A 72,089-nucleotide genomic window follows, 5' to 3' on the forward strand; every position below is an offset into this window, starting at 1 on the left:
AACACTGTGCTCAACATTTCTTTTCCCCTCCCATCATTTCTGCCATGAAAAACAAAACAAACAAACAAACAAATAAATAAATAAATTACTGGCATCATAAAGTAATTTGTATAGTTGAAGAACTAATTGTAGGTTTCTGGGCTTTACCTTAGCTCCACACTACCTTATTATACAGGTATATATTTATGATCTGGGTAGATTTAATCAAAGTGATAAAAAATCAGCTGTATTCAAGTGTCAATTGCTACTTAACATCCAGGCTTACATTTTTTTTATAAAGGTTGTTTTCCTGAATGCTAGAGAGATGAAAGATTGAAAACCTTAGTTCTAGGAATTGCATTTTTTATGGTTCTTGGAGATGTCTCCCTGAGGACCCAGAACATGATACTCTGGTAAGGAAATAAAAGCCTGCCTATTTAATAAGCATGCTGCCCTTTCATATTTTAAGATATCTAAACAGTATTTGCATTTCTCTATCTGGTAAAACTTCTGACAAACATCTCAAGCCATCGGGTAAATAAGAGAAGTGAGTGTTCCCTTACTTTATGGGAAAGGTGTTTTTTGATGTTTAAAGTACCATATTCATTTAAGGAGATCATTATGGCAATGCTGGACAGACTTAATGAATGTTTTACTTTGATCCCTGAGATTTGATGTCAGGAATATCAGATCTCAAGAAAAGCAGCTGGGTTTGGATCTGTATTCATCACCTTTGTAAAAGGAATGGAGGATGAATAGCTGTGCCTTTGAAGGAGTGGAGCTGAAGAAGAAAAAGATGCATATTTTAACTAGTAAAATACGACCACATGTTAATGGAACAGATATGGCCATTCCTGTTGCCATGTCAGGCCCAGCAGATGGATTTGTATTGACTTGGATCAGGCTTCAGAACCAGCACTGACCTCAGCTCCTATACACAAACTCTGCTTCTCACAGGATCCCCTTTCAATACAGTCTGGTTTTGTTCCCTGAAGAGGTTTAAGTACGCAAGTCAGATATTTCTCCTGCTTTGGGAGGTCATTCATGCAGCCATGGTGCATGGGGATCTTTTAATACTCTGAAAAAGAAGCTAAATTGTTCAACACAAGAGATATTTCCTGTTCTTTAATTACTGTATGGAGCCAAATGAATAGGAGTAGGGTGGACTATGAAAGGAAGCTGAACGTACCTAGCATAAGCTCTAAGCTGGTTTATTTTAAAGGAGAGTATTAAACTTACATTTTAGATGTAATGCACTGTCTCACAAATAACTTCATAACTGATACTGCATCTATGACTTTACTACCTTTTGTGTCTTGTCAAAACAAATCTGTAACTTTTTATTTCCATGTATGGAAAAATATTTTTTAAACTTAAGAGCTCTTATTAAACATTAAAATAATTTATTGCATTTCACAATGAATCTGAAATACTCAGTAAATTGAAGCTTTTAGAAAATAAGTATCCTAATATCTTCTTGTGTTGATAGCTGAAACAGTCTAGCTTTACAAAAATTTCCTCACAAAAGAAAGGCAGACCTTAAATTACTGTTAGCAGTGTACAAAGAATTTAATCTCAACCTGTTTTAATGGGAAAGTCTCAAAAGCAGTCACTGAAGCTGCTAATAGCATTTAATTGTGTCAAATCAAAGAAAATATATTCCTATTGTGAGGGGGAACACTTCTGGCTCATGGCAAAGCAAGAGTCATAGAAACGATTTTTTATTTTTTTTTTTGTGGAGGTTGCCCTTTTTGTCTTTGGGAACTTCTGCTACTAATTTAGTATGTCTTTCAGATGTAGGGTTTTTTGTTTGGTTTTGTTTTTTCAGTGCTCCCATTTTCAACTTCTCATTTAGGATGGGGGTGGGGGGGTGGAAGGAGAGGGTGCATTGCCAGCTCTCTGCTGGCTCTGAAAACTGCTCAAGATGTTGCAGGAAGGGCTGAGCAGGGCATAGAAAAAAGAGGTGAGGGAAGATTTTGTAAAAGGGAGGGGGGAAAATAAGAGAAAAAAAAAATAAGGGCACACAGGAAAGGAAGGTGATTGCTGAAGAGTGAAATGAAATTTAAAAGAGCAGAAACCATGATATCAGAATGTCTTTGCTGCCTATGGAATGAGAAAGACATACAGTAAGAAGGAGCAATAGATGGTTTCTCCCTCACACTGAGAATGTTTTGTTTTACATTATCACTGAAAATAATGTTTTCAGTGATAGCTACCTGATTTCTGTGTTCTCTATCTACCATGCCCTCCTACATCTCAAAGTAGATGTAATTACTGATTTAACTGCATGGTCGAACAGCTCAGTGGATAAAACACTGAGGACCCTTGAACTTTCTCAGGTCCTTATCGTCAGGAACGCTCCAACAGAAATTTCTGTCAGTTCTCAAGGAAAAAAGGAGATATACAAACAAACATATGTTGATTTATTTCTCAAAGATGATTCAATCGTGATCATAGAAAAGCCTGGAAACAGTAGAGTCAGTGCTCGTAGCTGGAGGTATGTTTCCATAATAAGATATGCAATACTATTTGTACTCCATCCAGCTGGCCCATTGGAGTACAGTATTTTATGTAATTATTGCATAAATTTAAAAAGATAAAACATGTAAATGAACCTGAGTGGTAGTAATAGATGATTTTAATTACCCAGACACAGACAAGATTGCATTAAGTAGAGGAAATATATTTCTATATCTGGAATGAGAATGGTTTCTAATTCAATCTGGACATCAGCTGACAGGCAAAGAAACAAGATTGGGTTTGAGTGTAACTTGGAGAGGAGGTTGAAGAAATAATGTTAGAGGACAATTTGAGCTTCAGAATACTAGCTGGGGTCACATACACTACAGAGGAAATTAAAATGGCAATCAAAGCTAAAACAGGATCAAAAGCGTGGATCCCCAAAATCAGCTTCCATATGGCAAACTAGAGTGCTGCATAATACCAATTAAATAAAGCACCAAGGAGAAAGACAATAGAAACCAAGAGGGCTAAAGTGAACTCTGAATGCTTGGTGATAACTAAACTTGATATACAGCTTGTCTTACACCTGGTTGTATTCTCATTTGTCAGAGGCTGGGCAAATAACCCCTTTTTCAAATGTAAGATGAAACTCATGTGTGCTGTCTGAAACTCATAGATCTACTGACCACCAAAGGCAGAAGTCCACAAATTCTTGTGACAATCCATAAAAACTGTCAACCCTTCACCCATTTTGTGTTTGCAGTCAGTCTTCTGCTAGGAAGAGCTCTTCAGATTCTCTCTCATTGCTTAAGGTTTACTTCAATCGATATATTTCTTTTCCCATGCCTGCCATTTTCTCCTTGGTTATGTTCTCTGCATATTTCAGCAGTGAAAGTGATACAGAGCAGTAATAAGATAAATTTCATGTTTCCAGGATCTCTCAGACTGTCTTCATAGGAGAGGTGCTCCAGCCCTTTGACCATCTTTGTGGCCTTCTGGACTTGTTCCATGTCCTTCTTTTGAATGGGGGCCTCAGAGCTGAATGCATCATTCCAGGTGGAGTCTCACAAGAGCAGAGCAGAGGGGGAAAAACACCTCTCATGTCACTGTCAAAGGTGTTACACAGTGCTGGCCCTAGTACTGACCCCCTGAGGAACACAACCTGTTATTGATCTCCACCTGGACATTGAGTTGTTAACCATGACTTATGACATGTTTGACCATGTTAAACATGTCATAAGTGTGACCCTCCAGACAATTCCTTTTCCACTGAGTGGTCCATCCATCATATCCATGTCTCTCCAGTTTAGAGAAAAGGGTATCATGGGGGATAGTGTCAAATGCTTTGCACTAGTGCAGGTAGACAACTGGTGACAGTGGCTGTTACCTACATGCAGCTGTGTTATGTTCAGAACAGAGGTGAAGCATGGATTTGGCTCTGGATTCTTCCAGTAATTGAAATTTGTGTTCCAGGGATTGTTTTTATTATTTTTTTTCCTGTGGATAAGGCAACTAATTTGTGATATTCAGCTGTTTTTGGTTTGTTTGTTTATTTATTATTACTATTTATTTTTCCTAATGTTCAGAAACTCTGATCAGGGTTTGACTTTGAGGAAAGGCAGAAGCTGAGGGAAGAGCAAGTTTTTAGTTCAACCCCAAGGCCCAAAGTCTGCTTAAAAGATGGTGACCAGAAGAAGAAGGTTTGCCATGATTGCTGTGATTGCTGACATGAACATATGAAACAAAAATATCAGGGGAATTAAAGATAAACACCCTTTTTTTCACTGTCCCAGGAAAGCTGAAGTAAACAGCAAGGTAATAAGTCTATCTAGCTATTAAAGAGCACGACTGGGAAGTCAGACAGTTGGACTGATAATGTTGCTGACAGTCTGAGTGATTTCTTTCCTTCAGCATTCACAAAAAGAGCTGAAGGTCACATTTCTGAGACTAGGATACATTTTCCTGGGGGGAAAGTGAAATGTTAAAAGGCTTTATGATTGTACTATAGCAGATAGGCAATTAGAAGTATTAAAAGTTGACAGACAGCAGGTTCTTATGAATTGTATCTCAGAATTCAGGATTCAACAAGAAGTGGCAATGGACATAATGAGAACTGTGTGCTGCTGAATTTTGATAGGTCACCACAGACAAGAGTAGAAGGTAGGTAGAACAGCAAAAGGCAGAAGACAAGGTTAAGTGAAACAATATTAAGTAAGAATTAACTGAGAGGAAGAAAGCAAAATGAGATCTGGTTTTGGCTTGGGCAGAAGCTGTAGAAATGCTGTTCAAGAATGAAGGCAGCACCAAGATCACCTCTGGTGAAGCACTAACATTGATCAACTCTGGTGATCTTGGTGCTGTAATGAAAAGATCTAGGAATGGCTGTCAAATAAATAAATAAATAAATAAATAAAAGGGAGATGTGTAGCACCTGGGGAAACAGTGAAGATGGATCAGACCAAGGCATGGCTTAAGTTCTTCTGTTATGCCTTAATTTTCCTGTTCTACACATTCATCTCACTCCCAGGTCACCTTTCCACTGAATGAATATCACAACAGAAGGATGTCATTCCCAAAGTACAGCTTCCAGTTCACAAATGGTCCTTTCAGAATAAAGGTAACCTCTGCCCTCTTCTTGACATTGTTCTACACAGTTTCCGGGCTGTGTACTTAACATTCCAGTTGTGAAACACCTTTATCTACCAGTAAAATAAAAACTTATTATCTAACCTCCCAACACAGCTCAGTTGACTGTATTGCTGAGTTCGGTTGACTGTATGGCAGAGGAAGGAACATTTTGTTTCCTGGGACAGTAGGGGATGTTCTGCTACTATTTCCCAATAATACCTCTGCTTGAGAGTCATAAGTAGAATGAGACCTATGGTAAGAGCAGAAAGTTAAATTGATGCAATTAAACAGGCTGTCACAGATGATCTTTTGATGGAGAAGAATCATCTCTTCCTCACCATTAACTACACATGGTATAGAGGATAATGACCAGTCCTCTAAGGCCTCATTTTGCTCTAGGGTATGATGCATGATACTTTTTTCTCTTTGATTTTCTTTCATTTTTAAATTTCATTATCATTGTGTTATGGCAGCATATAAAGACCTTGCCAAGATACTAGGTTCTGTAAAAGCAATGGGGAAGTAGCACAGTGTCTTGCAGTTTACAAACTCTATGAGGCTGGAAAGACAAAATGGTGAGGAAATGTCTCCCCAGGTGTTAAACATGTATAATGCTGAGGTACAGGGAAAATAAGTGATTTTCCCATGTCCCAAAGAAAGTAGTAGAAGAGCTTCAGATTGGATAGAGGTGGGCAAAGGAGCTAATTCCAGTGCTTTATTCAGCAATGGGCACCAGGCTTATCCAGAATCTCTATGCATAACTAACACAAAAACTGTAATAAATAACATTGACAAATAAAGCTATGCAGCAATTTATGGACAGATTTATTTTTTTCCTAATTGCATTTTTATGTCTTTTTAAAATAAATTATTTTTTATTAAAAGCAAGGGGGGAAAAAAGGTGGGGAAGAACTGTAGAAAATACTGAAGAGTGTTTTGCTTGGTTGAAGAAACACGAAAACTGTTAGCAGGAGTTAAGTAGTTAAACTGACCACTTAAATCAAGAGAATCTTTCATTAATTACCTGAAGAACTTACTTTGTGACCTTCTATAAGTCATTTAACCTCCTCATGTTTTCATCAACCCTAGTGAAAAATAGAAAACAAAAATCAAACAAACACACACACACTGTAGTGGGTTTAAGTGGAAAGGTTTTGGTATCAGGGAGCCATAGGGGTGGTTTCTGTGAGAAAGATCTAGAAGCTGCCCCACGTTTGGGAAGGGCCCCATTGTTTTCCAGATCTGAGCCAATAAGCGATGTTGTTTTGCGCCTCTGTGAGAGCATATTTAAGACAGGGAAAAAAACACTGCGCCAGACAGCAGCCGGGAGTGAGAAACAGCCTTGCAGGTGCCAAGGTCAGTGTAGAAGCAGGGGGAGAGGTGCTCCAGGTGCCGGAGCAGAAGTCCCCTGCGGCCTGTGGTGAGGACCATGGTGAAGCAGGATGTCCCCCTGCAGCCCATGGAGTACCACGGTGGAGCAGGGTTCCATGCTGCAGCCCGTGGAGGAGACCACGGTGGAGCAGGTGGCCCTGCACCGACGGAGGCTGCCGCCTGTGGAAGACCCCTGCCGGAGCAGATTCCGGGCCAGACCTGTAGCCCGTGGAGAGGAGCCCACGCAGGAGCAGGTGACCTGGCAGGAGCTGCTGCCCGTAGGGGAGCCAGGTTGGAGCAGTTTTCTCCTGAGGGGTGGACCCCGTGGTACGGACCCATATCTGGAGCAGTTCTGGAAGAGCTGCTGCCTGTGGGAAGCCCACGCCGGATCAGTTCATCAAGGACTGCATCCCGTGGGAGGGACCCCACAGCACAGGGGACAAGAGTGACCGAGAAGGAGCGGCAGAGAAGAAGTGCTGTAGACTGACCATAACCCCCATTCCCCCGTTCCCCTGCGGAGGAGGTGGAAGAGGGTGGATGGGGGGGAAGGTTCTTTTGGTTTTTCTTTCCTTTGTTTCTCACTTCTCTAGCTTGTTAGTAATGAGCAATAAATCTTACTATCTTCTTATGCTGAGTCTGTTTTGCCCGTTACAATAATTATTGCGTGATTTTCTCGTCCTTATCTCAACCCTTGAGCCCCTTTTCACATATTTTCTCCCCGTTCCTCTTTGAGGAGGGGGAGTGAGAGAGCGGCTGTGGTGGAGCTCAGCTGCCCACTCGAGCGGAACCACGACACACACACACACAAAAAGCCATCAAAAAAAACACAGAACCTTGCTGAAAAACAGGTGTAACTTCTGATCTCTCTTCTATTCAAAAGTGAACTATGGGAATAAGATAGATGACTTAAATACCAGGAAAAAATAATGGAAACAAGATGAAATAAGGGAAATGCCTGATTTCATAACCTGCTTTGACAACAATCCAAGAGTAAATAGACTGTAGTAGGAATACAGCATGATCATCAGGAGCTTAAACAATAGGCACAATTGTGATCATTCCTGAGCCATTTAAATTTGTTTTATACTGCAGCTCACCTGAGCATAGATGGACCAGCAATCTCAAAAGACCTGGCCGTAAGGTACTGTTAATCTAACTGTCTGGGTTGGATTCCAGGTTCTGGACAAGACTTGTTCTGTTAAGAAGGAATTTTACCTCATTACCCTTCCAATCTTTTATGTTTCTTTGTTTGTTTGTTTGGTTGGTTGGTTTGGTTGTTTGTTTCTATTGCAATTTTAATAAACTAGGTTTTCAGAAAACAACTGCATTTGTAGTGCTTGCTGTATTGCTATAATGAGGCACTGATCTCCTCAGTAAAGCCTAGCCACTGTTTGCACTTAATTCTACTTTAGCAACAAGTCTCTATTTATTTGTTTTCTAGTTCCTTTTCAGCAAGCACTCTGTAAAGACCTAGGAAAATGTGAACACTAAAGAAAATACCTTAGGAACCTGGTCAGGAATTTTGCATAAACTAAACAGTAAAACCAGACAAAGAACCTCTACTGTATTTTATAAAATGTGAGTGAAGTGGAAGGGAAAATAGAAGTCGTGAGCTTATCTCCAAAATTTATCATGTTATCTCTGTTTCACCACAGCAGAAATCCTTTGTGAAAACACTGATCAAAACAGTTTGGAGACTGAATTAAGAGATTAAGTAGTCCCTGCATTAGAAAGTCTGAGAAATGGTGGGTAATACGTTTCTTTCTTCCTGTGGAAAGAGCGCATATATCTGAATTGGTCTGCTGGTATCCAGAATGTGCTCAGATTTCTGCTGTAGATTTCAGTGAAAATATGCCCTATGCCATTCAGATGAGACTCTGAAGGATCTGTCCACATACCTGCATGCAATTACAGCAAGAGCTGTCCTCGGCTCCCGTTCATGAAAGTTTTGAAATTTTTGTGTCTCAAATGAAAGGAAGTGTCTATTTCCAAAACTCCCAAATTTGGGTCAGTGTGAAGCCAGGGGCACAGATGTAGTTTTCTTTCTATTGACCGAGTTAGTAATCAGAGGAATTCAAACTTCCCTGCAGTAATAGGTGGATCAAGGTGAGTTTCCCTGGAAGCACAAGAGCATGGGACTGCTCTTACCTTTCCCTCTCTTCAGGTTATTTATGTGATTCTTCCTATCCTTTGTCAGGTCTTACTGTAGGAAAGTCTCTTGATTCGAGATTTGGTATGGTAAAAAAAATGGGGTCAAGAAGGAATCACTAGACCCATACTAAATCTTCAGTGGTAAATGTTCTTCAGACATACTCTTTGATACAGGTTGATGTGGAGAGTTTGTTTCATTCAAATTTTTGACTTGTCCAGATTTCACTGAACTGGAAAATGTCCATTGAAACTTGATCATCACCATAACCACAGCTTGGCTGAAATTCTGCAGTCCTCAGAATCCAGTCCAGACCAGAGGATTTATAGTTTTCTATCTACATGTAGGATTCAAGAATCGTCTTTAAGAATCAAATATACAGTTTGAAGTCCTCAGTGAATTGGACCTGAGTTTTGAAATTTAGGAAAGAATCCCCAAATACTTTTATTCTGTGTGACATTAGACAGCATTCAACAAAGCAATTGCTAAACATACACAAAAGATTCATAATTGTTCTTTATAAATATATTTATATATCCTGCTTAGGATGTCTTACTTTGTCTGCATGACGTGATTGTTACCACGCATTCTGTTGCTTCCTGGACAATTGCTTTTATTTCCTGAGCAGGCTGCTGGCCAGCTGAATTTGATAAGGTGTAGAACGGTGTTGCATGTGGATTCTGGCTCAACACTTTCTTCTTCCTGCTATGTTTGCCAATAATTACACAGGCCAAAATGTCTGTCACCTTGACAACAAGGATAATCCAGTTGCAATATTGCAGGTGACAAAGAAAAATAAATAAATAAATAAATAAATAAAAAGCTGTTTGTTTTTCTTTGTGTCTATTTGTCAGTCTAGAAATATTAGGGAATGTCTCCTTCCTTCCGTAAGTATTCAGTACTATGTTTTTATTGTTGATATCCACAGAAAGATGTACAGGTTCAGCTCAGCCATGTTGTGTATATGACTGAAATGGAATATGAGATCTTCTACACTTCCATTGCCATAAAAGTGCCACTGAAAGGGAGGGCAACTGATTTAGATTCCAGGAAAGCTGACTGTGTCTCTCTGTATCTACATGTCCAATAACCCACATACTAGGAGAACCATCCCAGCATCATTGGATATTGAGCACATTTAGAGTCATGATACCATTGTAACACTCTCATATTACTCATCACCAACATCCAGCACCAGCTTTTCAGGGTACAGCTGCAGACCAGCTTTCAGGGTACAGCTGCAGCCTGCTCTATTCAGGCTCATACACCCAAGTCAAGGATGATGCCACAGCTGCATTTCCCAGAGTCCTGCCCTTGGAGACTGCTAGCAGACCTGCACAGAGAAATATGTAGCCCAGAGGACTATTGTCCGCCAGCCTGGCAGGACAAATCAGTCCTATATACATGTATTTACACAATCATTTCCAAGCACGAGCTGTCTCTTCAAAGTCTCATTCAGCATTTCAGAATGGAAAGCCAAGCATTCTGGCAGCTTGATCTACTAGTTTTTAAAATTCCTGTGAGTTTAATGCCCATATTTTGGATGAAAACCTTTTATATTGAATTCTTGAAAACTGATGACTGAATAGCCCTTTTCATTGCCTTTGTTATTCAGGATTCAGCTGGCAAAATGGTACTGTGCATAATTCTGTCATCACATGGCTCCTTGTCCTACCAGCCTGTGTTCTGTGATTCTCCAAAAGCCCCAGGAGATTGCATAGACATGAGATTTAATTGCACACTCCTCCCTTGGTGAATCTGAAATGACACTTGGATGCTTCTGATTGGCATCTGCCTACTCATGACATCTAGAAAGTCACAGCCCAGCTGGAGCAGAGCCTTGGCCTGAAGGCTGATATGTGCAAATTCCCATCTTGCTAATACTTCATACAGAAGCCAGTGTTGCTGGCTCAGCAGAAACATCCTTATGGTCATTAAAACAGAACAAAACAAAAAGCTAAGTCTACTAATCGATAGATCAAACCAAAGAAATATGCTGGGCACAGCATCATTTTCCATGGTGATCAGCTTGCCAATGAATCACAAAAAATTCCCAGGGAGCCATACTGAGATGCTCCAAAAACCCTACTGCAGCCTCTGTTCACCTGATAGCTCCTAGGGAGAAAAGGCATGTGCTCTAACTACCTGCTTCCCCTAACACAGGTCCTCCTGCTGCTGGTCCTGCTACAAATCTCAGTAAGGCTTGCTTAAAAAATACATATATATCAAGCAGAAGTCCTCTGAGCTTCAGACCACAGCCCATTACAGTCTGGGAGACAGGAGAAAGAGGTAAAATATGGTTTTGTTTGCCCATATCAATTGCCTTTTTATCTCCTGTCTTCTAGGCACAAAGGCATTTGAAGTGAGGAGACGTCAGTTTTGTTTTGTATGTTCACAGTTTCATTGTAATAAATTATGTCTTTGACACATTTTTGCAAAGAAGGAAAGAAAAGAAAAAGCCTGCCCAAACCCTTGTAGTCTCAGGTACAGAGAGATCACATGCGTTCTGGTGATGGTTTTTGACATCCAGAGAAATAATATAATTCAGGTGTCTTAAATGAGACATCAGAAGGCAGACATCAGACACCTTATGATTCCCTGTGCTGGTCTGGGGTACATTTTAGCCCCCCGTCCTGCTCTGTCCTACCTGGGACCCAAGGTCAATGCCCTGTGAAGATGGATGGGGAGATTTTAGCCTGCAAGAACTTAAGTGCACAGCTGAGCCACACCACAGCCTCCATCAGGGTCACACTGGTGGAGGAAGGACATTATGGTTGAGAGAGAGAGTTGGAGATGCTTTTGCCCACATGAGCTTGAAATAGCTGTCTTTACTGCCTGAGACAAATTGCAAATATCTGGGAAAACTAAGCAGAAAAAGCATGAGAGGAGGGGACGGCTGGACTCCCCTGCTGGCCCCACAACTTGCTCATTGTGTGGTTGCAAGAGGCTCTTGTATCAGCCAGCCCTCTTCGTGTGCTCATCTGCAATGTGTGTCTATCAGCGCTGCTCTCAGCGGGGGATTAATTAAAGTTTGTGAAGCACTTTGGATATATACTCGGATGAAATATCCTAGAGAAGCACAAGATATTTAATCCTTTGATAATATTTATTTGGCTGATGCGTATGCTGGAAGGGAAAGGAAAACCAGAGCACATGTCTGTATAAAAACATCCTTTCTCATTAAAAAAGGCCAAGCTAAATTAAAAGGTTTGTGGAATGTGTTTCCTGTCAAACCTCAGGCCTGGGGGGAAAAGTGTTGGAGGAGGATTTGTGGCCGGAGTTTAGTTATGTGGCTGTCTGAGCACAACTACAGGGCTTTCTGCAACTTGTGAAACCGGGGGTTAACTTATTCCTTTACCCTGTAACATTGCATACTGCTAATGCCTGCATTACAGTGTCATTTAGTTCAGCTACAGCAGATACTAATTGCTTATTGAGGTAAAACTAGTTTATGCTTTGTCTTAATTTTTTAAATTCATGTAGAAGCTGGTGACTTTATAATATTCTGCAAGACCCAGCTGGGATCTTTCCCAGCTCCTGGTAAGGACCTGAAGGTCCTGGTAAAATTTCTTAAATGTTTTGTTTCGCTATCTAAAAATCTTTACTCTTTTTAAACGGATATAAAATACATAGTCGCTCCTCTCACTTTATTAATTTTAATTTGTTGTGATCCCATATTTGCTGTTTTAAGAATCCTCCCAATCTAACTTCAAGATTCAAAGCCATAAAAACAGCCTGTGGTACAAACTTCACATCTGTATCACGTTACACTTGGCAGGAGAGATAGGTGCACTCATTTACTGGAGCTCAGTGTGGGGTGAGAGTTCAGAGGTTATCATTCCTGATGGCTTACATCTTTACAGATGTTTTCCCTTTAAGAACAACAGAACCACTTGTCAATCACAGCTCAAACCTCAAAAATGGACACCTACACCTTCTTTTCATAATTAATTCCATGTTTTGCAGATAGCATTTTTTCAAGTTTAGTAGTGAGGAATTGATTACAGTTTAACAGTTGCAAGAGATTAGTCAACATTTTAAATGCATGTGGAATATGACAAACTAAAACAATTGTGAAAAAATACAACTATGGTCAAAACATATGTGAAACTTAATCTGCAACAATCTTGAGTTAATATTAAAGCCTGTATCATGTTTTTCCAGCCCTGCCACTGTGGGAATACTGAATGCACACATGTAATATGCATTGCAGTAGAATTGATAATCTAGGTGATATATTTCAGTAGAACCCAAATTTGACTGGATCAGATTTAGGTGCAGGACTCATTAGAGCAGAGATCCTTTGTTTAGTCTTTGTTTGGTTTCTGTAGCCATTCCCAAAAATAAAAATAAAAAACAGCACCCAAGGAAGAATGAATGCCATTCAGCAGAAGGAAATTCAAAATCAGAGTGGAACAAACAGTTGTTTTGCCCAAATCTCATGGGAACCCCATGACAGAATAACAAAATTGACTTTTTTTTTTTTTTTACTTTTTTTTCTCCAAGTTACCCTAAGATTGTATTTCTTTGCTTGCACTGGATAACACGGAAAGTTTATGTTACTAATCTAAAGAAGGCCTCTTCTTTAGAGGCCCACTGTTCACTTTTTTTCTGCAGTAGCTTTTACCCAAAAATATGAAATTTTCTTTTACACTTTATGAACTTCTAAATGATTGAATTGCATCACTGAGAATTCTGTAGCTGTTCAGAAAATGCAGAGATAATTTCAGGTGATTCTGAGCAGATCACAAAGAAGCAAGCAATTTAAAGAGATACCACTCTTCAAGTAATCTTCAGTACCCAACTGTGTATGAATTCCCCATCATCTGTAGCACAACCCAGATCAGTGGTGTGAATTTTATATAAAGTGGATATTACTCAGCAAAGCAATTGACTTGGAAGTCATACAACACCTTTGCTAAGGGAAAATCTTAAATTGCTTCCATTAAATCATTGGACATTGTCTGATGACTCCATATTTCCACATTAACTTAGCTCTCCCATCCTTATATTTATATAGTCATCTTTTTTTAATACCATAAAGAAATGTGTTATTTGTCAGCATATGGTTTTCAAATTCTAGCTCTGATTATATATGGATAAGTTCTTTATAAAAAGAGTACCTACAGTGACCCAGACTTGAAATCTGCATTATGCATCTGGAAAGACCGAATGGGGATGGGTAACTTGTCACAGGCAATAAAAAATGTCAGTGGTGCATGTTTGTGTGTAGTCTGTGAATGCTGTTTGATGTACTTATCAGTTCCTTCCTACAATATGTTGTAGTTACCGAACAGCACAGCTTGGCTATTGATGGGTAAAAGAAGTGGAAGATAAGAGAATAAGCAGACAGTGATTTGGATTCTGCAGATGATATTTTGCAGGTTGGAAAGGACAAAGGCAATCTGCAAGCACCAGCAGCTGATACAGCCTCAATAGAAGATAATTCTGGGCTTGGAGACAGAGAAAAAGCATATGCACAGTAAATCATGCAAATCACGTCTAAATGGTGGGACATTTGACAATAAGGCAGAAAATGATGGAGTTGGAGGTTGTTTCATTTTTTTTAACATTAATTTAGTAATAAACTTATTGTTGGACTGATAAGCTATTAACCTCTTGGGGTACAAAGGGCAGTGGTGCTGGAGCATAACTGGCATAACAGTCAATACGTAGTTGTAAGAGAGAGGACTGAATAAGCTTCCTCTAGCCCCCTTTTACTGACTTCCCTGAGCTCTATGAGAAAGTCACAGCTGGAGAAGAAGCAGCCAGTTGCTGGGAGGAACGGGGGACAGTTTCCAGCATTTAAGGATGAGAGATTCTTTTCCAACTTCATCATTTCCAGATAACTGCTCCTTTTGAGAATATTTAAATAATAATAATAGGAATAAATAATTATAATAATAAATAAATACACAAGAGCAGTATGCCTGTTTTATGCCTGCATTTCTCTGTAATATCCGTTGAGCACTTCCCTTTGGAGTGGATGCTGACCAGAAGAAGAAAGTCAAAGGAAGCTACCAGAAATTTCTTTGTCACTGCAGCATCTTGCAGGAGAGTGTGATACTGGGGATAGAGATAACGACCAACTGTGGCACCATGCCATGGAACTGTCAAATTATCTTGAGAGAGGATGGTAATGAGTGTGTATCACTGCTACATATGATTTGCTTTTAAGCAGGTAGGTAGGGCTGTGACTCAACACAAGCCGTTAAATTATGAACAGAAGGAGAGCTATCCAATTTTCTGCCTTGCTAAGGAAATGAATAGTTTTAATGATAGCTGAAGACTTTGAGTTTGCCCTTCCTTTTGTAATCTTCCTCAATTGATTCCTTTAAGTATAGTAAATCTAATTCTCTACTCCATACCATCAATGTTGTGCTGTTTTAATTCCACAGATGTTTTTGGAGAAGCTGGATTTCATTTTAGTGCAGCGGCAGGAAAAATGAAGTGCATTGTTCAAAAGCTCCTCTTGCAGTGAGATGAGTGAAACACACCATTTTACAGTCCTTCCACTCCATTGCAGGAGTGCCTTCTGCAAGAGAAACATAGGTTAGGGGCCCTTTCACCATCTATGCTGCAACCACTGTTGCTTCCTCAGTTCCAGGTTGAGGTTTTTCTCAGGATTGTTTTCACCAGTGCTTAGAGAAGAGTATATGAAAGGTATAAATAAAAAGAGAATGGGACCCACAGGTCGCTATGAGAGCAAAAACTACGCTCATCATCAGGAGAATCTGTCACCCACCCCAGCTGTGTGCATATAGAACTGCAAAAAAAAAAAAAAAATCCTAATCTTACTGACGATACAGATTATAGTCACTATAAAATCTCATCCTTAAAACAAAGTGCTGTGTTCAAATGCATGTTTAACAAGGAGGCCTGCAGTATAGATTTTAGACAAGAATCAGTTTGTGCAGCTAGAATAATAAGAGTAAAAAATATAGTGAGTTCTGTTTGTCCTATATATACAGTTTCTGCACCGCTGAGTCATTTCACCATTTTGTTGAGATATAATTCAAATACATATATATATACACATGGACTTCTTGTGAAGATGGCTTTTTGCTATAGCAAATTCACCGTATGTTCTGTACCTTCAAGAGAAGAGTTAAAAAAATGTATGAATTAAGGATACTTTCAATATGTAGTGAATGTCTTCTGAATACCTTTTATCTAGTTCTGATTAAAACCATTTCACCACCAAGACAACTTGATGGATTTATGGCTTATTGACTGCCCTGTTACTATGTAACATCCTTAATTGGCTCTCTCCCTGCTTTAATGTTTGGTGTTTGATTCTGCTAAATCTTTAAAATATGTTTTTGACTACATCATCCACTAAGTCTGTAAAATAAACACTACTCAAATGCTTTTTTTTTTTTTTTTTTTCATTTTTAATAAGTTCTGTTTAACAAATAAATGCAGTGGGGAGAAGGGAGAATGCATTAAATATTCATAAAGGCCAATACGATATAGTCAATAGATAGGGCATGTTAAGCTAAGAGCTTGTCTTACAAGGTATTCAAGTCTGGATTCTCAGGTGGGACAATCTACATGTATATGGATCATGCCTTCATTTTCCTCTCTCCCTATTCTGGCAGAGGCACAGGCAGCAGAATGAGGGAGGATTCCTCCCTTTTTGTTCTATCTCTTGTTTTGTATATCTATGTATTGTTGTTTAGGAGAAGCAACTACTTTCTAAAAACTTCTGTCCTTAGCGTGGTATGGCAGAGACCACAGGTACGGCCATGGCCAAGGATATGGCAGAGACTATGGATATGGACAGATATGTGTGGTATGCAACAGCCATAAAATAAGCCTCTTAAGTAGAAAACTAACATGCATGGATTTAGATGTTGAAAATCTCATGAGAGTTGTGCAAGAACCCGTGTGTTCCTCTGACTGCTGTCTCTGCTAGCATCTGGTTTAAGTGGGATGCAGGAGGATTGAGTCACCCAGTATCCTGCTCTCGCTGGGAGAGTTAATACAGCACATCTTGCTCCCTTTAAGACTCTCAGGGACAGCATGAACCTCAGCTGTTCACCAGGACAAAGGCATTTGCTTCTCCAGATAGGGGCCAGGAGAATTAGCTTGTTTACACACAAAACAAACAAACAAACAAACAAACAAACAAAAAACCAGATGTCTCGAGCCCAGCTCCTCCATCAAATCATGTGGTTCAAACCTATACAATTAGCCACATATTTCTGACAGATCCTTCTGGGTAGCCCAGAGACAAAGGGAATGATCCAAGCAGGCTGTGGGTCTCCTACGGTGCTTTCAGTATTCAGGAGATGGTGGTGGCATGACTGAGCCCTTCATGTGGCACAGACCTTGGATGGGCCAGTGGTTGTCCTCACCCCACCTGCCTGATGCCTTCACACTGACCTTGTGTGGAAAAAGGGGAAAAGACAGTAGTTGTGTCTTATTTTATTGCCTGGAGACACGAGTGAAATCCTGACGGGAGGTAAAGGTGTTCCTCTCTGTGCTCTGAAGGCAATGGCCTCTGGCGAGGTATGCTAGAGGGATTTCCCTTTAGCTGCTTGTTTTAATCTGTTTGAGTTAAAAGGACCTAATCTAGGGAGACTTTCTTGTCCAGACAAACAAGAGGTTTGCTATTGCTAATATATTTGTGGTGATTTCTGGGAATCCCATAGAAAAAAAAATAAGTCTCAGAGCAAACATTCTCTGGAGCTAGGTGTCTGCATGGCTTTGTGCCTTTTGAAAGCCTGCTTTTTCTGTAGGACGAAATGTCAGTTAAAGCCATTCCTATAACATGTCGCTAGAGGGACATGAAAACATGGAATAGATTAGCTCTTGTTGTTCTTAGTTATTGCTCTTTAATGTGGAAAAATACAACAGGGATGATTTAGGGCTTTCCCTTCTCTGACTGAATGAAAGAGCTTTAAAACATGATCTTTGAACTGCTTGATGCTTGTACAAAACAAAACAAAACAAAACAAAAACCACTAGTGCTGAAGATATTTTAGCAGTAAAGTGGTACACCAGCAAGTTTTCAAGCATGAGATACAACGAAATAATGCCTTTTACTTTTTTTTTTTTTTTTTTTTTTTTGGAAATTAACTTCCTAATATCAGGTATTTATTTTAATCTCGCATACACACAATCACATGTTAATTTTTATAGGGCACATAAATGGCGTTAGGCCTATTTCCAGGCCAGAGTATGAGCTCTAGCTGTGAAGCACTCAGCACCACCTCTGGGTTGTGTTTGGCAGCCGTGTGGGAAGCTGCTTTCCCATGGGTTGCCACAGAAGTGCCGGAGTACACAGCTGGGAGGCAGCAATGAAATCGCTCCTCAGCAGAGCCCGGTGCTCAGGGAGCAGCTCTCCTCCACCCTTTACAGCATTAAGCCGCCGAGGCCAGCTTCAACCCTCCTATGGTTCACAGCAGGTCAGAAAAAGACCATCCTGGTACTGGCCAGAGCTGGGAGGTGGCAGCAGCCACAGCTGTCCCCATGGGGCCTGCTGCCTCCCAGCCAAGGCCTGCTCCAACTGCCTGCAGGATGTCTGCTGTGCCTGGTGGGACACCAAGGGGTTCCTGGGCCACCAGCCAGGGCCCAGGCTTGTTGACACACAATAAGCAAATGTGCCATAACTCCTTAAAACCCATTTTTGTGAAATCCATCAAGATAGCACAACTGAGATACAGCAGCTCTAGGCCAGCCTGGTTCCTAGAAGGCTCAAGCTGTGTTTTGGCCCCGTCTATCTCAGAGACATGGGATTTGCAGCTGATTTGCATCAGCACCTCTGCCTCTCTTCCAAGTCTCCATCCTGGCCTTGGCTGCCTTTAGCTGTGTGCAACTCTCCCCTCACACCACAGTTCCGCTCAAACTCCTTCTCTCGGGGCAAACAACCATGCAGTGAAGACCTTTGGTGCCCAAAAGCAATGAAAACTTTTGTCCATTTCTGCAACGTGGTCTTCCTGTAGGGACAGTGTGCTGGTGGCACCTATGTTCCAGGTCCCCCCTGGCACCACATCGGGATGTAATTTTACTTACACACCATTTGTCCAAAGCAACTGCGAGGGTGCTCAATGTTGTTTTCTCTTCCAAACAACCCGTTGGGTGGCTTTTGTTTTGGATGAAGTAATTAAGGAGAGGAAGCTGAGCCCTTTCCCTTCATGCCTTTGTTTTGCCTGTGTATCAAATTGCAGGTGCGGGGGTCATTGTGCGAACGTGTCAAACACATTCGAGTGGTGGCAATAAATAGCTCCAGAAGAGGATTTGTATTACTGCTGCTTCAGTGGAAAAGCAGAGGCCAACCATTTTTTTTCCTTTTTTTTTTTTTTTTTTCTGTTTTGTTTGTATTTTATTTTATTTGTAAAGAATGTAAAGACTCAGGAGAGCGTTTAGGTTTAGTTTGTCCCTCATTAACTCTTGAAGAGTTACACATGCAGCATGATTAGTTACATGTTGTACCTGTCACTGCCTCTGCCCTTTGTTCAGCCTAACTAAAATATAGTTGTGCCTCATTTCAGTAATAGACCTGACCTAGATTAAAATGTGCAAATTCTTACAGAAAGTGCAATAATTGCAATTGATTTACTCTTCTGTGGGGAAATAATGTCTGTCTCAAACAATAACATCAGCTTTTTCTTAATTGCATTACATTAATATCATATTAATCTGCATTCGTATCCACATACAAAGCCGTGAAGCACATTTGGCTTTTTTTTTTTCTTTGTACTTTTTGTTGTTGGTAGTGGTGGTAGCTGTTTTTTTTGTTTGTTTGTTTTTGTTTTTGTTTTTTTCCCTACCCTAGTGACACATACAACTCCCAAAATGTGATACCAAGTCTAGAAATCCCTTGTTAGGCCATTTCATAGAGGAAAGACAAAAGAGACAAAAAATAAAACACTGACCAGAATCAAGAAAGACATACCTCACCTACTGCAGCCCATAGCTCCCACATTTATTTTAGTTGTTGACCGGACTTTCATATTACTCACTCAGAGCATCTGCTTTCAACAAATGTCATTTACGCTCATATGTGACCTCTTGGCTACCTACACTTAAGTCCACCTGTCCAGATGGCATTCTGCCTGCTCATGAATTTGGTCCAACTACTAGGGCATGGGAGAAAACAGTCTCTGTGGCCCAGTAAATGCCATTTCATTGCAGAATGTGTAGTGCACATGGCTCTTGGGTCCTGTCCCAACACCTGACCATTTCTGCACTGAAATCAGAAATGGAGAGGAAACCCTAGAGCCAGCACTGCCAAATTTGCCATGGGTGGCAGGGTCTGGGACCACCTGATTTCCAGATGACACTAGCCCCAGACAGCTGGTTGGGGTGTCTGACAGGACACAATGACAGTTGTGATTTGGCCATAAACACAGCCCTGGCACTGAGCAAGGGAGAAGCCCTGGCACAACAGCCTATGGCACCATCCCCATAGCAAGAGCTGCTGTGGCTTGGAGAAGTCGCCACAAAGCTGAAACCAACCCCTGTCATCAGGCCAGACCCATGGATGAAATCAGTTATTTTTCTCTGTCCCGAGATTAACCTATGCAATGTGGAAGAGTCATGAGACAGTTTTCCAGCATGGCTTCCTTCAAAATAGAAATACCTCAAGAGAGTTGCTTGATTGCTTTCTTTTTGTTGCTGTTTTTGTTTCTTTGTTTGTTTGTTTGTTTTGAGGGAACAGAATTTCAGTTCAGAGGCAAAAAACTCAAAGTGCTTGATGTCAAAACATCAAAAATTTTACAGTGTAGTATTTGGCATAAAGGTTTTTGAGGGTTGGTTGGGTTTGCTTTTTTTCTTTTGCTTCATTTTCACTATGAGATGGTGTTTGAAAGGCAGGTTTTGTTTTTCAATTTTTAGGTATTTGGACACATTTGCTTGCTTGGAATGCAACCTACTGAGCTCTCCAAACTATTTAATTTTTGCAAAATGTATACCTGTTCTGTTTCAAACTGGAAAAGTCAAAATCACAATATTTCACATGAGGTGGGAAGCTCATTCCTGCTTTGCTTTGGCTGCATTCAGAACATCATGGGGAAAAATTTCCAAGAAGGTTTTTTATAACCTATTGAATATGGAAACATTTCCATGTTTCCTGAAAGGCTGCAGTGTGGAAACAAACAGGGAAACAAAACATTTCCATGTTTTTTGATAACTGAAAAAACAGGTGCCAGAGATCCCAGACCCATGAATTATGAAAGGAAAATGGGGAATTAAACTACATTTCATCATATAACAGTTAAGGAGGCAGTCAGATGAAATTGCCCAAAAAGCAGAGTTAGCACAAACATGAAGAAGCACTTTTTCACAGCCAGCACTAATTACCTTGGGGAACCTTTTGACACAGGAGGTTGTGGAGGGCAAAAAATACAAATAGGTTCAAATTGGGATCAAAAAAAATTTGATGGAAGAGGTCTATTGGGGCAATTAAATACAATACTCTAGATACCGCCTCCAGCCTAGGAAGTCCGTAAACTACGGATTGCTGGAAGAATTCCTGTATTTCCCTTGCTTCCTATAGTTTTTTCTCTTTGCTTGCTGATGTTGGAAGAAGAGTATGAGTTTAGAGAAGCTTTTGTCGGACCTTGTCCTCATGTCATCAGCAGGTCAGAGAACATGGACAGCAACTGTTGTATGTTAATGCATTTGGAGAATGGAATAAAAGTCTCCAAAAGGAATAAAATAAAAGAAAAAATCATTTTGGTTTGTATTTCTTTTGAAAGTATTTATGAATTTCAGTCTTCCCCTTTTTACAGCCTCAGTAACATCCAATAGCTGCTGGACACAGAGCAGGGATTCACTGCAAAGACCTCCCTAGGAAAGTGAAAACTGCATAGCAGGAGCAGAGCGGAGAGGAGAGGAGAGGAAACGAGGAAACAAAAACGAAAATTTAAGATGAAGAGAACAGACAGGGCCCTATCTGACAGCTTTTTAATGTTCATCTTAATATTGTGTTTGGCACCCCATTACCATAGTGATTGGCAGTTGATTGACAGGATTACGTAATGGAGCTATCTCTGTCAAGCAAGAGGCATATTTTCAGGGAGAAAACATGACTTTGTTACTCGAGATGGGGCCAATATGCAGTATGCTCAGATCAGAATTTTGAACAGAATTTTCTATTTAAGCAACCAGATATTAGCAACTCCTTCCCAGTGATATGCAAGTGAAAGACAAATAGCCATCAGGACCTCAAGGCTGTCTAGACATCTCATCATCCTCATGGCCATCTGACAGACCCTGAGGCAGCTGCCAGGCTGGCAGCACAGAGCGCCTATTGAGTTATCGAGGTGGCACCCTGAGGCATTGCCACTTTAAATGCAGACCTGAAAGTGTTGCTTTCAGATACGTCTCAGAAGAAAAAATTATAAATATGAGTAGTGGTAATAAAAAACAATACAAGGAGCTGATGACTTTTCTCTTGGATATTTAAAACAGTCTGGTTTTATTAACTGGGGCACATGACCCATCCCTGTTTTCTTTGGAGGGAAGTGAAAAAAAAAAAAGTCAAAAGAAAAGTGAAGTCTTTTGCCATTTTCCCTGCATTTAGCACATAAGTAACAGGGATTTCACTTCTTACTGTTTTGTACTTAGGGCTTACACAATATCCCTTGACTTTTGAGAATGGGGTCTTGCTGTTCCTGATCAGATAATCCCAGGATTTGCTCACACATCAGTGAGATTCACATGGACAGTGGGGGAGCTTTGTTAGATTGGTAAAAACAAACTCAGGGACTGAGCCCATGGACAATATGGCTGGAGCACTCCTGATCATTCCCTGTCCGACAGGAGATGCTCCCTAACCTTCTTTTGATCCTAAAGTGACTTTCAATCTGTGTTCAGCACACAGTGGTGTAAATCAGGCCACCACGGGCATCCAGAAAGTGTTTCTGGACTTCCAACCAACTATGCTTAAGAGCAGGCAGCCAGGATCTCACTCTTACCTGGAAAAACACAGAGCAACATAATGGCCCTTCAGTCCTCTGAAGCAGGATCCCAGATGGCTTGCTGTCCCAAGAGCAGACAGTGTTACAGGGCGGTCATGCCATCCAATTGCTGTTACCACTGGCACCGTCTCAGGTGCCATCAGACATCAACATAACTAGCCTCCTGCTCCCAGCTTCTCTCTGGAGAAGCCATTGTCCCCTGTGACCCCTAATTATACACTAGATTAATCATCAGGTTACTGCAGAGCTAGGGAAGGCTCCACTGCAGAGTATAAGTCATGGAGCCATGCAGTCCAGAGTGCAGACATGAACACGTGTACGGGTGCATCTGCTCTGGGCACAGGAGCATGGCTGAGCTCTGCTAAAGATGATCTTCCTCTGTAACAGCAATGTGCATGAGCTGCAAGATGCACCCTCTGTCTCTTGGCAGCTAAAACAGTGCTTTTGGCTGTTCTCGGTACAAATACCAAGTAATCTGTGTGGCCATTGAGGCCTTTTGTTGTGATACATGGCAGGGAGCTCTCTGGTTTACTTCTGTGTAAATGGGGTTTCCCAGGTTTCCCTCAATGCACCCGTCCTGCTCGTATGGGGCAGCAGCAGCGGTGGGTGCAATTCACAACTCTGGGAACAGGCTAAAAGATGTAGGCAGCTTTTGGGGGCTGGAGTATGGTTGCCCCAAAGAAACACTGAACACAGCGGGGTGGGAAGGGAGGCTCATTTCCCTAGCTAAGAAATTACATTTCTGTAACCTATGACTGAGATTTATATTATCAGCTGGAGATGATAAATCTAACTCTTCTCAGATGACTTCAGAAAGTCCCAGAAACAGCATACAGTTTTTACATCTCCCTTTATTCAGCAGCATTTCTCTGTCCTTCAGTGGAACCTGGAAAAATAGCCCCCTGTAATCAAGGCAAAGACTACCACCAGTGAGAGCTGGGTCTGGCCCTTCACAGAACAGCTCTATAGGTCTATGTGCTCAGAGATCCTTTCTTAGAGTAGCGGTTCTCCTGGCCTACATGCCAGCAAGTGTTTCTTTATAAAGATGCTTCCCTTTGGACTTCCAGCAATGACAACACCTATGTGCATACACATGGACACGCACAAAAGCCACAGAGAAGTCATCCATCTTAGAAAACGTGTTATGCCTTCTAAGCATTTCTAAATCAAAGACTGATAAATAAAACATGGGTTCAGTGTTAAAAGGAAAAAAGAGCCCTTTTAACAGATTAAAGTGTTCACGGTGCCTGACACTGTGAAATAAGAGTGTTGAGCAGCAGGGCAGTTAAGAAAAAGGACTGGTTTTGCTGACAGGTACAAGCTGTTGTGTGTCTTGTAGCAGCCATCGGTAGGAAAAAAAAAAAAAAAAAAAAAAAAAAAAAACCCAAAATCTACTTTCCTGGCAAAACTTTCCCAGAAGGTAGCAAGCTGTAGCCACCTATAACTAAAGTTTTGCCTGTTATGCAGCTAGACATCGAGAGTCAAAGCTCATCTTTCTGCAGAAAGAGGAAGAAAATTAGTTAAGCCCACCAAACATAAATAAGCAAATAAAAGCAGCATCCTTTCTAATTGTTATAATGGTTTATTCCAGCAAACTGGAAGACCTGCTTTTTTTTTTTTTTTTTCTCAGTGATTTGTTTTTTCATCAGTGTCCTGCTGCTTCTAAAAACACAGATATATTGGGTCCTTAAATATATTTCCAATTGCTCCTTGGCATTTGCAGCAGAAGAGATGATAAAGCCCTATGCACTTTCCTTCAGGACATTGCATAGAGAGGCCAGGGCATCTGATGGCTGTATTTCTACAGGTAGGAACATTTCTCCAAATTAAGTAGAAAGGGGTGGGGAAGCACTAAATAAGTTTATTTGGCTGATTAGGAAAGCTGATCGTTAGTTCTAATTTTTCTCTCACTTTCCCTTCTGAGCCTGCTGTACCTTGATGGAGGCGAGATTTACAGTAGAGGTCACTGAAAATCCTTCTGAATATTTTATCAGTTCTGCTTCTTATGGCTTAGTGTACAAAGACAAACCCTTATGTGTGAAGGACACAGAGCTGAGAGCAGGAGGAGGAGGTATAAACCTGTGTCTGCCCTTGCTTTGCTTTCTGACCAGAACACAGAGCACATAAGCTGTGGAAGTGACAAACAGAGAGAGTTTGTGTGCCATTAGGATCACACTTAGTATGAAGTCTTGTCGCTATTAGTAAAAAAGGTCCCAGTCAATGTGAAGGAGAGCCAGATGGTTTTGCTGTCAGGCTGGTAAGGAGCAGTTTCATGACTCCAGATGGCATCCTGTAACCTTTTAGGACTAACTTGACTACTGTTCTCTTGGATTTGAAATGTTGCAGCAAGTAACAAGCCTAGATTACAGCACAAACAAGCTGGGATGCTCTTTCCCTAACCCTGCAGTACAATGTCACCATGCATTGCCCGCTGTGGAAAAGCCATATTGAGAACCATTTGAGAACTGCTTCCACACAGTTATGTAAACCATCTCCAAAATACCCAGGATAGCAAGGCACATGACAGAAAGTGGGTAGGGGGAAAAATTAAAATTAAAATGCTTTATTTATTTGAGACAGCTCAGTTCTATCTTGCTTCAGGAAGTCATTATGCACTTCTATTGTGTGCTGACAATAGTCACCTGCAATCTGATAATGACTTCAATATCTTTCTAAAATGATGGTAAAGTAACAGCCTTAAGGACCAGTTTCAAAGGAGCCCCTTTTTTAACATAATGAGAGACCATGGTGTTTATGCAGGGACTGAGTGGGACTGGAGCTCAGCAAACCAATTGTGGTATCCCCTCTGTGGGACACATACTTAAAAAGTAATAGCTCTGGTGTAACACATCACCCTTTACAGGCCTACTTACAGCTCACATGCACCCTGGGACTTTTCACTTTTTAATACTTTTGTTTGTTTATTTACTCATTTACTGTAGAATTGACAGCCTGTGGAGTGGTAGTTGAGGTCTCTCTACTGGCTATCTGCTGTTGGGTACAGAGCACTTGCTGTTTCTTTGCCCATGTTCTTCAGCCCTGACATGCAGCAAGCACCTCATAGCCTCTGCTGACACTGACAATTAACACCAATTACGGTGGCAGTTTTGTGGGGTGAACATCTGCCCAGTGGGAGCCTGAAAGAGACCAACGCACTTCATACAGGCTAACAGACAGCCATTCGGTAATAATGATTTACTGACCTCAGCTGGACTCTGGCAGATGACCTAGATTTCATTATTTTCCCCTGCAGCCTACCAAACCTAGGACTTCTGAAGAAGTAAATCCCAACCATGAGTTAGGTTATTCCTTCCTTGTTTCAGAAAAGAATAAATAATCATGCACAACACCAGTGTAGCAGGGTACTCTCAGTGCTTTGGGATTGTAGACAATACTAACAAAGAACACTAAAATTATGGTAAAAGCGGTGTTCCTAAGTTGTTATGAAGACATTACGGTGGTTTTCTCTGCCCGGCTCTTAAAGCAACAACTTATTGTGTGTGGTTACTTCTTGGTCAGTCCCAGCTCTCTAGAAGGAAAGGAGCCCATCCAACTCAAGGTGTCAGGGCCCCCAGCCTCATGTCGCTGTGCCCCTGAGCCTGGGCTCAGGGCCCGGTTTCTGGCAGCGGAAGGGGTGCCTGGTCCCGCATCACAGGCTGCCGGGACATCTGTGGTGGCTCCACCTCGTGTCAGTGTCGCCCCTGGCCAGGTGCAGCCTGGGGGGGTTCAGGGCAGTCCCCGCAGCAGGGCTCCAACCCCTCCTGAAGTTGGCTGGCCACTTCACGCAGGACCCTTGTGGCACGAAGGGCTTCAGGGCTCCCTGGCCTGGCCCTCCAGGGCTCCCAGAACAGCAGTCGTATCCAAACCCCTGGGAGTAGTCTCTGAAGATGGTCTGGTTGGAGAGTTCCTGCAAGAGCAGAATGTCCCTTTACTGCCCCATACACCATAGACCTTTAAGGTGGATGATCTGTTGGCTGAGATGTAGGAGATTGAACAGACAAGCTTCCAACAGGCCCCTCAGAGAGCTCCAGGCGTGGCAGCCTTGGCACTGCCTGAAAATGACCCAGGAATTCTTGGCTGCAGCAGATAATGCTGGTGATGTCTCTTCAAATTACAATGAGACTGACTGGTGGCAGGAATTCATCACTGAAGTGACGGATCCACTGTCTGTGTCCCCTGCCAAGTGGCCAGAAGAATGCCTAGAGCAGTCAGAAGAAAAACTGTGGCTTGGGGAATCAGAAGACAAGTCATTGGCAGATAAATGGTATGAGGAATATCAACCTGAGGATGATCTTAAGAAAACTGCTAGTGATTTTCTTTCTAAAGTGGATGATCCAAAACTCAACAGTTCTGAGTTCCTAAAGTTTGTCCACCAGATCGGAGATGGGAGGTGATAAGTTGATCCACAGAGACCAAGATCAGGCAGAGCAATGGGCAGCTGAGTTTATACAGGAGCAGGGGGCATCCAATGCCTGGGTGGATCAATTTATGCAAACTGGGAACATGTCAGCTCTTGATATGGAATTTGAGCAGGCAAAGACTGCTGTGGACTTCTGTGACAAACTCAAGGCAGAATGGGAGAAGATGGCCAAGAGAGATGCAGAGGCTCACCCTGGCTCACTGATTATGAAGACCTCAACTCCTCTTCATATGACAAGAGTTATCAGTTTGAAGAAGATAATCCCATGAGAGATCACCCTGATGCTTTTGAAGAGGGGCAGAAGCGCTTGGCAGAAAGTGACCTCCCCAATGCTGTCTTGTTCTTTGAGGCTGCAGTACAACAGAAGCCAGATCATATGGAGGCCTGGCAATACTTGGGAACCACCCAAGCACAGAATGAACAGGAACTGTTGGCAATCAGTGTTCTCAGACAATGCTTGGAACTGCAGCCTGGGAACCTCACAGAACTTATGGCTTTAGCGGTCAGAGGGAGCTGTGTATTGGCAGGCACTGGAACTCCAGACAGGATTTATCTGCTCTCAATACAACTTGGGCATCAGCTGCATCAACTTAGGTGCCCACCATGAGGCTGTGGAGCACTTCTTAGAGGCTTTGCACATTCAGCAGAAGAGCTGAGCTACACAGGGGCAGCAAGGCGCTATGTCTGACAATATCTGGAGCACTCTTTGCATGGCCCTTTCCTTGCTGGGGCAGAGTGACTTGTACAGGGCAGCTAATGCCCATGATCTTCCCACACTGCTTCAGGCATTTGGCCTCCAGCAGTGACTCTGGGATGGGATCCCCTGTGAGTGCAGGTTTGGCCCAGCCCAGCAGTTACCTTCCCTAGAAAGAAAATGTTTTCTAGGGTTCACACACATCTTTGCTCTGGTAGGGCAGACCAAAAGGTAGCTGTTTCTTGAAGGACCTCCTGCCGAAGTGTGGAACTTCCCCTACCTGTCTGTTGTGGCCTGAGCATCTCTGAGCAGTTCACACTACCATATACATGGCTGACTGACACTGCTAGGCAGATGATTGAAGTGTGAAAACAGAAAGTCTTGCCAGAGTGCATCCGCAGTAGTAAGCCAGCGTGGCTTTCAAACATTACAATACCCATTCTGCAGAGACTACCTGCAGGACATGTCTTGAAGGCTGGTTGCTTTGGTGGGATGGGATTGCCATTTGGTGAAGTATTGAAAATTTCTGGATTTTCAGAAGAAATCCTAGCACTCAGACTTGAGGCAATGCAGTAGGAATAAAAGTCTAAATGTAATCTTCCAGAATACAGCAAAAAAAGGGTCAAGTCTTAATTTTTCACTTGATCATCTGTCGTTGTTTTTCCTTTGTGCAGAAGTTCCCCATCTTGTCTGTACTGAATCTTGTTAATTGTAAATATCTGTATATGATTCTGTTGGGGAAATTTGAAAAAAAAAATAGAGAAAGAGAAAAAAATATATATATACAGCTTCCTCATGAGGGGGAATGGAGGAGCAGGTGCCAATCTATTCTCTCTAGTGGCAAGGGATAGGACCTGTGGGAATGGTGTCAAGCTGCGACAGGAGGTTCAGGATGGACATCAGGAAAAGGTTCTTCACCAAGAGGGTTGTCGCGCACTGGAACAGGCTCCCCAGGGAAGTAGTCACTGCACCAAGCCTGTTGGAGTTCAAGAAGAATTTTGACTGTGCACTTGGTCATATGGTCTGCATTTTCGGGTAGACCTATGTGGTGCCAGGAGTTGGACTCAGTGATCCTTATGTGTCCCTTCCAGCTCGGGATATTCTATGATTCTATGATTCTATTTTTTTTAAACAGAGTGTTTTCTTTTTGCTAATTATCTGATTTATTAAATTTCTCTCAGTGTACAGATATGGTGAAAACACTAAGCCATTCCTAACTCTGCTGACAAGTCTCCTTTCCCTAACACACCATTATTTCTTTACATTCACCATATTATTTCCCCAAGGTAACCTCCCGCAGGCATGTGTGCCCAGCAGAGGTACAGAAAGCTGCTGAGAGGTGCTAGACATGCCTCTACCACATGCAGTGGGACGGGGTCCAGACCACCTCCTTACACACACTGATGTTTTTGCTTATCAGGCGCTGGTGCTTTTACGACTTCTTTCCCTGAAGCAATCACTGTTGCTTTTGGAGTCGATCTCTGAACAGATGGAGTTTCAGAGGGCAATAAAGAGGAGGGGGCCTTGCTGAGAGGGAGTGGGGAAGCTGCTCCAGCAGAAATCGGAGAGAGGTGAGGGGCTGGTGTCGGAGAGAAGAGAGTGGTGTGAGGGAAAGGAAAGCAATTTCAAAGGGCTCAGACCTTGAAAGCCCAGGGGCTGATGTCCGTGAAGACAGGTTTGGACTCAAAGAGTGGAGAAATGTGACAGATGTGTAACGAAATGACTGCAAGGCAAGCACAGAGGCTCATGAAAGAAAAACATGAAAGTTGTTGTTCTCCTCAGACTGACCTTCAAATGTCATGTCTCATCTCCACCATCTCAGCAGCAGTCAGATCTGCTGCTGCTTTGCAGCCAAAGGGAGCCAGACTCCCCAAGGATGGCATTTATGAAAGGGCACGTGTCCAAGTGGCAGCAGGAAAGCTGGCCACCAGGGAGATAGCTGAGCACAGGGAGGATGCCAAGTGAATGAGACATGCCACACTTCTTCCAGACCCAACAGCTCTCACACTGTCTCGCACCCTCCCCATTGTCTTCTTCCCTTGTCAGCTACCTTTACCTTCACCCTTTCTTCATTTCTTCTTCCTGCAGTTAAGTCTGTTTGTCCCATCCTCTGGGAAGAACAAACATGGAGAATGATCAAACTGGCCACTTTTGACCACAGTTTGTAACTCCATCCTCGCTGGCTCTGTGTCACAAGTCATCTTGTGAATCTGCCCCTGTTACAGTGTAATATCATCTTCAGACCAGTTCCTTGAACTCAGAAAATACCAAGTTTTGTTAAAGGAACAAACTGAACTGGATCTCCTACCCTCCAACAGACTGGAGCCTAATAGAATTGACAAAGAAATATCATAACAGGCACTTTTTGGGTTTCTCAAAATTATTATTATTTTTTTATTCTACTGTTAAAGTAATTCACTGAAAATTTTAAGCCTAACAGAGAAAGGTTTGCTCTGCTACTGAGCCCATGCATAGCAGAACACTAAAGGGCCCAGAAAGGTAGAAAATCTTAATTCCCTCATGTTGTATCTATTCCTGAAATCTGCAGATTTCTTTTTAAAGCTTACTTCATACCTTACTTCATACTTATCACCATAGTCCAAGAAGAAGAGGCAGATGTGGTAGAAAAAGGTGTGAGGACTAGGAAGACAATAAGAAAGAAACTTTCCTCATGAGAGACTATTCTGGAGCCCACTAAAATAGCACATTCATTCGTCTTTGCATTACTGTGTCTCCCAAAGCCAGTTTCTTTATATGCCTTCCCTTCCTTTCCTTTTACTACAAATAAATACTGCTGTCTGTGTCATGCTATTAATTTTTAATATCCCATTTAAAGAATAAACATATTTTTAATAAAATCTCCCAATCATTTATCCAAGAAAATTACCAAGTAAAGTGTTCAGCATATACTGATGCAAAAAGTGACTTTCTACACTGACACTTTCCAGCCTCCAACACTGGGCAGCAATTTCTGTTTTAAAAATAATGTTTCTTTTGTCAGCTGCATTCTCACTTATTGACGTTGAAATGACTTATGGCAGAAATGCATACAATGGTGACATTGTTATGTTTAACTGCCTATTTTAGCTATAAGCCATAGAGCTTTATATATTCTTATGCTAACAATATTGTTTGGCCTGCTTTTTTGTGGGTAAGCTCTTGGTTTTGGGTGACTTTACGTTCTCTCTGTAACAAACATGTTTGTTTTTAAAGCTAATCATTAAAGTCACTTAATATTTAAAGTCACAAACTATAGTTTTTGCTGATTTGGAACACTGGAAGTTTGGCAATTCCTACAGCTTCTTATTTTCCTTCTGCAATGTAGCAACCCATTTTTGATAGTCTGGTCTATCCCCTGTTTTTGCATCTATTTGTTGAAATGAAGCTCAAAAAGGTATGATTTCTGTAGCAAGGCTGAAGGCCAATATCTCAGCTTCCTCAAAAAGAATTCAGATACAAAGTTAACTTTTTGATCTTGGAGCTATGATTCAAACCATTTCTTAGTTTTCTCACCAGCAAATGCCTTTTCTCCATCACTCTTATATCAAAGAGGTGACACAAGTCCATGTCCTACCATAAAATATCCCAATATCTCCATTGCAAGTGGAAGAAAAAAGTGAGCAGCTGAAAGAAAGTAGCACTATGTTAAATCAGAGGAAAACTTGTGCCTTGAAAAGAAATTGTATGCAATTGAAGGCAAGGACCCTCAGATCATCCTCAGGATCCTTCTGACCCACCTGAGTGGTATAACGGCACTCTGAAACAAGCTTCCCTCTTGATTTTGTTCTGATTAAAATCTGACTATATAATTTGCAATATTTTGCAAATGAATTCATTTTTTGTTCTTGCCATTCAGAAAACTAATTTCTCCTGCTTGTGGATTTTCTTCTACACTGAGCAAATTGAAATTCATTCCAAGTAACCAATTTCTGAAATTAAAGAAGCCCCAGTTAAGCATTATTCCCAAATCTTCTTGAGAGGAGAAAAATAATAATAATAATAAAAAAAGAATCTTTGCTTTAAGAAAAATGGGTGATGCATGAAATTGAAACTAGCTTTGCAGGATGAGGTGATGAGTAAAGGTGAAGCACTCCTTTGTCTTCTGAGGGGAGCAGCAAGCAGATCAGTAAGACTGACCCTTTGGCCTCTTGAGATTGCTAATAAGAATGCCCTGCTAATTATTGTCTTTTTCTGCATGGAGGTGTTTTTTGTTTTTTTGTGTGTGTTTTTTTTTTTGGTCTGAGAATGGATTCACAATCTTCCCCAGGTCACTGGGACGCAGCAAAGTCTTATTTGATTGATTGCGCACTGGCATAAGGTTCTCAAGGTGGGGTCTAACCCCTGCTCTACTTTACACCTTGCCAAGTCACTCCTGTGCGATGTCAGCCTTTTGGGGTTTAGGAGGAAGTTATTTGCCCTAGAATACTGTTGTACTCCCACAGACATAACTATTATTGATTATTGACTCTCCCCTCACCTTATCTTTTCAAATTCACAATTTCCTCTGAAAAGATTTATACCTAAAATGTTGAAAAACTCTATCATTTAATTTACTGTTTACCTGTGCTAGTGGTTCTAGCTGAAATTAAAGATCTCTTTGTGCTTAAACATGACTCAGTCATAGTCAGAATCACTCCCTAATTTGGATACTTCACAGATTAATAAGGCAAGACAGACCAAAGTGGTAAAGTGTGAAGGCAAGTAACTAACTCATAGTAGGCAAAATGTGAAGGAAAAACAACTTTATTGAGATTATAAAGCAGGTTACTGCCAGAGACAGGATCCACTGCTCTTTAACCTCACTCTACTACTTTCCCCTTTCATTTAATCACCCACGTTCTGGATGAAAATAAACTGTTGAATTAAATAGCTATTTTTCTGCAAATACAGTAGGAATGATGTAAAGATAGCACATCCCACTTAAACCTGAAAATTCAGCATTCCAGACTACCATACGACAGCAACAGACTATTCAATATAAAAACTTCCCTTAGAGTACTTGGAGTGTTTGAATAAATAAGTTTTATTTATAGATCCTTTTCACTTTTATTTACTTAAAGAATAATTTTAAGTTGGATTCATACAATTACACACTGCTTCCTCCAAGAACAGAGCACTGATGCTAATTTTTCTTCCCTCTTTCCAAATCCTCAACCTCTTTCCACATCCCCTTATTTGTTGAGCTGGCAAATGACAACATTTATGTTAATTGGCCATCTGACACACCCCTGGCTGGCAGACTGGCTGCCACCTCTTGGCATGGGTGAATAAAGTGCTGAGTGGTAACTGCCTCTCCATGTAGCTCTGATCTGAGTTGCAGATCTCTAACCTTGTGCCAACTTTCCCAATCCTTGTAGGATGGCCTGTCCATCTGACAAATTTAGTTGAATATGACCAAATGTTACTAGGGGGCACGACTGGCAATGTGGCCATGCAGATGTCTTTCCTATAAAAGCTGTAAAAAATAAATAAATAAATAAATAATGGTCTGATGGCAAGCCTAAAATGTATTTTGTGGGAAGGTAAGGTCTGTACCACTTGAGGCAATGGAACAAGAGTCATTGCCAATCCAAAGGTCATCTATTACAGGGTTGTCTTAGGCAAGTGAGCAGTGAGGAGCTTTGTAGGTAAAAGGGAGCCTTGCAGAGAAAGTGATCTAAGAAAACCAACATTCATGCAGACTGCCAAATCATCGTGTAAGAGAAAACATGCGACACCAGTTTAGATTTGACATCTCATTCCTTGTGAATTTGCCTTTTACAAACACATTTCATAGCCTTTGTTCACTGAAAATTAGTTTCAGGCCTGTCAATGACATTTGCTTCATAATGTAATCCAAAAAAAAAAAAAAAGATTTGTGGCAGAGATGGTAGAATCTGTACTGCAAATCATCCCAACCAATTTCTCTGTAACAATCAAGAACAAACGCCCATGATATTTCTTAGCATTGCTCCATTGTCTGCTATTGTCAGAATTACCATTCTGGGAGAGAGGCAGGGAAGGTATTCACACTATCCCCCACAGTCTGAATTAGGAGGTTAGGCACCCTGAATTCCCTTATATAGTCAGTGGAAAGAGAGATTCCTCCAAATGCTAATTCAGAGCACCCCAGTGCATGGCTTCATGGAATCAAGTTAACAAATGGATGATGCTTTAGTAGCAGTGCACATGCCTTCCTCCCTGCTCCCAGCCAGGCACTGACACTACCAGCTTTCAACCTCTCACTCTGTGCTACTGCAGTCAAGAGAAAACTAAACCAGGACTAAGAAGAATGGACAGTTTCCTGAGTTAACTCGGTGTCCAGACGGGAAAAGCAAGGAGCACTGGCAGAGGCGAGGCAGCCCTCCTTCTCTCAGTGGCACCAAGCTCTTGTATTGCCTGGGGGTCTGCAACTTACCCATGGAGCTCGAGACCAGAATTTATCTCAGACACCTCAGTTCTTAACCTAAAATTAGGTATTCTGAATATGCTCTATTGTGCCAAAAAGACATTCATTACTGTAGATACTTTTAGGTTGGCCGAAAATCAGCTACATCAACCTATCTTCTCTACTAAAACCTCCATTCTTCCCTTTCCTGGCAAAGACCCACAAGAGAGGAAGAGGGGTTGGTTACTAACATTATGTCTTTACCTACCTCTTCACACAGATATATTTTCCCAGCCTCTGTGAAATCCTTTCTTCCTTTCTTTTTTCTTTTTTTCCAATTGAATTATACCTTAAGTATCTTCAAGTGCAGAATTGTTGCTGGTTCCCCTTGCATCTGTTCCTGGATGGTTTTGTCTTCAACCAAAGAGAGAACCAGAGCTTTACAGGGTGTGTGTACACCTAGAGGTACTGAAAAAAATTGAAGTCTGATAGATGTGTGGTGTCCATGTATTCAGGGTTAAAATTTAGGTTAAGGAAGTATTCTATCTTCCAGTGAGATTGGCAGGTACAATTGTCTGAGGTGTTTTCTCCTTTTCTCCCTTCTCTTCAAGTACATCCATTTCGTGAGCTTATCTGTCACTGAGTAGATTTCCTGTTGGCTTGAGCAAAGGCAATAGTGAAGGTCTTGCTTGCCCCGTTCTCTTCTTATTTTTTTATTATTTTTTTTCTGTGTGTCTTGGTCTTCTGTTCATAAGAGGGCACTGAGGTCTGTGTAGTGGTTTGGGCAGGCAGCATTTTTAATGAGGTAGGCAATCTGCTCAGTGCTTGCAGAAACACGGCCTCAAAGACCCTATAAGTACAGGAAAGTTTTGTTTTCTTGTGCACCCAAGAACTGCTAGGAGAAGAATAAAGTATGTTGAGCTCACACAGCACTTACCTGAGCTTTCGGTCGCTTAATATCAACCTGGTACTCACTGCACTCCTATTTAGTGAAAGTATGGACTTCAGTGAAAATATGGACAGCTCTGTCAGGAGTGATTCTACATCTCAGCTATGTGCAAAATCAAAAAGTCGCCTATTCTACCCAGATTATGTCTTTCCTGCATTGATCCCTTGATATTTTCCTATGCAACCAGGAAGGGAGTTCAGAGCACCTTGGATGTGTGTGTATCCACAATGTCCTGTGTAGAATAATGTAGGGTGGTACTATGCACCTATGTTGAGCTTCATGAATTATTCCCCATGTCTTTCCATTAGCCTCAAGTGAGTTGAGAACAAGCCCCAAATCTCTGAAGAATTATAACATCTCTCACAAACTACTGAAAGAAAACAGGTGGCAGTGGTGGCATTAAACTGAAGGCAGTTCTGGCTTACCTGGACCTAGACAAAAATGGACTTTCTGTGTGTTCAGAAGATGTTCCACAGTAAATAACAAAACACAGAGATCCTCTGCCTAACATTGAATGCTACCTCTACTTATGTCACTCAGAGGCATGACCAGCTTAGGGCAGAGAGAAGGGCAGGTAATTTCGCTTAGCTACAGTAGCTAGCTGGTGTAGTTGCACTGTTTCCAGACCTGAACTGCCTTTGCATGACTTTCATCAGCTATTCCACTCCCAGGTCAGCTTTCCAAGCCACTACCCTGACTTGCACAGCACTTGGTGTACAGGTTGGCTGAGGTGGAAAGCCCTCTGCTCCCCCATGATCCCTGTCCACAAAGCATAAGTCCAAGCTCAGCCCTGAAGTTTGAGTAAGATGTTGCAAGGTGCCTGGAAAAAGAGGATTTCTTCTCACAGAAGAGTTTAGTTTTATTTGTCAATATACTTGTGCTTCCCAAATAAAGGCATTTTATATACCATGAGATGGTTGTTTCCCCCCTCCTCTTTTCGTTTAAGGGCTAATTCATACGCAGGCTAATTTGTTCTGGCTATTATCACAATTTATTTCCGTTGCTACAGGGCGGCCAATAACTTTAATAAAGGAGGTTCCAGTTACCCAATCTTCCCAGTTAATAAACTGCATTGAAATACCCAGAATGAATTGGCTCCCACATGCTACAAATACAGAAAATTACCATGCTGCGGTGTTATCACTACCACACAGGTACAATTAAATGTGTGTTATGCATGGAACTGCACAGAACATTACCAGTAACATCAAATGCAATTAAAAAGGAACTATTGTGTTGCTCCATCTGAAAAATCATCCTGTTTGTATGTACTTTACACTGGATTACTCACTGGATAGGGCAATATTGAACTGTTTGGTGCTTGGGATTCACAGGAGAACACTAAGTAAACAAAGTATAGCCTGCCACGGACATGGTTAATAGTGAGGAGGTGAGGCCTTCCTCCTTGGGTGAAAGCATGAGATATTTATTTCCTGCATCACTGAAACACTATTTGTTCATTAATGCTGACCCTATTGGGTATAGGCACTGTTCAGGGGGTCACAGGTTTTGTTCAGCCATGTGCATGATCCTTCTCCTATAGAAGTGACAGTTTTATACAAGTCCACTGCTCTGTTTAATAGATCATCTTCCCATCACGTTATGCTCTAGTTCTTCTCCCTTTATCTTTAAATCTTTAACTCTCTACTTTCTTTTTATAACCCTGTCAGCCCAAAGACACCCCCTACCCATGTGATTGCTGCATTAAAACTGCTGGTATCTTCCTATAACTCTTTTCTTTGAAATAAAATCCTCTCTTGAGAACTATCGCTTTATTAAATAAATATGAGCTCAATATTTTGATTACTTTCATTTGGCGATTTCTTTTGCTTACAGTGCAAAACTGCAGTATGTTTGGACCAAATTCAGTGGTGACTGCAAGATGAAAATACTACTAACTCTCTGTAAGCTGCACTAATCATTCTTATCCCAATGTGTAGAGACTTACTAAGTCAGGACAGCATTAGGGAGGGAATCTCTGAATCACAGATATCTTAAAAGACGGCAGAAAATGAGATAGATTTCTGGTGTTGGATTTTTATGCATAAAATTTACTAATAGAGGGTATTAGAGAGAGAAAATATTTCTATGCTTTGAAGTTAATAGAATAAACACAGAAACACTGGCTGGGAGGAGACCTCCTGGGTCATTCACACAACTGTAGGTTATCACACCTCAGCACGACACCACCCATTGACTTAATTGCAGCAACTTGTGTGAGTGCTTCCCCTTGCAAAGCAAAGTGAAGTGAGCCCTGGCCCAGATGGTGCCCATGCTTGCACTGACCTGTGAGAGGGAAGTCAGATAACCCTTCAGCTGACAAGCAGTAACTGTGTATGTCCCAGGCAACTCTGTGACCTACACACCCTGTGACTGGGTGCCTGTTATCTCAGACATCATAAAAAAAAAAAAAAATACATTTTGAGACTCTCATTTAAAACAAAACAAAACGAAACAAAACCTGAATACTTTAAATTTCTGTGAAACTGCTACAGTTTTTACCCTGCTCTTTGAAATAACTTGAAAATAAACATCACACCTCCTAAGAGGAAGGATGAATTGAAAGCCAAGCATGGATCTGCAACTGCCTCAAAACACTGTATTGCATGTTGGTCATGGTGCCAGGCTTTATAAAAGAGGAGCTTAAAGTCAAACTTCCCTAAGACCATGTCCTTGAACAGAATAAATCTGTCCAGCTCTGTGGAGAACATTGGAGCTACAACAATTTACCCCTGTCAGTGAAATTATTCAAAAGTCAATCCTTTAAGAAGGGTGTGTTCAAATGTTTTCTCACTTAGCACTTCTGAGGACTGCAGCTCTTGTGCCTGTGGTCTTCCTGGGGAGCATTCCTAGAGACAGTACAGCCCTTGATGAATGAGTGATTGGTAGCTAATTGCGAATCTCCTAATGTTGGAGCTGTCAAATGAAGTTCAGACTGAGAGCTCATCATCCCATCCCCTAGATGCAGCAGTTAAGCACCTAGTAAGAAATGCCACCTGCAAGGTGGATTCTTTCTGTGCAAGCAACAGCAGGATGGGGAGGGATGTGGAGGCTGCCAGTTGCAAAGCACATGCTGACATTGCTTAAATGTCATGCTACCGTGGAGTTACGGTCATATCAAATGCATCACATGCCATAATATGGGGTGGGAGCAATTACCACACTCATAATTGCTGCCTTCCTCTCCCCCTTGCCTTTCTCCTCAGCCCAAGCCTCATGCAGACATTATCTTGTGGGTGAAAGCTAATATAATACGAATTAAAGAAAATTGCATGATTCCCTAACAGAATCAGGGATCGGAATGCAACTTGATTTGCATTTACTTGTAACTGAAAACACATGGCTAGTCACAGTTTGAGAAAAATAAAAAGGATAACAGCAACCCCAGACCGTGACTGAAAGGAGTTATTCATCCCCTGCATTGTGCCGTTTAGCTTCACAGCGGAGCAGATACCTAATCTAACATACAACAGGCCATCTATAATCAAAGAGTTTGTTGCTCCGTGGCCGGCCCGGAACGATCGCTTAAGCATTTGGCATGACAGATATGCAAGGCTAATTTTGCAAGGGGAAAGGAGCACTGAAGGGAAAACTCAGGTAGGGAAACCTTCAGGAGGCTGATTGAAATTGCAGGTGACAAGGGGATTGAAGGCAGCAGCAATTAGGTGGCCTCTGGGAAGCAGATAACTGTTGCAGATACAAAGGCTTGGCTCCGTGTGGGACATCGTGGCCATGCCCTGGCCAAGACAGCGACTCGCTCTCTTCTCCGAGGTGGCAGAGTGATTTCCAGCAGGGCTCCTGCTCCGCACCTCATTGTAATTCAGGAAAGCCCAGCACTGAATATTTTCACCATGCTCATACAGTGGTGAGATTGTTCTGCCACGATGCAGTCAGTACAGTGCCTGAGAAAATTACTTTGTGAGACGCTGGGCTTCAAACCATTACCTTAAGTAGGATCCTTTGACTGAATTTAAAGCACAATGTGATGTGGGTGCTTGCGTCCTCCCCTATCCTTTTCTTCCTCACTTTGTTTTCTTTTTCTTTTTCTTGGATTTTATTTTATAAATTCATTCAGACTCTGGATTATTTGTTTTTCATAGTTCTGGGCTTGTCAAATTGATGGATAACTCTAAGTAATGAATCCCAGGACTGCACTATTGAAATTATCTCAACCACCAAAATCTCTGTTTAATCTACATCAGAGTTGCTGCGCTCCTTTTGTGCCCGGATAAATCAGCTAAGCATAACAAAATACCTCCAACATTCATTTCCAAAGATCTGAAGAGTGTTTGGCTTGTCTTGGTGTAGTTCTGGGGCTGGCAGCTGTCTGGCAGTGTTTCTGAAAAAAAAAAAAAAAAAAAAAAAAATGAGGGGGTGGGGTGGCTAGGAGGGAGGAGGAGGAAGCTTCTTTAAATGTATTTTATTTTTATTAAAATCTGATTTGTAGATGTTGTGTTTTCTTTTTTTTTTTTCTTTTTTTCTTTTTTTTTTTTTTTTTAATTTCCATTGCCAGTCAATCAATATTCTGACTGAAGGAACTAAAGATGCTTTTAGGAAAAAAAACACACTTGTTTTCTTCTTTGGTTTTCCTCTTTTTAAGTGGATGGTATCTACCTGAGGTAGTCAAAGCTCCACATACGTGTAAAGTTCCAGTCTTGCTGAAGTAAGGCCCAAACATAAAGGGCCAGAAGAAACACCATGAAGGCAACAACAATCCTGGCACTCCATGCCTACGAGCTTGCTTGAGGTCACATTACAGTCCAGGAGCAGCCCATTTCTGGAGTCACATTTGAAGCTGTGGCTGCTGAAAGGAGACAGCTGAGCCTCCCAGGGCATGTCCCCTCCTTGTCACTGAGCTGAAGTGGGGAGCTCTTCTCCGTCCCTTGTGGTGGTAGGGCTTGGAGTCTGAGCTCATCCAAAGCCGTGCCACTGGCTTCCAGGCACCACAGAAAGGGAAGAGGTTGGGCAGGTGGACACAAGCAGTGGGTGAGCACTGGGTCAGCAAGCACTGGGGTTTCACAGGCTCTGCTAACCCAAAGGGCCATCACACAGCCCATGTGATGCTCACACCTCCTCCATCCTTCCCTGCCTGCCCACAAGGTGGCCAATGTGTCAGACGTGCATAAACTGGGGAGAGATTTGTAACTTAAAACAACTGACCTTTTCATCCTTCCAGGGGGCTGAATGGAAATAATAACAACATTAAACTGATTTCCACATGAGTAAAGTTGTCTGGATCTACATTTCTGTATTCTATTACTAACCTTAAAGACAAAAAGAATCCAAACAATGTTTCTCTGCCTTTCATTCCTTGAGACAATGAAATAACATGTATTTGTCATTCATTAAACAAATCTCTCTGTGCAGGATATAAAGGAACCACAAAAATTGACATCCCCAGATGAAGAGATTCATTAATCACAAACACAATGTTATAATAATTTTTAAAAGAGAAAGCACTGAAGGCTTCAGAGCATGGAGCATACATGACAGGACATACCAGCTGGGAGCATTGCAGCCTTAACAGTGATGCCTGCCCCACTCGGAACAATCTTTCCTGGTATATGTCCTGTTGGATTTGCTCTTTGTTTCAATAAAATGTTTGTTTGTTTGTGACTTAGAGCAGTCCAACTGGCTGTATTACTTGGTAGGATGCTAATAAAATTTAATAGCAAACCTTAAAAAATATTTATTTAATTGTATTGTAGAAATGTTTGGTTAAAGAAAAATCTTCCCCCCACAGTCTTATGGTTTCTGTTTGAAGTGCTTTTGGATTGGACTCAAGGCATTTGGGAGTTTGCCAGGGAAGGGTGTGAACAAGGAAGGAGTGGAGCTTTTATTCTAAGAGAATATATGGCAGATTTAGGGTGCAGCAGTGCCAGGACATTTGTTCTTTAAATTCAAATCAGGCACCAAAAAATAATAATAATTAAAAAAATACCATTATTTTACTTGAGAAAAAAACATGGTGGGATCATCTTGTTGTAGAAGTTAGATAAGAAATGATTTATTAATTTGTGTGGTTCAACTGCCTGCCAGTACAAGGTTGATCCCTTTACACCTGCAATACTGTACTCTATGGATTAATCTGAATAATTCCTGATTCCATTTTTTCCCCCTCAGGATATTTTTGCTGCCTTTAAGTGTCTGATAATCAGTAGAATTTGATCATTTACAACAAAAATAATCCTGATTGTATGCTACTCTATTTAGTGTTAGCTCTAATTCAAACAAATATTTGCTGAGCCCCCCCCCCCCTTTTTTTTTCTTTTTTTTTTCCTTTTTTTTTTTTTCTTTTTTTTTTTTTTTTTCAAGAAGATATATCAAACTATCAAACTGTCAAAATGTAGGGCTGGAAGATCCTACGTGAGATTGTCTTGTTTGTTCATCTAACCCCAAAGCAGGATCAACTAACATTTTTTTGTTCTTGTTTGTTTCACTTGTTCTTAAAAATTTCAAATGATGGAAATTTCACAATGTTTTCTGGAAATTTCTTCTGTTGCCAATCTATTTATCACCTAATGTTTACTTTACATCACCTTTCCTGCAAGTTAGGCAGTAACCCATTAACTTTTGTTCAAGCTATAGAGCACAAAGAGAACAGTTCACATCCTTAGTATGTTAGTGCCTCTTTTTGAGCTGAAGCTACACAGTTCTTCTTAAAAGGGACCCATTTTCTAGACTGTTTGATATCCTTTCATTGCCCCACCTCTGTTTTAAATACAGTGCCAGGGACATCAGGTGAGAAGCACTGCTTTGGCCAGAGGTGCATGGAAGGATTGTTTCATATGATGTTTATGTGCAACCCTCCTGTTTATACAGCCCACTATAATTGTATTTTTTTTTTCAGTCGTGTGACAATGTTGACTCAAGTTCAGTCTGTGACCCTTGGTAACCTCCAGATCCTGTTTCACAGGACTGATGCCCAGCAGACGTTTTGCATCCGGTGTTTGTACAGTTCATTATCTCCACTTAGTAGCGTTCACTTTTCTCTGTTTTCATTGAATTACATCCAGATTTTCTCAGCTCATTTCACCCATTTGTCAAGCAGATTTAAAATTCTAATCCTGTGCCTGAAAATGATTGTGGTTCCTCTTTGCTTGATATTTGCCCATTGAAGTTCTGCCATCACACCTGGGGGGGGTAATCTTACTAAACCATAAACCATTTAAAACATTATATGTCCAAGAACTACAAGACACCTGCCACATACCATGGAAAGCTTAGAGAAAGGTCAGCTTCAGACATGGCTCACATGGGTTCTCAAGAAGCACAATATCTCATTATTAAGATGGTTTTGGACATAGAGAGAAGTGGCAGCATAGCTTAAGCCTATGGCTGTCAGTTTTTCATCTAGAATTAAGGAATTTGTGCTACCAGGAGCTACTATATCAATACAGCCTTGCTGCTGGTCATCCCACGAAGACCCAAAGTGGGAGCTGTGAGCTGTGTCCACGACCTGCCTGTAGCGCAAGAAGCACATAACAACAGTCAGGCGTAAACATAAACATATTCTGGCATGTCATCCTTATGTATGTGGACTGGAACACACTGCTAAAGTAAATTATATATTTATATATTGCGTATTACATATTTGGTATATATATATATGTATGCATGTATGTATTCTTGAGAGTTAGGGGAAAAAAACTTAAAAGCATTGTCCATTTCACTTAATAACTATTGATAATATGCTATCTGTAACTGCTGTAAAGGAATTTATGATACAAAGCACTCTCTTCTAACTCCAGTCAAACGCATATTGTATCTCCCTCTAGTGGCTTAATCTACATGTCTGTTCTTCAACAATACCCCTATACATTGGTATTAACTCTGCTTCCTTGTTGTGGACAGGAACGTAGCTTGCTCATGTGGGAGATAACTCATTTCTAAGTATATATTTCTTTTGACATATCTTCTATTTCTTTAGTTCCTGACAATGTTGAAAGTGTGTCTGAATTCTCTACTGCAACACAACCAAAGTCTGGCTTTTGTATACAGAAAAACATGATATACATAAAGAGGAAACAGTGGATTTACAGTCTAAAATTAGCTTGGTATTAAATTAACAGAAACAACAAGACAGGTCAGAATTCAAGTATGTCAGTCAGCTTTATATTGTATATTTGTATTTTTCTTTAAGGATGGATGCAGCTCAGAAAACAAAATGTGCTTTGTTTAATTCAGTGTTTTTTTTTTTTGTTTGCTTGCTTTTGTTCTTTTCTAAAATCACTCCCATTTCAGTTTCTTGTTGTTGGAGTTGCAGGTAGGTCATTACCTAAATACTCAGCTATAAAATGAGGTGGTCGTGACTCTAAGTAATTTCTCCCTTCTCTTCTTCTCATTCAAATGTTCCATATGCCTCAGAGCACAACATGACCACACCAGCCAAAAGCCAACAACTTAACTACCCTCTGTGTTCATTAGACATTCAGTGCCTCTCTCCAGCCCTGTGTCCTTCCTTCAGAAGACACATAAAACCAAGGTCTTGGGCACTTGTGTTAATTAACATTCCCATAGTCCTTTTTGCAAAAGTGGAGATAATAGTCCTGGTGTGCTGGCCAACTTCCAGTGTGCAAATTACATTCGGCTTACCTCAAATTCCCCAGACAGCTGGAGGTGGCTGAGGTATTCAGATACTCTCCATCCTTCTCTGTGTCATGCACACAGAATGAGCTGGGCTGGGAGCTGAGATGCGTGAGGATGCAGAAAACCTCCCATTCTGAAAAATGTACCAGCTAAAGGCAAAGTCAAAGATGAAAACAAATACATGGAGCTTATCTACTGTTAATACGGAAAGCACATGTTTATTTACTTCCCACTGACTAGCGTCTAATGATGAATTAGAAACTTTTCCCATTTTTTATCATTTTCAGTAGACAGCTGCTCTTATAAATCACTAGCCATAAACCTGAGAGAGGAGCCTGTAACAAAGCCATAATTAACTCTTACAATTTAGGTGTCATTTTATTAGTTTCTGGGTCTATATTGACATTTTCCATGGTCCTACACAAGAAGATTTTTTCCTGCTCCATTGTCTCATGTAAAAGTAGCTGAAAACTAAATGTACATTTTATATATATATATATATATATATATATATATATATAAAGGTTGTTTTGTTTGTTTGTTTTAAATAAAGGTTGGAGCTGAAATACCTGCAGTTTAAATGTCTTTTTAATGTTGGTAGGAATACAAATTCTGTTAAGGAGATTTTGTTTGGGTCCCAAATCTGATGCTAAAGACATGTTGCAGAGAATTATTTCAATGTGGAAAACACTGAAGAAAAAAATTTGCCCAGTGGGCAAATTGTTTCAGTGGAGATTTTCCCAGTCTCTTTCTACTATATAATAAATCTATTTCTACTGGGGATACTGGGGGAACCCGAAGAAACTGGATGGACTCTACAGGGTCCTTTTAGATTCTGCCGTGGCCTCTTCATGATGTGGTTGTTCCCCTACGGCCATCCAGGATATGTGTAGAAACATGCCTAAGACCTCAGCATCCAAATCCAGGCAGCTAGATTCTAACATTACAGTAAAACAATCCCTTTGTCTCCCATATAACCCACCCCATCCAGAGAAGACAATGTGATCACAAAATTACAGAAGAGAGATTCCTTTGATGCTGGCTTTATAAACCTCCTGTCTCTTTTGCTTGTTGCAGAGGTTCCCTAATGTTTACCTCAATGCACTCTGTTGAGGTTTAGGATGTAGCTGCAAGCTCAACACATAGTTCCAGCAAAGAGCTGTCAAGAAACAACCTGCAGATTCACTGTCAGCATGCTGACTTTTTCCTGAGTGCAAAGGAAACAAACTGAATGCAGACCAGCATGTCAAAAAAGGATGTTGATGGGTCATAGAAATGCTCAATTAGACCATTATCGTGTCTCTGCTGATGGCAATGCCAATGCTACAGGAAGAGGTAGTGAGAACAAAGTAAGCATTTTCTCTTCAAAGAGAAAAAAGTTTTCTATTCCACCTTCACCCACCAGTCTGAAGATTACATGGTTTGCATGACACCAACCCAGCAAACAGGGACACGATGCAACACAGTGGAAAGCAGAATGCAGGGATGCTCATACTTCCATGAAGTCCAACACAAACATTCTGCAAGATGTCAGAGTGAATATTCCAGATTTTAACCCCTAGCTATTCTGAGGCCTGAGTCTCTGTCAAAGTTATGGAGTCTTTTTGCTTCAAGGCAATAAGCTGACTCAGGTATGAACAGTTCTTATGACAAGACTAAGTGAAAACAAAGAATTCTAGATGACAGAAAAGCTATTTCCTACTCAAAACTCCAAGACACTTGTTAATTCCTTCACTAACATGTTATCTTACATTTTCTTCTCAGAAGCTGGTAGGACAGGATGCCTGCTAACTTCTTTTTCGTGTGTTTATTAGGCCATTAATGAAGACTACTATTGCTTTGCTTGAAGTTTTAGATCACCACCTACTTCAAACTAAAATAGAGTTGTCAATTCCTGTTATTAATGTTCCAAACAAATTAAGTGATATTTATGAGTCTTCTCCATTTATCTGTAAGATGACTTTATTTGTCCTAAGCTGTGGATCCCTGCTTGATCTTAGATTATTATGATTTGTTTGTTTTATCTGTGTCTCAGAGATTTATATTCTGAAAATCCTCCAGTGTCGCTAACAAAGATTTGATAGCCCAGGTGATAAACCAGTTCTGCTTGCAAGTTTCTTATAAAACTTCATTACAAGTGAAATTAATCACTGCAGATTTTAATGCAAAGAGAAGACAGAGGCAGCTATTTGATGGACTGTGTTCAAAAAGCTGGGTAAGCTTTATATCACTCTATATGATAATAAAAAATTACGGCGTAAGACCAAGGTCATATCATAACACATGAGCAATAGCACTATGTGCTCATGATACACTGACAAAGTATGCTTGTTCAGCTTTATAACTCATACTGTAACCTTTCTCTGCTTCTTACGCACTCCTAAGACATTTGTGGTTCAGCTACCTAGCTGAAAATAGAAAATATGTTAGTAATAGATGGTTACATTTAGTTCCATTTAACTCAAGAAAAGCATGTCTTATGTGACTGTATGAATTTGGGGTTTTCAAAAGTATGGGCCTGTCCTAGATCTATGTTCAACTAAAGGGATGATGTGGTTACTTGTATATATTATCATTTATATTCTTATTTATCTGTCTTGCTCAATCCTTTGAAATCCCTTGAAAGCTCCAGAAATAAAGTAGATTCTGCAGGGAAAGGAGAACAGCATGGTTTGTTATGTTCAGAAATCCTCTGTCAATGTGAAAGAGTAATCATATTGGAAAGCTGTTCTGCTCAGTATTGGAAATGAATATATCTTTTTTTTTTTTTTTTTTTTATGTTCAGAACAGGAAAATATGTCTTAAATAAAATAGTTCTAGCTAGTATCTGTTGGTGCATGAAAGGCAGTAATACAGGCTTGTCTGGAATGAGCTGAAGGAGTAGTGTGTCCAACAGCGGCTCTGAGGCATCCAAAGAGCATTGTTTAGTAGTTCCCCTATTCCTGCTTGCCCATAGAGCACTCAAGAAAAAAAGAGTCACTTTCACATAGTCACCCATCTACTTAATTCTACCATGCAATCCCAGCAAATGAATATTACACAGATGAGACCTGAACAGAGGTTTCCTGGCCCAGTAAGTAGAAGCCACTGGACCATGAACATAAACAGATGTTTGCACATGTGTGTGATTCTCTCAAAGTAGCTAACTGGGTTTGGAGACATGGCTTAGAAATGCAAAGAGGATGAAATGATGAAATTACGGTAGGAAAGTAATTATCTCCAATTCTACCAACAGGTATTTTTTTTCTTTATAATCTTTAGGGTCTTGAGTTGTCTCATTTTGGCAATGCCAAATTGAGACTATCCTAAAAATAATGATTATTTTACTCACTAAACTACAAGTAGAAGATACAGTATCATAAGCACAGTCAACAAGGAGCACGCTCTCTCTTTCATCATTGTCACTAGGGACAGATTCTTAACAGCTGGAAAAGGTAAAACTGTGTTACTACATCACTTTGCAACAGCAAAGTTTGCCCCCTAGTGCTGTGGAAGTACAGTAGGAATCAGCAGTTAGAGGCAAAGTTGTGTTTAGCTGATTAGATGTAACATGGATACTGTATTTTGTCCATTCCAGTAAGATGAGAACAGATTTGAACGTCTCAGTCATATTCTAGGAATTTGTGGTTAAAATATTCCAATTTGACCTGCACCAAAGAAAGTCTATACAGCTGCTTTGCAGAGTAATTTCATGCAGTCATGGGTGAATGTGATTTTTTTCCCTGAACATGCAAGAGGAAATGACATATTTAAGTGCTTTATGTGATTAAGTAGACAAGGTGGCCATTTTTCTGCATTTATGAAGAAGCAATAAAAACACGTGGTCACGCACCAAATTGTAGGGTCAAAAACGCAGTTGCTACTCAGGCAAGACTCCCATTGATATCTGTAGTTTTTATTGAACATGGGCAGCCAGCCTTCTTTCATGCACTTAGTCTGTTCTTAAATAGCACCATCAGGTGGCTAAGGAGAGGAGAAAAAAAAGGTAATGATTCAGGCAGTCATTTGAATCCCTAAAAACTGAAACTGCTCCCTTTTGCACACCCAAAGCCATAAGGATTCAGTGAAGCAGCCAAGAAGGTGTTAGAACATATTATGTGGTTTCTTTTGCCTGCCCACCAACTCTGGAATAGGTTTTGCATGAATAATAGAACAAGAGGTTAGCCCATTATATTCTGTTTCATGCTGAACTTCAGGTTGAATGGATTCTATCTACCAATATTAGAAACGGGAAATAATTATCTTTTTTTGTTTGTTTGTTTTTACATCACATCCATTTCATAGGCTTGGTCCCCATACCAGGGAGAGCAGAACGAATGGGATGTGCTCTCAGCCAAGCGTGCTCCCTTCTGCCCTGAAGCCCCACTGTTTTCATCAACTCTTCAGCATCCAAAGAAGTCACACACCAAAGTACTGCGCAGCACTCCAAGCCTGCTGATGCTTGCACTGACTAATTTCTGACTTGAATAATAACAATGAAACATGATGGAGCTTCTTGACATTTACAAAAAGGTGCTTGTTAAAAACAGTTCCTCCCAACTTAATTAACACTAAAACCCTTTAGGTGTTCCACCAAGTACATATTAAAACAGCTGTCCTTTTCCTTGAAATGGAAGTAAACTAGAAGTGAGCCTCAATAAAACCAATGGACTATGACTTCTTCCAAGCACAACTATAATGAAATGTTACTGCTGTAATATCCAGCTAAATAAAGACTGGTGAGCTGGCTGGGCCAGCTGCAGTGGCAGATGCAGACAGGATCATGGGCTTTAAACAATGCTATCACTGAATAAACACAGACAAGGAGATAAAATTTCTACACCTCCCTAGTTTCCATGAAATTAGTTCTTGTTATTCTAAATCCAAAAGCCGATAATCTCAGTATAAAATGAATGGTGGTAATTGTTTCATAAATGGTATCATAAACTACCATTAGGCATTAGTCAGGGACATTTGGAATTATTTAGCACCCAGCATTGGAAATTACTTTACTTATTTCAGGAGACTTAGTGCTTTGGTTGTTGAGAGAGATCACCTAATGCTTTCAGGAGTGAATAGTTTATTTCCTGTATGCCACGCTTTCCTTCTTATGACAGTTAATGCATGACCCAATGGCCATATCCAAACTGGAATCCTTCCTCATGGAGATATCCCAATAAATAATAAATTAAGAAATGACTTAGGTTAAGCAATCCAATATAAATATGGGTTTTCTGTGTTAGATGTGGTCAAAGATAAAAAAGATAGAATGTACGTCCCATAGGGTATACTGAAGTTTTAAAATTAAACACAATCCCAAAATGAGGTCAAGGTTTAACAATCTCTTTTTTTCTCTCAAAAAAAAAAGGGGGGGGGGGGGGGGGGGGGGAGGGTGTCTTGATGTTTTGTCTATTGCATATAGTATCAGCTAACAGCATCTACATGAAAAAAAAAAAAAGCAGAATGAACAAAATATGGCAATAACATTTATGAAATCTTTTGAGAAATTAATGTATTCTTGTGAAATGTTTATATCCTATAAGCATATTTTCCAAAGAAAAAAAAAATATTATTTAGTGTTGCCAGTGTCTTGACAAAGCAGATGCAACAGAACATAAAAGCAAAATAAGTGTCAAAATTTACCTTATAACCCAATCTAAGTGTTAAAACATAATGGTCCAAGCTCGGAGCCTTCCAGTACCCTCTTAGTCCCACTGGTGTTCATGGACTGGGTTCAGATGTCTATTGAATCCTGGATCCATTCAGTATTTTTTGCCTTTTATCTTCCATAAAACTGACACTTTTACCCTATTAAAATTGGTGTGACAAGATCAGAATCCATGTGGCTATAGGATATAATAACTTGTTCAATAATGATGGGGCAAATTTGGTAAACTTTGCCTGTGTTAAGTGATAACTTCTTACCCAAAAAGGAGTTCCACTGAAGTCAAGAGTCCATTTGGGTAATAAAGCCGTCCCATATCATAATAAAGACAGCTCAGTCCTATCCCTGTGCATTTTATTGGATACTATTTGGCCAGTGTCTGAACAGATTAAGTACTACTATTGTGGAAGATAAATCATCTCAAATTCACCATGTCATCTAAGCTCATTTTTATAGTATTTGCAGGGAAGGAGCTTTAAACACAGATAAATATTGAAGATGACACTGAAAATAACCAGTCAGTGGAAAATAAATGAAACGTGCATAGATATTGCTTTTAAAGATAAACTCAGTTGCCAGGTTTTTAAGGGTGCACTGAAAACAAACCATCAAAATGAAACTCAGTTTATTCTACAGGGACTCACATGGAGCCTGTCGAAGAGCACTGTGATGATTTGTGGGTGCCTCTGGGGCCTGCAGTCTCCTTCAGAAGCCAATGGCCAACATCCCCAGGCATAAGCAAGAATAGGATGAGGCCTGAGAAAAGCTCCCTCTGTCCCTTGTTGTTTTTCCATATTATGCATCTTCTCTCTCTTTGTTCATTTGCACCAGAGAGACTCCGGTTGTAACATCCACATTTTGTGGTGGGGGGAGGACAGAAGTACCAGAAAGTGTTAAGACCTTTAAATTTATAAAAGCAGGAGGAAGCAACAGAGAATCAGAAAAGATCCCATTGTCTAACATAACTACCCTATAGCAATCAACTTGGGACAGACAATAGGCACAGATACCTATAACTAGATTTTTTTTCCTTTGGACCAGACACGACAGTTTACCTTTTAAGAACAAACTCAAGGGAATGTCTACTTTCCTCCCTAGCATCCTATTACTGTATTATAAAGGGGGGGTGAGGAGGTAGAGGAAAGACTGGGAGGTGGGGGGGGGGAGCAGGAAGGGGAGAGTGGATTGTTTAACATTGCTTATAACATATCACCAAACAATTAAACCTCCTTCAACTAAGATGATGGATTTGTAATGAATTTGTTTAGCAAAGTAATTCATGCATAGATCCTTACCAGATATCAGTTACCTATTTCACAAGATCCAGAGCATCAATCAATCAAAAGGGCCCAGACTGTTGTTAATTTAGAGGCAAATTTTTCTACTTAAACAGACTTTCTGATAAAAGAATTTACAGACACCAAAGTACATCCTGCATTTTTAAGGTCTTTTCCTACATTCCTGCTTTAGTAACCTAGTAAGCTGCTTGATTGTATAATAAAATTATAACTCTCAAATAGCAACATTAGTTCATCACCATGGAAATGAATATATGACCTCAAAAATTCTTCACTGAAGTCTGAATAGCAACTGACATTTCCTTAACCTCCACTTTCATAAAGAAATATCAGCTGTGTCAAGAACAGTGATTAAGAACCACACAAATGTAATAAACAGTTATTTCATTTCATACACTATAATTTCTTAATCCACTATTTCCAGGGAAATACGAATGGATATTGAAGAGGCTAGCCTAAATCTCAAGAGAAACAAATTGAGCTCCTGGCTCTTTCTCCCAGATTCCAACCATGTAGTTTATCTGCAGACCTTTTATTTTCCTTAATAAATAATTGAATTGGTTAAAAATTAAGGAAACTACTCTCTAAATACGTGTTAATCAACATTAGTGGTATTGTAGCATCTATCACAAGAACTATTGCTTTCTCTCTGTATTGCTAATTAATACTGCCTGTTTCTAGTCAAGCAGAAGTACTAATAAGCAGAATGATCATTTCTTTTCATTAGCCACTATAAGCTAAGTTCAGGCACTTTGGGACTGGTTTCATGTGTGCATTACCTGACAGGCCAGAGATCGATTTACATCCACAGCTGTGCACGTGCATATCCTCACAGCTCAGAGTGAGAGGATAATCTGCAACTGACACACATGGGTATGGCCATGTTGATATGCTGGGAAACCCTGAACAGATTTCCTAACTACAGAGAGTTTAGTAAATCACAGGTTACCCAGCTTCATCCAAATTACATCAAGGAATCATGCAGAGTTGTCAGTTTAAGAGCAAACTGCATACTGCTGTTCTATCCTTCCATTGCTGATATAATTTGAAAACATTTGCTTTCTGCTTGGACCATTGCAATGTTTTTTGTTTTATTCATTTTTCAATTTTCATAATTATTGTCAGGAATTTATCTGGGTTGCCATTTTTTCATATTTGTCTTTATATACAGATTGACTGCTTGTTCCTTCCAAGGACATTTCCCTTACTGTCAGACAATAACACGATCAAATGGGGGGGGGGGGGGGGGGAGGCTTAGAACCTTTTGCTTCTTTGCAATTTGTGAACAGACTGAAAATGGAAACAAAGCATCTTATTTATGCCTTGCTTCCCCACATTACATAAGCATTCAGACAAGCCAAACAAAGCATTTTTTAGCACTTCACACAATCATTATTGTGCTTAATGAAATTACGGAAATTTGTTAAAAGACTGCCAGTCTCTGGCTACTGTAGCTCACATTGCAAGTGGTGAGTAGCCACAAACAAAGGAATTTCATGCAAAGCTTCATATTAGGCAACTCTGCACTGGGACCAATTTTCAAAAGGCACAGGAGGTGCATCTTGTAAGTGTTCAGAATCTGCAAGAAGGACCAGATATCTGTAAATGCTAAATAGGACCATCTCCATGCCATCTGAGCAGATTTATCTTCTTACGAATATTGAACCTTTTTCACAGAATCACAGAGTGGCTCGGGTTGGAAGTGACCTTTAAGATCACACAGTTCCAACCCCCTGCCATAGGCAGGAACACCACCTACTCGACCAGATTGCCCAAGGCCCCATCCAACCTGGCCTTGAGCACCTCCAGGGATGGGGCATCCACAACCTCTCTGGGCAACCTGTGCCAGTGCCTCACCACTCTCTGAGTGAAGAATTTTCTCCTACCCTCTAAACTAAATCTCCCCTCTTTTAGTTTAAAATTATTCCCCCTTGCCCTGTCATAATCTGATTGAGAAAAAGTCACTCCTAGCAAAAAGTTGTTTTCCAAAGTTACTTTTACTGGACAGTTTCAGTGTGACTTGAACTGCTCTGAAAAAACATGTCCAGAAAAGCCATTTTGCTGAGATATAGATGTGTGTGAATACTCATTCCTATATGGTTTGTGCTAGGGTGAAAATATCATAGGAAGTCAGAGAGAAGCTAAGATGTGCCCTTTGCACTGATGGCACAGTTCTCTAATATATATGGGATGGGTAATGTATATCACAAGAATGTTGCTGTCAAGGTAAAGCCAACAGCATGGCTGGAAAGGTTCATCTCAGTGGGCCTGAGACTGTCCTTTGCCTTACAGTGCAGGTAGATCCAGAAAAATTCCTGTTACAAAATTAAGATCTGCCAAAACATCCTTTCCAACTCTAGTTTCTTCACCTGACGCCCTCTCAGATGTGCTTGTTCAGCATATGTGGATAGCACATCAGAAAACAACAGAAAGTGAATTTATTTCTGTATGATGCTCCTGAGACAGTATCAGTGATCCTTCTCTTTTTTATTTATTGTACTGATGTTGTATTTCTTTATGTTGAACTTACTAGCATTTGTTCAGAGAAGTATGGAAGAACTCATCTCTCGTAAAATAGGTAAAATTATGGCTATGTTTTCCTTCTGCTGTCCCTCCCTAATGGGACTGTTGCCATTTTGAGTAATGAACCTCTGCTTTAATTCCTCCTTCTTTTCTGCAAAAACAAAAGAAGCAACTGCACTATAAATCATTCAGAAAAAATAAATAACTTTTTGTCTGTTATGCCTGATTAAGTGTTCTTTATGTTTATGCTCTTCTCGGAAAAAATAAAATAAAACCTGGATTAGCACTTGAGACAAGTTCATCATTTGTTCTGATTTGAAAAGTCATGAAAAGAAAGGGTTATTGAAGAGGTAGCCTAATACCTTTGTAGAAGGGTCAGGCTGCAGGCCTCTCCAGCTCATAATTAAGGTAAGCAGGACCACAAGCCAGTCAAAAGTCAAACAATCAAACAACAGTACTGAGACATATTTTTTCACTTCAATATGATCAATGGATATTATTGCACAGAAAATACCTACCCTAGGAAAAAAAATGCACAAAATATGGAAATCTGATTACTATGAAGGCAAGGTATTATGGTAGTGCTTAAAATCAGCTGTGAAAAGTTGCTTGGGGAAAAAAAAAAAAAAAAGGAAGAGTAAATGTTCATAACACATGATTCATCTATTTAAAATTCTCAGTGTTTGAAAAAGAAGGATGACAATAAAAGGCAAATGCACCTGATGTCTGCAGTAGACCAGCAGTTTCAATTTCAAGGTAGACCCGAAATCTGTACTTTCAGGCACTGAACTCTACAAAAGGGTCTTTTACATTTTAACACAATAATTTACTCCCTCATAAGTGAATTTTGCACATCTGGATGGTATTGTCTGGCATGTTATGCTAGGGAACTGCCATCAAGGTGTTTTCTGAACTGCCTGAGAGTACAGGCCTGAGGCTTGATCGCTGCATGTTTGGGAGAGGCAAAGATGTCTCCCCTGGTGTTGCCATCACCAGCATGAGGGGTTCTCCAGTGATCCTTCCCATATTGGAAGGAGAATGGCTGAGGACCTCATGGCAATATTCCTACATCTGCTCTGTTTCGATGCTACCACACTCTGAGGTGGAAGAACAGTTTGCTGAGACAGTGGAGAGGCAGCCCACTGCAGTGCAGCTGGGGACAAATGCCAAGTGAGGTGCTCTGCAACTTTAGCTGGCTGGAAGGAGAGCAAGGAATACCTGCATGCATTCACTGTATGTAGCTGAATAATGACAGAAACAGTTGATAGCAGGGATTATCCTAGATTAGCCTAGGAGATCATAGTGATCCTTGTGCAATCTCTTCTTTCTCTCTTCTTCAGCTATCTTAATCCTCAACCTTAAGCCTCAACCAACCAAAAAAAAATAAAATAAAAGAGGAAAAAAAAAAAACAACACACTTTCACAGCCAACTCGTTACCTAAATACTGTTGCATTACTTTGAGTTTAATGCTATGTAATTGATGTGATTTGAACCCCATCCTGGATCCAACTTGCTGGACCGAGACTAAATTCTTACCATCTCACCAGGGTGGGCATTGCAAGAAGCCAGCCCAGGGTGTACCTGAGCTGAACCCACCTTGTGCACCCAGTTTCCATGATGACCAATTTCCATGATGCAAGACCAGTTTCCATGATGAACTGTGGCTGCCATTCACATGCCAAACGTGAATACAGGCTACTCTTTGCCCAAACACCATTACTGGGGCATGCTGGGCTCCACAAGTCTCAATGTATATGGGAGCTGGTTTCTCACAGCACCAGGTGGGCTATCTATGAGGCTGGATCTGGAGAGGAGGCAAATCACCTAGTCCCTCCAGAGGTAACACTTGGAGCTGCAGAGTCACAGCCAGAGAGTTGGTGTTCTTTGCTCTTAGCCTTTGTGGACAATCTTCCACCGCCTTCTGGAATATGATCAACACTTTAATACACTAGGAGAAGGCCTTTTGATTCTTGTTATTGACTCTAAATCACAATAATACTATTCACTAATTGCTAAAAATAAATAAAAAATAGAAGACATTAATTTGCTTCTTTTAGTGAGCTATCCTTCCTGAGTTGTTTCATTGATGAGCTATACATTTGATTGGCCTGAACTTTGATAGAGCTTCAGCCAGGCTGTGATCATTCTTTAACTATCATAGCAAAATGCAGCATGTTTTTGACAGTTCCTGTCAGCTACTGAGACAGATCCCTTCCTGTTAAAGAATGCAATGCTCTTTGGTAATCATGTAGTCAGATATTTACCCACTTGTCCGCAGATCAGTTTGCCTAGTATTTTTATGCTCACTGTATCTCCAGGCATGTTTGTTAAGGAGGATACACCACTGTGCAAATGTATTATTCTATTGTCTGCAAAATATATTAAAGATGGAAGGTTTAAACCATAGGTTAATGAATAGCTGTAAACTCGGAGTCAATTCAGGAGCTTAGAGGGAATCTCTTGGCCCCATGGTTAAGTGTATGCCTAAAGGGAAATGAAGTCAAGACCAGAAAAGCTTAAGAGTGCTGTCAAAGCCCTGGGAAAGGGCATTGCTGCTGTTTTCACTTAAAACAATTCTGTGAAGGCTGTTATTTTCCCCAAATTTCATGAGTATTATTTAGCAATTTGCTAGTGAGAGAAGAAGCTCATTTTCACTGCAGTTACCGCTCTGCTCACATTAGGTGTCTTGTAATTTTAGTCAGTCACTAAACATAAAGAGGATTCATTGGGTCTAGTACCAGGCACAAGAATCAAGGAACACTTGAAAACAGAAAACAGTATAGACTGTGTGGGAAGCAGTTTTTCCAACAGACTTAGTTTGTATGGTCAACCCAAGTAGTAAAGAACTAAGAGTTTCAATAAATTTGAACATTTTCCCAGACCATTTTAAAATAGTGTTGTTTCAGACAATATTGTTCAGTGGTATTCCTGATCGTCTGTCTATTTGGTTGCTCAGTTTCTGAGAAAATTTGCATATCTGAGTTCACTTTCACAGAGTATTTTTATAGTACCACATGAAAACGAAGTGAAAAAGATGAGGTATTAATAAAGAAATTAGAATGTGGACAAAGAAGAGGCCAAAAGAGAGACTGAGCCATTTTTGTTGAGATGGGAACTACTGTACTGATGAAAAAATGCTGAAAGAAAAATTTGGGGGCTGATCTGATTGATGTTTTCTTTGTATCTGTTGGCATAGAATTAAAACCAAGCTTATGATATTCGTTGCTGTTGGGGTGACATATAATACCAGACAGGAGATTTGTGTGGTCTGCAGAACATACTCAAATCCATCAGAAAACATGACAAAATGCATAAATACAAAGTGCAAATCCCTATGTTGAAGGATAAGTCAGATGAATTTCTACAATGATCTGGGAGCTCCTTATCAAGAAACTGCAGAAGTGGGAAAAAGATGCAATGGTAGGAAGGATCCATAAGAAGAAACCATGTCACAGAGCTGTTAAAAATGGTAACTGTTGAGCACTAGAGTACTTCTCCTGGCATGAAATAGAAGCAATAAACATAGAATAGAATCAGAGAATATCCCGAGTTGGAAGGGACCCACAAGAAGCATCAAGTCCAACTTGCAAGTCTGCACAGGGCTACATGAAGCAAGAAGTCTGTGTCAGCATTCCTAAAAAATAAGATAAAATAATAATTAAAAAAAAAAAAAAAAAAACACAAACAAAACAAAACAAAACAAAAACTGAAAAATAATTGTCTAAAATGCTAAAAATCTCTTAAGCTAGTTTTGTCGTCAGATTAATTAAAGCAAGGTACTGCACCTAACCATTATCTCTCTTAGACATGTCTGTCATTAATAACCATACAGGCCTTCATGTAATGCAGCTGTGAATCAATAAATGCAATCAGGCAGGGTTCTTAAAGACTGGGCAGTGTTTTTATTTTACAAACAAATATTAAAATTTCATCTGGAATAAAATCTGTGAGTTATGGGTAAGGGAGAAATTTAATCTAGCTACCTAAGAAATAAGTAGGCTTGTTCGCTGTAAAAATATTGGAGGAGTAAATACTGGGAAAGAAAGGGATTGACTTAAGGTGAAAGACAGTGTTTGTGCAAGAACTATAACCATGAAACTGAAACAAGAAGCCTAAAAGTAGAAAGCTAGATTACAAACTTAGAATTTCTCATCTATCCAGGAAAGCAGATTCTGCAACAACCATGTAGTGGGGTGGGCTAACCCTCAGAATTTAACCTGAGCCATGTCTGAAAGATCAGAGGATGGACTCAGCAATCTGAATATTTTACACAGAGAGCAAGAAGCATTAAGACTTCATGTTTGTAGGGAACGGAGAGGGGGTTGTGGGTAGGAATCTAATGAGAGAAGAGAGACAATCAACAATTAAGTGATCAGTCCTACAGTGCCAATATTGAATGCTTGCATGAAGACTCAGAGGAAATAAGTTGTGTAGCAGTTATGCGTGCCAATTTTGTACTAAAAAGATTCATCTGGCAATAGCAAATAACTTAGGTCTTTATTTTAAAAAGTCACCTTACAAACTATAATTTTACTGAGTAAATTATTCAGTATGGATTCTTCACGCACGTCTTGTGATATGCGAGAAGAATGAATTTAACTATTTTGAAAACATATATGTGCTCCTTTGTTAAGCAGTGAAGTTCAGAGATAATAGAATTTATTCATGAAATTTACACTTCAGTGGTGTAAGAAAATGGTACAAAATCATAAATGCAAGATCACAGAAAATGCTGAAGCAAATACTGCTCTGTAATTCAGCTGAGGACTTTGTTTACATCAAAAACCATCACAAACTCAAGATACAGTTGTATCTCAGTGACATGGAGTTGCATTTGGAGGAGTCCACAAGGCTATGTTGATATTTTCCAGGAGGTCTGCTGAAAGTACTGTCCCTGGGATTACACTTAAAAGACAGGCCCATCATAGTGCAGTGAAGAAGATGGAAGACTTCTTTCTAACTCCCATGAGTTTTGAACAGTGCCTTTTATATTATATGATAGTTGAAGCAATTTGATTGAATTTCAGAAATGGTGTTCACTTTTGTAGACAGGAATTGGTCTAATTTAATATTTTAAGAGAAAAAGCATCTAACACCCCCAAGCAGACTTCCTAGATTATGAATCAAAAGGCATTTTACAGTCTGGCCTTGAGCAGAATACTGACCAAGGGACTTCTTGTTTGACCTACCCCTTTAGAAAAATATGGTTATATATTTTTAGTGACAAAGAGCTAAAAAATCAACCTTGCAAGTTGTTACAGTGAATAATTCACTCTCATCATATCCTTTACTTCAGATGTGAATGTATCTAGTCTCCACCTGGTTCACAAGGGTATACATAATATTCCAGTAATCTCCAGTTACTCTATGCACTCACAGAGGAACTGCTTTGTCCCTTTTGCCACAGCCTCTCCTGATGTCAGATGATCATTTATCAGGTTCATAGAGTCATTTTTAAGACTAATTCCCAGTGTTAAAGCAGAACCTACATTCTTCACTCCTGAATGTCTGGTTAGCTTGTTATCTGTATCAAAACACAGCTTTTGCAGTAATCCACTTATCCGGCTATCCAGATCACTCCCTATCAGTGATTTGTCTTCTTTGTTATTTGTCATGTCCCTGTACTACATATCATCTGCAAATTCTATCAGAAATGATTTTAAGTTTTCCTTCAGATCATCAACAATGTTCAAGAGTTTAGGAAGATGAACAGCTCTCAGCAGCTTCTCAGCAGAAATTCATGTACTTTGTAGTGATCTCATCTATAATCATATTGTGAGACATCCATTTATATCCATTTTAGGTGTGTCAGGTGGATTTTAATCATTCTTTTCACTTAGCAAATGGCATGCATCCCAAGATAAATGCCTTATGAAGCCTAAGTACCGGATACACAACCAAGTAATGACGCAGCCATGTTAGGGAATGGACAATCACAGTCAGGTCATAACCACTGTAACAAGTTTGGCTGTGTTACTGAGGGACCTGTAGCTAAACTACAGTCCTTTGAATATCTGGACATTGTGATCTTTATCAAGCAAGTTTATAGAGTCACAAGCTTGTAGTCATTTTGACAAGACTCATTTCCTTCTAACTCAGCCTTGTTATTTTAGCCTCCTTTCTTTCTAAGTTAATTGAAACCAATACTGGCCAGCCATTATTTTTCTTGGGAAGAATGTCAGGGTCATATCACCTACTACATTCTACGTAGTAGATCAGCATTAGTTTCCCTTCCGCCTTCTGGATCTTCTCAATCAACAATATAACAAGCTCCTCAGACAGCTCTTTTAAGACTTTTGCGTACAAGATATCCATGTATTCAACTTTAATTTATGTATTTTTTCCTAATTGGCAGAAAATGTGTTCTTCCTCATTGGATAAGATTATCGGAGGATCTGGTTTCTTCCCATACCTAGAAATAAAGATGTATCCCTTCTCTCATTTCTATCTAGTGAATTACCAGTACCATTATTGGTATTTCTTTTGTTCTTTTATTCTTATTAGCCTTAATTCTGCAGGCTATGCATTTGTCATTCTCCTCCACTTAACAGTTTTTTGCAGTCTCCAGTTTCTATTTTCCATTCTTTTCTAATAAGTCTGCAACATTTCCATCTATTGCAAAATAGGCTAAAAATAATACTCTTTTTTTTTTCCTACCTAACAGATTGTTTATTGCTTTGAATTGGACAAACTCAGTGAAAAACACAAAAGCCACATGAAAGCAGTAGCATTCTCAGGCCCGTTTCCAGATTACTTGCCCAGAATATGCTCCATTCCACTCTGCATTGTTTTCTCTCCATCCCTGAGTACTGGATAAGCAGTTCTCCCACTGGGGCACACACCCTCTGCAACATATCAAGACAGCAAAGTTAGAGGATCACTGGGAACAGAGTGAGGAATTAAGCTGAAGAAGACTCAGACAGAGTCATTTTTTATTTGTCATTGCTGGTTAGGATGCCTTGTGAAAGGAACAAGGTTCTCCCAAGATGCTGTCTCAGCATCAGGAATAATTCATTGGCAGTCACAGAACTAAACTCATTTTAAATCCACATGGTGTGAAACTCAAGGAAATGTTCATGCAGATCATTCTCATTCTCATGTTCAAGCAAATCACCATGATATGTATGTGAATTTCCCCAGCTGCTCATGAGGGAACATGTTTTTATGATCACCTTGGTTTATCTTTGTGCAGGTGGATGTTCCTCTTTCTTTTTCTTCCTTCAGATTTCCTCGGTAAAGAGAGAAAGTGTCTCTGGGAAGAAGAGACCTGTGGGTACAAGGGCAGCTGGAGTGCAGGTATGATGTCAGAAGTGTTTTAACACAGCTGGTGGAATGCTATAAAACAGAGGTTTTAGTGTTTGATTGGGGAGGGATTTGCATGAATTCCAGATGTTCACTGTAGGATCAATCTTTCTGTGTACACAAGTGTGTCCCTATGCACGTGTAAAACAAAGTCTGCCTAACCTAGGGAGTGAATAAGGGCATGCTTTCTTTCCTGGAAGTCTGTTGTTTACTTTTCCATTTAGATCTCATGTCAGGTCATACACAGTTTTGTCAGGCTCATGAGATTAATACTGGCTTTTATGGCCACTACGATGGTGTAATACCTTGATTTCATTGAAACTGAAAAATCTGTACATAAGAAAGTGAAGTTAAAATGACAATGACTTAAAGTAACCTATCTGAGCCTTTAGAGATGGACACAGATGCTCATATTGCAAGACATAAACCAGCCTTTGAACTGGAGGTGAAGAAAAAATCTTCTCTCTAGGCAGGTCATGCCACAATTGTTACTAAAGTTTTCTTGTCACGTACTTTAATGTAACTGCTACTGGCCAGGGTCATAGATGGCCCTGCGAGAGTTAAATTCCTGGCTTGAAATGGTGCAGTAGTTCCTGAGTTCCTGTCAGTCACTATTAGTTTGCTTCATTATAAATAAGATTGGGATCAGGCCCTTTGTATTTCAGAGAGAGCGATGGTTCCACTCTTCCAAAGGTATCAGCATTTTCGTGTTAAAGAGCCTAATGCCCCCATGTAGACCCAACAGAACAGAAGTTATACATGAAAACTATTCTCTGTGGACTAGTCTTTTTTTTTTTTTTTTTTTTTTTCCACCAGCAGCATTACAGTTTAAAGCTACTTAAAATACAGAAAGGAAACTAATAAATGAAACAGAAACTGGGAGCTGGAAAGGACCAGGATAAAAGCCATGCACAAACCATCAGTTTTAGCTGGAATCCTTCAGGAAACCAAAGCCAGCAGACTTGATTTGTTTGGGCTCATTGACTCTGAAGCTGGGGCATTGGGTTTGTCGCTCAATCAGCCCCCTCCCCCCAGGAATTATTGCACTTGAAATTCATTTCTTTTGGTCCTTCAGAATAAATAGTCCAGCTGGTGAAGGCTTAGTATCCAAAAGTATCTCCACTGGCTCCAGCTGTAGTCAGATTTTAAAATTGCACTCTTGCCTAATCACATTACAGCAAATATAATCATCAAAGACTGGAAAGTGTGCCCTGTTTGGGAACTGACCATACCATTATCTATGTACAGCCACAGAGAGTGGCAAGTCTTCACATACATTTTATCCTTGATGTGGAGACAGACACAGCTTGGATAAAGAAACATGCAGACTCCTCTGAAATTAAGCCTGCAGTGCAAACCAGAAGTCTCCAAGGTAGCAGCAGCAATGGTAGAGACAGCATTTGTGTCAAGCGGCAATCCCCGAACCATAAGATTTGCTGAGAGGTTGATAGCTGGTGCTCAGCACCATGATGGCGCAGCTGAGCTGCTGCTGGGGCAATGGTCACAGTAGCAGGTGGGCAAATGGTGGGCTGGGTCTGTTTGCCATTCTCCTACTGCCAGGTGCTGTAGGTGTGTCCTCAATTTCATCTTCCCAGAGGGGCCAGAAATCAGAAAAGCAACCTATTGAAGCAGAGAATGAGGAACTGGGATTCTTGCACATATTTATGATTCCATCATGGCTTGGGTTAACTCACACAACTAGCATGATTCAAATTGTTTACCAATAAATATCTGTAAATATCTGTTCCTCACAGAAAGGTGCTGAGATTCTATTTACCCTTTTCTATTGCTTTGCCATCCTCACAGTAAGGCATTTACTTCAGTGCAAGTACTTTCTGGGTGGTTATTGTCTGAATGAGATGCAAGCAACATTTGTTTTGTTAAACATTCACTGTCATACTATTTGAAAATCTCAGCCTGGTTTTACCAATTGGCTATTTTTTCTCTTCACACAGAAAGAACGTCCTGAATACCAAATAATCCATGAAATGTATTTAAGCACAGTATTACTGGAACAAGATTGCTGCATCATTTGTGAACTTTCCCATGGGGAAACAAAAAGGCAAAGCTGCAATAAATCTCCAGGTAAATCTTGCTCTAGTAGAGATCAGTCAGAGACATGCTTCATTCAGAGGCAACTAATTTATTTCTAAACCCAGTAGAAAATATTATTATCAGTCCCAGGATTTTGCAGAGGATGAGGAAATTACTATACTTGAATGAACGTAATTTTTTAGCACTCTAATGACAAAATAAATATTATTGCACTATTGTTCATCTTGGCTGCAAGGGAAACACTCGGTGAGTAAAAGACCCCATGGTTTCTCCATAAGGGCAAAGTATTCCTTACTGTAGGAGGGTGTATGAGATTCCACACCGTGACAAGGAGGAGAGTCCTATAGAGCAGAATTCATAGGGTGACATCTAGATGGTCTCTGCTATCTGTGGGTAGTTGAATAGAGGGTTTTAGAAGTGAGGGAAGGGAAAATCACTTGTACTGAATTATACCATGAAGGAGAAAGGTTTTTATTTAAAGACAATTCTTGTTGATTTTTGCTATAAGAAATGTAGTGGGTTCTGACCAAGGGACAGTTGTTTTGTAACAGGTTTAAAATCAAAAACTCCTGAGCCAAAAAGCTGTGATCTCCAAATGAAAACAAGATAAAGGGTATTGCTGTTTTTAGGACTCCCATGAAGCTCTACCATGCTTTCTACATTCTGCTGTCACAAAAGGACAAGATTATGCTCATCCATAAGTTGGTGTCTATAATACAGCTATCTATATCACAGCGGGTTGTCTGAGGTACCATCTAGTCAACTCTGTCAACAAGGACAGCCACTGAATCAGCTCATCCCAAAGAAGGCACCTACGTCTCATCATACAAATCACACCTTAACTCTCCTAAATTCATTGAGCCTGTCTCATCTGACTACAGTGAGAGCTCAGGATGACAAGCTTGGGTCAGACGTCATTATTTCAGCAACCTAGATTTCAGCAAGCTGAATTGTATCTGAAATACTTGATACTGGTGATGATGGTAGGCTAGTTGCAATGAGGGAGCAGAGAATGTATCCCTTTCCTGTAGAAGTTACAAACCTGAGCTGCCAAGGATGGGTCCTGAAGCCAGATGAATTCTTCTTAATGTGTTTCACCCAAAGATAAGGTGCCAGATTTTTTCAGCTACAGAAACACTGCTTGGAAGGGGAAGAACTGAAGCACCAAGAAATTTGTCAACACAAGTCCAATTCATGGAGTGTGGGAGGTGGCTATTCCTGTTGGGCAGGATCCTTCCTTTGCTTGCTGGGTGCTGATGCTTTACACACCCCAGTCCATCCATACAGACAACAAAAAAAAGACAGTGGGACCAAGGTTGTGTTTGCAGTCGCCACAGTTCAGTATTCCATGTGCCTTTCTATCCTGCTAAAGCTAGTTATTGGAATGGTAGAGAATGCTTAATGCACTATGGTGAAACAAGTTTCAGCAGCTGTTTCAGCATATGCCACTTAATGCTATGGGAAAAGATATTCAAGTACTGTCTACTTTGGGAAAGCACCAAAACCAGCACATTATGAATATTTCCAATGGGGAAGGTGGTGAGGGGGAAGAAAAAGCTTAAATGAAAAGATGTTAGTGTTTAAAAATGATGAATCACTGTCTAGTTATGAATTTTCCTGAAAAGTTTTATATTGTCTGTGTTGCTTTCTGGGAAAATCTGGCTTTGATTTTTCTTTTTATTTTTTTTAGGGGGTGGGAACAGCCATGGAAAGGCCCCAAATTATCATAATCATGTCCTTGCACATTGTCATACTGTATTATTACTATTAAGTGATCAATTTGGATATCAGTTACAACCATGTATATCCAGTAGAGTTTTTCCAATGTCAAAGGCATTCAGCAGTATATAACTACAATGAGCTCAAAAAGAATCCTGTAGCCTTTGTTATTTTCTGAAAAATGTAATTTCTATTCATTTACCTCATTCTGAATTTCAATGAAGCCTCTAGTATTATCTCTCAATTCCAGTTTTAAGTATTGATAGTAACCTGCTGTGTGACATATAAAATATCCACCCATCCTCTAGCATTATATTCATCAGTTTCCAGTAAATAGAAATGATCCTGACATAATCTTTGAAAGCATGTATTCAACAGGGCTAGAGGGCATTTTGTGGTTAATCTGTGTAACTGTCATAGATTTGGATTCAAATCCAGTTTAGATCACAAATGAAAATAAATTCTGCTTCATATCCACTCCTACACAATAAGACATCAGTACAAGTTAGATATATGACAGCACTTAATGAGGAAAGCCTATTATTCAGGTGATCTATAGAAATGGTAGATTTAGAAACTATCCAAACTTAATATTAGTTCAGGGTTGGCTACTGCCTCCCACGGCTGTAACCCTGAGCACTTGGGCTGTTCCTCTCCTCATATGATTATCCTTTCATGAAAGAGGCAGCTGTGTGGGAGGACTGGATGCACAGAGTATAAAGGATCAATCCTTGACTTGGTATGTAGCTGTTAAAAATGCTTAGGGCCATATTCAGATCAGCTTTCGAGAATTGTATCTCCATTAGCATCATTTAAGTATGTATTTAAAAGTAGAAAGAATCTTCTCTTTGGATTGCCTTTCTAATCCAGTATCTTTATTTTAATCAGCATTTTGAAGAACTGTAAGTGAATCACGTCCAGAATGCAATTGCCAGTAGCGACTCTTGGAAATGTCAGTAAAGATAACTTTGAATCTGACATATTGTTAAGTTAGGATCACTCCTGTGTCAGCAAGATTGAACTTCTTTGCAAAGCATCATTAGTTCATGTCTCATACTGTAGGCAGGAGCAATGAGCATTTTATATTTTCAGAAAAAGAAAACAGTATTAATGACTAGGAACATTTGTAGCAAAAAACAGCCTACTGTGTTTATAATAAGGAATACTAACTCCTTTAGTAGCATACATGATCCTTTATAGTCTTCTGCCCTCCACAAACAAGGCCATTACTGAAGACTGAAAGTGGAAATTTGGCGTATCTCTACATCTTGGCATATCAGTTCTGAGTCCCTTCTGTTACATGATAAGAACTATGCAGATCAAAGAGAAAAGGGGGAAAAAGTGCTATGTAACCTCTACAAAAATGCAAACAACATCATTAGGCCAGACAGTAACAGCAGTGCAGTGTGTTCATCTCTCCAAATTAGTGAAAATGAGAAGAGACACAAACAAACAAAGAAGAATCGAGAAATAAATGAAGAGAAAAACAACCTTAATGCTAACCTTTGCTGTTATCATTTTTAAATAGGGAAAATTCTTCAATGCCAAATCTGTCAGTCTGTATCCTGTAGTTACTGCCAGCCACATATATTCAGGTGGATATTATCCTAAATGCATAAGCATAAACACTCTGATGCTCTTGATATTAAGTGTGTCTGAAAGGAATATCAATATCTGTTGATTTATATTTACCATTCCTTGCCTAGGTACTTCCCTCTTATGTAAAGTGTACTGGGGATTATATGTGAAATTGCACAGCTCAATGGACTGAAGAAGTTTGACAACAACACTTAAGTTGCCACTATTTATCCAGGGTTCTTCCTGTGGATGATCTGTTGCCATTGACACTGCCGTGTTCTGAAAAAACAATTTCAGAAGTTCTAAACTTTGCACATTTCTTCACATGAAGGCTAGCTTTGCAATTTTAGGAAAAATAACAAATTTTCTGTTAATATTTTTACAGGAAAATAAAGTTTTTGGAAGAACGGAAGAAAGGAAGTTTCTGTGTATGCCTGTTGTGATGCAACCAAAAACTGGAGCATAAAAGGCCTTGTTTGAGAGGCTTTCAAACTCTTCATTAACAGTTTGGGACACATCCAGATCCCAGTGAAGTCAATGCAAATACTCTCAGATGAATGAGAATCCCAGTGTTCTGGGGCTGCAGGACAGATTGCCAAAATCTGCAAATCTTGATGTGTGTCCCTCTAACCTGCCCCAATGACAAAGGAAAATATGACATGAATCTCCTTCAATGATATCTATAATTCCCAGCTGATGGGTGGTAACCCACTCCATATCTGCAGTTATGGGTGTGCTCAAATTGCAGAATCACAAAATCACAAAATGGTTAAGGTTGGAAGGGACTTCCATAGGTCATCTGGTCCAACCCCTCTGCTCAAGCAGGGACACTCAGAACAAGTTGTCCAGGAGCATATACAGTGGACTTTTGAAGATCTCCATGGAAGGAAACTCCACAACCTCTCTGAGCATCGCATACCAGTTCTCCATTACCCATACAGTACAGAAGTGCTTCCTGATGTTTAGATGAAACCTCTTGCGTTGATTCCACTTTGTGCCAATTTCCCTTTGTCCTGGAACTGGGCACCAATGAAAACAGTATGGCACCACCTTCTTCATGTCCTTCCTTCAGGTATCCATACACATTGATATGATCCCCCTGATAATTCTCTTCTCAAGGCTGACAGGCCCAACTCTTTCAGACTTTCCTTAGAGGAGAGATGATCTTGTCCCTTAATCATCTTGGTAGCCCTATGTTGGACTCTTTCCAGTATGTGCAGATCATCCTTGTGCTGGGATCTTTGTTAGCTGCTATTTTCATCACATTCTTTTTGGGTTGCCCAGTGGTAAGGTAAAGCTACATTTTCCCTCATGTGCCTAAATAGGCAGAACTAGCTAGTAATTTCTGTCTAATAAGTGTTACAGCACAAAAGCAAGGCTTAGTGTGAAGTCTGGCATGGCAAGAGTTAAATTCAAGACCACTTTGAATAGGAAGTGAGGCAGGTGAATACAGCCAGTTGATGGTTCAACCTTTTGGAATCATTGGCAAAATACCAGTGGAAAAGAAATGAAAACTTCAAAACTCCTTTTAAAAAGTGATCCAAATATAACCACATTACCTCAGTTGTATCTGTGCTTCTGGTGGTTTGTCAGTGAGCAGCGATGTGTTGCATCAGATTGCCACATCCCAGGTACTGAATGTCATATCAAATAAGTGCAAAGCCGCCTAGATGCTTAATCAGCCTTAATAGGATTCGTCACCCAGAACAATCAAATGTTGTAACTCTATTCAATCTATGCTTTAAAAGAGGTGGTTGTGTTTTTTTTCTTTTTTTTTTTTTTTTTTTTTTTTTTTCCCTTCTAATCTATACTTGTAGAATAGAAAGCACCATCTTAAATGAGAAGCATGTTGGATATTAGCCAGATAGTGGAGGGGATAAAAGGTTTTAGAAGAAATAAACTCATGGACAGTCTTTACTCCTTAGAAATAAAATCTATGTATTTTTCCATGTAGAATGATAAGCAGACATGATGGCTGTGTCAGTGGTGTGGGAGAAATAAAACTGATTTGTCTCTCTTTTCCACAAACTTCCTATATTCGCCTCATTTTTCCCCAAATGGATACGCTACTTTAATGTATCAAGGATACAAAGAAATAAAATCATTGCTGAATGCAAAGCAGCTAACTATTGTGCCAAAGAGTGCACACATAAGTGGACAGAAATTTAGGTGGAAGATTGAATGTGTCTTAGACTGTTTATCACCCTGATGTAAATAATAATAAATTAATTAATTAATACTGAGCTGACAGTGACACAGTGTTTTCTCTCAGTTTACCATGAGCTTGAAAAGTCAACAGTATCTGTCTTCTAGCCAGGACCTAACTTGTTTTTGTTTGATTCAACAGGCACATCAGTTCAAGCTAGGCAAACTAGGATGTTTCCTCTTCCTGAGGCTACAGAGCATGCAACATTCAGTCTTAACTAGAAACCATTCTTAAAACAAGGAGAAAATCAGTTAGAATAGTAGAACGGTTTGGGTTGGAAGGGACTGTAAAGCCCATCTAATTCCAACCCCCTGCCATAAGCAGGGATTCCTCCCACTAGACCAGGTTGCCCAAAGCTCCATCCAGCCTGGCCTTGAACACCTTCAGGGATGGGGCAATCACAGCTTCTCTGGGCAGCCTATGCCAGTGGCTCACCACACTCTGGGTGAAGAATTCCTTCCTGATGTCTAATCTAAATCTACCCATTTTATTTTAAAGCCACTACTCTTTGTCCTATGACTCCACTCCTTGAAAAAGAGTCCTTCCCCAGCTTTCCTGTGGGCCTTCTTTGGGCACTGGAAAGCTTCTGTGAGGTCTCCCTCTTATAAAGCCTTCTTTTCTCCAGGTTGAAGAACTCCATTTCCTTCAGCCAGTTGGGCATTAAAGAGTCTACAATGCTTGCTGTTTGCCAAAACCTGTTCAGAAGTGTTAGAATTACAAATGGATAGAATTACAAGTGGAATTACAAATTACTAAAAATTTATTTGCATCATAATGTCACTTTACTCTAGTAATAGGACATACCTGCGACTACACAAGATGCAGGGATGTCCTTATTTCTTGAATATTTTGTTTCTGTGAGCTGGTAGAATACACTTATGCAACAGTCCCACAGCATATCTTGGTATGTACAATCATTATTACATTTTTACTACTAGTTGGACTAATAATTCATTAATGGCTTGAATTATTTTCTTCTTCTTCTTCTTCTTGTTATTATTACTATTATTGTAATGTAAAATCCTGCATATTGTAAAAATTGGAGACATGAAAAAGGTTAATTAAGGATTTGGAATCAACTGGTGCAAAGCTAAATTAAGGCATGTCATAAAGAGCACTGCAACCATGATTTGAAGTCAGACTGAAAGAGAAGGAAACCAGAAATCATTTCTTGACTCTGTCTTGAAACAAATCCTCATAAACTTCCAAAGTTTGCTTATATATTTTAATTAAGAGTGATGTCAAAGAACTACAATTGCTGAAAGTCTCATAGCTATCTCTCAGTGTTTACAATGTTTGAGAAAGAAATGTATTCATTTGCCCTTGCTGTCTTATACAGCATGTTAAAAAGGTGTTCAATATAGCAACTTTAAAAGGACACTCGTTGTCACCTCAGCACCTGATAGAGAAAACTACAGGTCTGGAAGGGGGAATTACCGTACAAATTTGGTCATTCAGTGGCTTGTAGAAAAAGACCTCTTTTTTTCAGGTGTAGGGATAGGCTGTGGGTTTGGTACAAAGGAGGGCACAAGACAGCAGCAATCACCTCTGTGTTCAGTGATGAGTGTCACAGGTTTCTGCTGTGACTGAGCCCTTTTGCTCCAGACAGGATGGAAGTGGCCTCATGTGAGGTATAGCACAGGGAAAGAGGTTTATGAATGACAACCACCTTGCAGTCCTTGGGGATACAAATGTTGTATGAACATGGCGAGGCGTTCATCACAGAGTGACAGCAGTGCAGACACATACACACACAAAGTAATAAAATATAAATTTTCCTCTGTTCTGCCTGGTTTTACTCATGAGCTGCAAAATAATATCTTGAGTCCACTTAGTAAACCAGGGATAGGTGCCAAACAATGTCATTAAACAAACAACAGCAGAATCAGCAAATCTGTCCTCCAAACCCCCTTTCCTTGTGGTAGGTTAGTGCATGAGGGAGACACAACAGCCATATCAATTATTTTGGACAGCATGTTGTGTTTCCAGTAATTGCTTGTACGGGTGTCTTGGAGAATCTGAAATGACTGCAGCAGCTGTATTTCATGGTGCATGCAGGTACAGTTGTGCTTCTATTTATTATTCATACCTATTTGCTTTTCTTCCACATTTTTTCTGTTAATGCTTGTTGAATGTCGGCTTCAGAGACTATGTTTCTTGTTTTTGGGAAGTGGACTGGGTCTGGCTGGAATGGAGTTAACTTTCCTCACAGAAGCCCATATATAGTTCTGTCCTCTGTTCTTGTAGCTAAAACAGCCCTGATATCACACTGAAGTTTTATCTATTGCTGAGCAGTGCTGGCACAGCATCAAGACTCTCTCCAACCCTGCTCTTCCAAAGACATGGTTAAACATCTCTTACTCATGGGAAGTAGAAAATAATGGCTTTCTCTCTCTTTTCCTCTGTGTGGCCTTTTTTTTTTCTTTTTTCCTTTAATTAAGTTGTCCTTATCTCAACCCATGAGCCCTTTTTTTCCCCCATAGACTTTTCTCCCCCTGCTCCTTTGAGGAGGGGAAGTGAGAGAGTAGTGTGATGGAGTTCAGCTAGCCATCAGTGTGAAACCACCACAGGAAGCCACCAGATTCCTAAATCCACCTAATGCTAGGCAGCTCCTCAACCCAGTTGCTTCCTTGGTCTAGGATTGTAAAGAAAAGTAGAAGCAAAAATAAAATAAATAAATCATAAAATAGTTTAGCCTGGAAGGGATCTCTGGTGGCCTTCTGATCTGATCTTCTGCTCAAGGTAGGTCCAAGTTTCAAGGTAGATTCAAGTGTCATGTTAGATCAGATTGCTCAGGGCTTTTACAAGTAAGGTTTTCAGCATATCCAAGGATGAAGATTTCATTTCTTCTCTGGTGTCCTATTCCAGTGGTTAACCACCTCCATAATAAATAAAATAAAATTAAATTAAAAAATAAAATTAAAATAAAATAAAATAAAATAAAATAAAATAAAATAAATAATAAAACAGAACAAAACAAAATCCAAACAGTTTCTCTTGCAACAACTCGTGACTCTTGCAATTTGTCTTTTAGCCATGCTTTTCTGACAAGAGTCAGCTCTGTCTTTTCTGTAAACTTCTAGTCAGGAGTTGAAGACAAAAATAAGAATCCTTCCTAGACTTCTTTTCTTAAGGCTGAGTAAACCCACCTCATACAATCTCTCCCCATATATCACACGCTGTAACCCTTTGTCATTTTAATGGCTTTCTGCTAAACTTAACCCTACCTATCAGTGTATTTTTTGTACTGGGGAGCCCCAAAATGGGCACATTGCACCACTTCTCTAATCAATAGAGATATGTGTGGCTAGCATGACACTGGTAAACTTAAACTCCCGTTGTTTTCCTTCAAGGTCAACCTAGTTTTTAAGCAGAGTCTGGAGTGAAGTTGAAGCTCATGTCTGTAGATACAAACCAAGATGTTTTTACTGCTCCGTGTAGTAGGTAAGGAGGTACAAAATCATTTGTGTTATAAAAAGACCTCGTATTTTATTTGTTTTCCTTCATGAAACCAGAGGTCTTAGCTTACGAATTCAAATCAGTTCCTACATATTGAAGCCAATCTACATGTAAGTACAGAAGGAAAGGAACAGGTGAGTGCCAGCTCACAGTGATTATCACTTTCCTTTTCCACTGCTGACTATTTAAATCAACTTTAGCAGTTGTAAACCTACAGCCAGTTTGACATATTCTAATACCTTTCTTGTCCCCATAGTCAGCGCAGTAAGCTCCAAGCACAGCTGGCCCCAAAAGCTAAGGTAGCTTTTGTGCAAAAGCCAGACTTAAAACATAGCATGTAAAAAGTATTTAAATTAACATAGTTGTGCCAGGATCCTGGGACTGAGCTGGGACATCCAAAAGATATAAGTGCTGCAGTGAGCATTTGTCCCCCTCCAGGGCACAGAGCTTGCACACATGCCCTCAGCACCCCATAGAGCTCCTTGGTAATGAGCATGTTTTAGGAAAACAGAAAGACCAATCTTCAACAGGTGGATAAAGAATAATGAAAAACTGAATATCAAGACCAGAAGACCCACTAGCATTTGGGATGCACTAGACATTTGCCTGACGCTCTGCTGCTGTTTTAGTTTTCTCTGAAGGGACTTTTTTTTGCCTGCTCCAAGGCTGCTCTGCAATGCAAACTATAGTATGCATAAGTGGGAACAATGGGAATATTCACTTCAGAAGAACTCTCCTGATCTGAACTGAAGTGCTAGAAGCAT

At 40.2% G+C, this 72,089-nt stretch overlaps 1 pseudogene; it reads left to right on the top strand.

Annotated features, from left to right (window-relative positions):
- Nucleotides 1–16,338: 16,338 nt before the first annotated feature.
- Nucleotides 16,339–27,548, top strand: LOC116489467 (annotated as a pseudogene).
- The last annotated feature ends 44,541 nt before the right edge of the window (nt 27,549–72,089 follow it).

The sequence above is a fragment of the Aythya fuligula genome, chromosome 5, assembly GCF_009819795.1.
Source record: "Aythya fuligula isolate bAytFul2 chromosome 5, bAytFul2.pri, whole genome shotgun sequence".
NCBI lineage: Eukaryota > Metazoa > Chordata > Aves > Anseriformes > Anatidae > Aythya > Aythya fuligula.